Source organism: Aethalodelphis obliquidens, unplaced genomic scaffold (assembly GCF_003676395.1).
Source record: "Aethalodelphis obliquidens isolate GAN/ISIS:26980383/991018 unplaced genomic scaffold, ASM367639v1 scaffold6, whole genome shotgun sequence".
NCBI classification, from domain to species: domain Eukaryota; kingdom Metazoa; phylum Chordata; class Mammalia; order Artiodactyla; family Delphinidae; genus Aethalodelphis; species Aethalodelphis obliquidens.
In genome coordinates, this window is record NW_020837950.1 from 4,393,892 (window position 1) to 4,465,980 (window position 72,089).

The 72,089-nt window shown below is 40.5% G+C and overlaps 2 protein-coding genes across 14 annotated transcripts in view; one reads left to right on the top strand and one right to left on the bottom strand.

The window, feature by feature from the left end:
- Window positions 1–29,099: 29,099 nt before the first annotated feature.
- OCIAD2 (OCIA domain containing 2) lies at window positions 29,100–50,196 on the top strand. Of its 5 annotated transcripts, none has more exons than XM_027102990.1 (7): window positions 29,100–29,199; window positions 37,833–37,961; window positions 41,991–42,087; window positions 43,668–43,721; window positions 46,865–46,912; window positions 48,060–48,177; window positions 49,838–50,196. In XM_027102990.1, exons 2-7 carry the CDS (start codon window positions 37,896–37,898, stop codon window positions 49,917–49,919), a joined length of 465 nt encoding a protein of 154 aa, XP_026958791.1. In that variant the 5' UTR covers window positions 29,100–29,199; window positions 37,833–37,895; the 3' UTR covers window positions 49,920–50,196. The 5 variants fall into 5 exon arrangements, with proteins under 5 accessions (XP_026958791.1, XP_026958794.1, XP_026958793.1 ...); XM_027102991.1 differs by lacking the exon at window positions 29,100–29,199 and adding an exon at window positions 36,077–36,098; XM_027102993.1 differs by lacking the exon at window positions 48,060–48,177.
- An 8,204-nt stretch (window positions 50,197–58,400) lies between these two features.
- Window positions 58,401–72,089, bottom strand: part of OCIAD1 (OCIA domain containing 1) — a 23,297-nt gene continuing 9,608 nt past the window's right edge. For 7 of the 9 annotated variants that reach the window (XM_027103003.1, XM_027102997.1, XM_027103000.1 and 4 more), the window contains exons 5-9: window positions 68,472–68,519; window positions 66,870–67,005; window positions 65,797–65,972; window positions 61,623–61,775; window positions 58,401–58,921 (exon numbers count right to left, since the gene is read on the bottom strand). In XM_027103003.1, the coding sequence (XP_026958804.1) occupies window positions 58,884–58,921; window positions 61,623–61,775; window positions 65,797–65,972; window positions 66,870–67,005; window positions 68,472–68,519 (551 nt within the window). In that variant the 3' untranslated portion in view covers window positions 58,401–58,883. The remainder of the gene's footprint in view (window positions 58,922–61,622; window positions 61,776–65,796; window positions 65,973–66,869; window positions 67,006–68,471; window positions 68,520–72,089) is intronic. The other 2 variants (XM_027103002.1, XM_027103001.1) reach the window with 1 other exon arrangement.

Consider the following 72,089-nt stretch of genomic DNA (forward strand, 5'->3'; position numbering starts at 1 on the left):
CTCAAAAAAAGGAAAAATATGAAAACAGCGTTTCTCCCTGAGAGCCTTTTGGTATAACTTAGCCAAATTAAGTATGTATGTACCCTCTGGCTCAGAAATTAACTTCTGAGAATATATCCTGGGGACTTTCCCACCCAGGACCATGAGGGGAATGTACTTGGCGGTCACTGCAGTGTAGAGATGGAGTTGGAGGGTGGGCGTGCATTGCTGGGAGAGTGAACTGGTAGAACGTGCAGATGTACCATGGAGTATTTTGCAGCAGGTAGACGCCAATAATATAGAGTTGAACGTACTTATAGCAGCATTCGTTGATCATAAAAACATGGTGCCCAGTGAAAACTGCAGGAAACAGAACAATACAATATCATGGAAACGAAAAATACACTACACAAAGCAACAATATATATTTTCAAAAACATTCAAATAGAAATAAGTGTACACGTTAAAAGCATTGCTTGTTGGGGACAATAGGACTGGGATATAAGATAAGGAGAATACATAAATACAGGGTCACGTTCTGATTTCCAGAGGCCCTTGGTCCTTTTGCATTCATGGATCATTTCGAGACAAAATATATTAAAGGGAATTCCCTGGTGGTCACTGGTTAGGACGCAGGCTTTCACTGCCATAGGCCCAGGTTCAATCCCTGGTTGAGGAACTAAAATTCCACAAGCCCCGTGGCACAGCCAAATATATATATATTATAGTTGTGTATATATACACATATAATATATACTATATATAGTATATATTTAAAATCATATTTTACAACTGTTTTAGAATAAAGGTGAATATATTAATATTATGTACCCAAAAATCTTCTTTGACCTGAAAGCACATGTTTACTTCTGATTTAAAAGAAATTATTTTGTGACCCCTAAAAGTACTGTGAGCCCTAAAGCACCATGCTTACCCCAATGATCATGGGCTCTGGATAAATGTAAGAGTGAACGAGAGCAGGGCCTGGCATGAACCAGGAACAATCACGTGCTACAGACCGAGTTATGATTCACTCCGTCCTCTGCATCTGAGGTCCAGAAACCCTTCCCAAAAAAGCAGTTCCTTAGGTGTGCTGGAGAACTCTGCTGCCCTGGGATATTAAGGCTTAAAGAGAAAAGGAAGGTTCCCAAAAGAATGCCCCATGTGGGAAATGCTGAGTTAAACAAAGTTCAGCAGATTTTCTTCTCATATGATCCATCAGAATCTTTACTATATACTGTAATGTAAATTGTGACTCTCCAAGGAGGTGGGCAGGAGAGTTGGTTTGTGGAATTTTCCAAAGCAATTTGACAATAGAATCCTTCTGTTCTGTTGCTGGAAGTGCTGAGAGCTGAGAACTCCCCAGTCAGCTGGGCCCACATCTGTCCCTGTCCCTGGTCAGGCAGGTGGCTTTGCCCACAGCAGTCTGAGCCCAGACCCCAGTCTGCCCTGGCCTGTCTGTCGTGGCCGCACCAGCAGAGCTAGGCTGCCACTAGCAGGCAGGGGAGGGGTGTGGCTTCTTCAGCTTCCAGGTTGCAAGGACAATCCCTGGGGAGTGCTGTGGCCGGGTTTGGCACAAGGGCTAAGCTGTGACATAGCTTGATTTGTGACTTCTGAAGATTTGGACATATGGTACGCAGGCTTTTGTTTGTCTATTGCCTTGAGGCCCTCGAATATTAGAGGCAGCCCTGGCCTGATGGTTCTTTTAAAAGGGTGATGCTGGGCTCCCCTGGTGGCGCAGTGGTTGAGAGTCCGCCTGCCAATGCAGGGGACGTGGGTTCGTGCCCCGGTCTGGGAAGATCCCACATGCCGCGGAACGGCTAGGCCCGTGAGCCATGGCCGCTGAGCCTGGCGTCCGGGGCCTGTGCTCCGCAACGGGAGAGGCCACAGCAGTGAGAGGCCCACGTACTGCTACTATGCCATGTCAAAGCCCGCCTTGCCTAATCAAAATCACAGTCATTCAGATTCCCAAGACCGCTTTCCCGGGTGCCAGTTAGCCCCAAGATGCCTGGACAGGCCAGGGTTGGGTATCCACTGCCTCTCAGACTCAGAATCATCACAGTGTGAGTTCTGGGTCCTCCACCCCAGAAATTCCTTTCTTCTCTGTCCCAGCCCAAGACCCTGCTTTCAGGGAAACACACACACACACACACACGACATACACACACAGATACACAGAGACACATATAGACATACATACACAGACACAAACAAATACACACAAAGACATACATACAGAGAGACACATACCCACACACATACACACACAGATTCTGTACACACATACACACACAGGCACACACACAGACATGCACACACAGAGACACAGCCAGGTTAGAGTTTTGAACCCAATCTTCAGGAAAACCCTAGGTCTTGTTGAGTTATGACGTTCTAAAGTCTCCAGCAGGGAATCAGATTCTCCCTGAATACTCTAACCGCAGGCACTGTGCTGATTATTCTCCACGTGCCCCTCAGATCTGTCCTCTGCCCTTTTCTGCTGTGCCCTGCGTCCCAGGCTGACTCCTAGGGCCTCCCCCACTGGGCTTCCCTGTCCAGCCAGGCCTGCAGCTTTAGGAGGGTTGCACACGAGGGACGTGAGGGCGCGCAAATATCAGCCCCGCTGTGGAGGGGTCCCTGGGGTGTGGTTTTCACAGTAAGCACATTAATACCCACACTCAGAAAAGTACAGCATTAAGGAAAAAAAAAAGAAAAGTACTGCATTGAGGAATGTTTCTCTAACAACATGACTTCAGGGAAGACTGGACCCCTACGCATGCTCGTTTATGAAGTGTTGATAAAGAGACGGAATTATCTAAATGGAGCTTGGAACAGCTCAACCTGGTTGGGTTCTTGATATTTCATACACGGTTTGGGGACTGAATAACCCAGCTTCTGGGAAATGTACTAACATCAGGCCATGGTATGACTGTGCTGTTGGGGCATGAGAGCCATGCCGTTCTCTCCTGTATCATCGTTGCCCATGAGGGAAAGAGCATTTCTAATTCTCAATCTTTCGGCAATAGATTCATTGTCTAAGGCAAGTAGACCACAGACAGAAGTGAGGAAGAAACTCCCTTTTCTTTCTAGGAATGGGAGACAGTTGGCACAAACCCTGAAGCATTTAGAACTTTCCAGTAGGAAGTGAGCTGTCCCAGCCTGGTAAAGGGAGACCTGGGGTTAAGTGGGGCTTAGACTTTTTAGAGAAGCTGAGTGCTGATCTGGTCTTTCTCTGCAGGTATTGTACCTCCCTTTCATTACTATCAAACCTTCAGGAAACTATCCTTAAAACAGAGGTATAGGGAATGAAGAGACAGAAGTGTAGGCCGTGCCCCTCCAGCCATGCATAGTGGTGGGAAAAGCATCAGTTAGCAGTGGAAGACTGCCTCGGCCAACAGGGAAGCATCCCCTTAAGGTCAGCCACAGACGAGGCCACAGCGGCAGAAACAGATGGGAAGACATGAAGTACACCCTGGGAATGGCTCAGAAATCAGTAAGGCGTAGCCTGAGAGGTACTAATTTCCAATAACAATAATTTGAGTTACAGGTAGGATAGATCAATTCAGATAACTGAAAGAGATACTAATTACACCTAATTTTGAGTTTCTCATTCACTTTTAGGACCTGAACTTCAAAAACATCACCATAAATCATATATGGTGGTCTTTCATCCAATGTTCGTATCATGCAGTTCTAAAATAGATGGGTGGGCACTTAAAACTTCTGCCCCTAAACTTGAAAAATGGGACCTTATACTCCCCAAAGCCAACTTGACTTGAAGCTATAAAAAGGAAACAATCCTTTCCAAGGTTATCTACCTAAATCTCTCACGCTCCTGAGACACTAAAATAATCCAATGGGATTATACAGTATTTGATCGATGATGTTTGCTCGTAATGCTCCTCTCAAAGTGCATTCAGGCCTCCTGCTAATAACAGTCATGAATCACATCACCAGGCAGAAGACTGGGCAAGGGGTAATTATATCAGGTAATAAAAGTGAGAAACAGCCAGCCATTAGAACTGGGAAGATTTTTTTTTGTTTTTTTTTTTTCAGTACGTGGGCCTCTCATTGTTGTGGCCTCTCCCGTTGCGGAGCACAGGCTCCGGACGCGCAGGCTCAGCGGCCATGGCTCACGGGCCTAGCTGCTCCGCGGCATGTGGGATCTTCCCGGACCCGGGCACGAACCTGCGTCCCCTGCATCGGCAGGCAGACTCTCAACCACTGCGCCACCAGAGAAGCCCTGGGAAGCTATTTTTGTACGAAGTATGAAACATAGGATGTGTGTAACGTATTCAGGCTGGAGTCATCTATGTATTAGCAGCACAAGTAGGTAAATTTGATCCCAAAGTCCATGTCTCCACTACATGAAGCCAAGGAGAACTTAATGCTCAAAGTCAGCTCTGGTGTGGGACGGGGCCCAGGGGCAAAACACACCATGCACAGCAATTGACTGGGTGTCCCCATGGGGCAAGTTACTTAGCTTCTCTGGGATTCAGTTCCAACTGCAACAGAAAGAACTGGAATAAATACTCTCTAAGTTCCTTTCTAGCTCCAAACTTCTCTTTAAAATGGATACAGAATTCATTCAGTTCTTGGGAGCCAAAGAAACAAACCGAGAAGTTGTTGCAGGCTCTGACGTAAGCAAAGCTTATGATCGGCGGTTCTGATAGTTGATGTTCATCAGAGCTTGCTGGACATAGATCTGGAAATTCAGATCCTGTGGTTCCAAAGTGGGCACCAGGGGGTGGAATATTTCACAAGTTTCTGGGATGATCCAAATATGCTCTGCAATTTGAGAACTACTTGTTCTGCTAAATCATCAGGCCTGATGACTAGTTATTGGAAGGAGCTGAAAAGAGAAACATTTATTGAAAACTTGTTCTATGCCAATACTGAGTATATGTTATCTCATTTAATCATCATAAGTCTATGGTTCAGAAGAAAAAAGGGAAATTTTTCCTTAAGAGGAAAATCAATCCCAGTTGCAAGTAAGGCAATGAAGAATTCCAGATAATTCCTATAAATTAATATCCCTGTTGACTCTTGCCCAGTTAAATAACTAAGCTCATCGTATGCATTTCTTTGTATATTTGCTTTTTCCTTTTGAAGTAGGGCGATAAAAGGAGAAATAAATTTCATAAATTCAACATAATTACATAAATATAGTATATCAACTTTATTATGAAGTTAATTAAAACAGCAAAAAAAATCAACAATAATTAAGACCCCCCTTGGGTAAATAAACTTGTCAAGCCACAATTTAATTGTACATTTCATTTCCTGTAATTCAGCCAAGACTCCAAAGATTTACTCAGCTGCAAGAGAAAATTAAGAGCTCTTATATCTCACACTTCATACATAAACTCTCTCTTTAATGATGTTTGTGTTTTTCCCCTTTCATGTGCCAACTGCAGGGGAAGACTAATAAAAAGTTTAAAATTCCAGGTTGCTAGGACACAAAATCCATTTATTCTGAAACACAGATCTCTATTCCTGCTCATGCTGGGAGAAATGATCATTATTAAGAAATCTTTAGAAATACAGTCAGTTCTCAAAGTGCTTTTCCCAGAATTTTTATCCAAAGAGCACCGCTCTAGAAAAGCGCCACATTCTTTATTCTTATTAACCTGGGATGGTGGTCCGACAGACAGTCCTACGAGTCAGCATTTGGTAAGGCATGTACAACCTATTGGCAGTTCAACCACTAGAGGAGATACATTTATAGATAATTTGAAACTCCAGAGTGAAAAATAGAATTTGACCCTTGCAGACAGACCTGTGTTTGTTAGTAGCGGAAGTAATAGAATCACTGTCCTGGGACCACATTACTACGTTTCTTCTTCTAGTCCTGACACTTCTTGACTGTATTAGCTGGTACCCGACTGCTGGAAGGAGCTGGATCGTGAGGGCTTTCATCCCTGGCTGTGCAGGTTACCTTGGAGACACTACCCTGGACCAAACACCTCTACTCTGTGGAAGTGTAACTTCACTCCGATGACAGCGGTGGACCCAAAACACAGACTTGGCCAATCTTAGTATCCATTTCCCTGGACATAACGAGTGATCCAGGAGCGTGGGCAATGACCCAAGTAGGGCCAGAGACCTTTTCTGAGTCTGACATATAGATAGCGGGAAAGAGAAGTTTTAAGTTGGGAAGATGTGACATTTAGGTTGCCAGTAGCCATCTTCTCTACCAGGACCCCGTGGAGAAAGGGTGTTAGCAAAATGAGGTCAGAGATGGAGAAATGGATGGAGAGAATCAGATGATTCCAGTGGTGCCCAGTCCTGGGAACAGGCACTGGTGCATGCAGCTCCTCCTCTGGTCCTATGAGATACCCCAGGAACAGTCCAGTTATATGACAGTTTATCCTCTTTTGCTTTTTTTTTTTTTTTCTCTTTTGCTTTTTAAGCCAGCTGGATTGCTTTTACATCCCCTAGAACTGACAGAGCTTTAATAAACACTCTTGGTTACCTTTCCCAAGAACTGAGAACTCCACTGGTTTTCAGCTATGTCTTCTTGCCCTGGTTTAGCTCACAACGTCCGCCAGTGAACTCCTTGAACTTGAACCACATTGTCAGGCATACATCCATCTCCTGTATCGTGCAAAAATAAATCACCCTGAAGAAACAATAGCACTGTATTTAGGGAAACGGATTAAATATACACAGGATAGCAATGCCATGCACACACCACACATAGTGACGATTTATTGTCTCTGGGCAGAGGTGGCTAAATCCCAGATATGGGATGACAAATGAGGGGCCTGTGTGGTGTCAGCTGCTTCTATTTCAGTTTGGAATCTGTCCTCATGGAATTTCAGCGTGATTATCTGGTTTCACTCTTAGGATGGCACATTTTGTATATGCTTTTATGGAATGTGTGCTGACTACTGACTTTCCATATGTATTTATACCAGGGTTTCTCAACAGCGGCTCTATAGACCTTTTGGACTGGATGATTCTCTGGGGGGGATGTTGGGAGCTGTTTGGGAGTTTAAGAGCTTTCCTCTGCAGTGTAGGTGGTTAGCTGGCCTCCACACACTAGATACCAGAAGCACCTGTCTTCATCTGTGGCAATCGAAACTGTGTTCAGGCATTGTCAAGTATTCTCTGGGGGACAAAATTGCCTCCAGCTGAGAACCACTGGTTTCGACAGCTCACCAGCTTTGCATGTTTGGTCTTTGCAAGATACTGTTGTCTTCCATCACTATCCTCAAAAAACACATGTTAGTTTACCATCTATATATCTTTATAGACTCCCAAATAATTGAGAACATTGCACTAGCAACTGCTGAATTTGGGCCATTATTTCAGGTAAGTTTCTGTAATTCATTTACACACACACACACACACACACACACACACACACAGGCACTGGCATCTTTCTGAACCTTCACTCTCTTGGGTCCTCTGATTGGATTAATCCATATTTCATGATTGCCTCAGTCACAGTAACTGTTGCCTATAACAAAGACTTCAATCAAGGTCTGATTCCAGTGCCTGATTTTTTTCCAAAACTGATTCTGCCTGCTCCCGTATTTATTCCTGCAAAGCCCAGCACTGAAGCCAGCTCTCCATGTGAGCTCATTCTCTATTAAGGTTGCCAGATTGAGCAAATGAAAATGCAGGACACCTAGTTCAAATTGAATTAATAGAAGTATGTCCCAAATATTGCTACATATCCCACAATGCAGAAGACAGCCCTGACCACAAAGAATTAAACAGTCTATATATTGCATGCGATGTACCTACTCTGCCTTGAATCCTGTTATTTTCACTAGTTTTTCCTCACCTACTGCTTAGGACCACAAGGATATTCCCTTATCCAGAGTTGCCCGTGTGGGTAGGGTGCTTGTCAGATTCTGGGTTACTCAGTGTTTCAACCAGGGTCCAACCAGGAAACCAGAAACAAACTGGAATTTTAATGTAGGGAATTGGTTACACAGATGATGTAAGAGGCTTGGTTTAAAAAAATGATGTAACTCACAGATTAGCAAAAACATAAAGTTTATACCCATCCCTAGGCTGGAGGGACAAAAGGAGGAGGTAGAGTTACCAGAACCCATGGCTTAGGGTCATTGCAGAAGTTGGAACTTGAAAACGGGCTGATCCAGCAGAAGCAGATAAGGAGAGATACAGTCCCTGTGTTCACCCAAGGAGAAAAGCAGAGGGAGAAACACCCTGGCTCCTGCCACCAACCAATTTCCTACCAGTGCTTCCCACTGGCCAAACCCAGCCAAAAACCAGCTACCGAGGGACCTGGGAACTCCAACTGGTCTGAAGCAGTTCAAGTCCACTGACAGCAATCCTCAGAGACCCATCTTCTCTTGTCAAGGCTGGGCTGTCTCCCTCTCTCTTTTTTTTTTTAATAACATTGCTTCCTTCCTTCCTTCCTTTATTTATTTATTTATTTATATTTTTGTCTTCGTTGCTGTGTGCAGGCTTTCTCTAATTGCGGTGAGCGGGGGCTACTCTGCTCTGCGGTGCACAGGCTTCTCATTGCAGTCGCTTCTCTTGTTGCAGAGCACAGGCTCTAGGGCACCCAGTCTTCCGCAGTTGTGGCACGTGGGCTCAGTAGTTGTGGCTCACAGGCTCTAGAGCACAGGCTCAGTAATTGTGGCGCACGGGCTTAGTTGCTCGGCGGCATGTGGGATCTTCCTGGACCAGGGATTGAACCCATGTCCCCTGCATTGGCAGGCGGATTCTTAACAGCTGTACCACCAGGGAAATCCCTGGGCCGTCTCTTGTAGCTACGTGGAACCCAGGAGAGGTTGAATGTTGCCATTGTTCGGATTCAGGTGAAGTCTTGGTAGCCACTGCCTCACTCACCAGTGCCTACTCCAAATCTATTACTGAGAAATTTTGAACTGTTGGTTTTTTTTAAAATCCTGATTGTGGGCATCAGTTTTCCTGGGACAAGTCACACTTTCACTGTCTTAAGTCCTATTCTCTCCCGTTCTGCTCTTCCTGTTTGTGCACACCCCACCTCCTTGGAGACGGTGTGACCATGTGACTTGCATTAGCCAATGAAATGTAAGCAGAAGCAACACGCCTTGCTTCTAGTTGAAGCTTTAGGAGCAGGCACATAATGTACCACTTTTCTGTTTTCTGCTTTAGGGACCATGAAAACATTTGTCAAAATTGAATATTGGTCTGGGTATTAGGTTCTGTTGCTTCTATAACAAATTACCACATATTAAGTGCCTTAAAACAAATTTATCATCTTATAATTATGGAGGTCAGTGTCCAAAATCAGTCTCACTGGGCTAAAGTTAGGGTGTCGACAGGGCTGGTTCGTTCTGGAGGCTTCAGGGGAGAATCGATTTCCTTGCCTTTTAAAAAATGTCTAAGACTGCCTGCACTCTTTGGCTTGTGACCCTCCCTCACATCACTCCAAGCTCCTCCTTCCCTGGTCACATCTCCTACTACTGCCTGCCTCCCTCTTAAAAGGACCCTTGTGATTACATTAGACCCGCCTGGATAATCCAAGATCATCTCCCCATTCTCAAAATCCTTAACTTAATCACATCAGCAAAGCACCTTTTGCTATGTAAGGTAATATATTTACACAGTCTAGGTTTTAGGGCATGGACATCTTTGGGGGCCCTTGTTCTGTCTACCACAGTCCCTGAGACATTTCAGCGAGCAGAGCCCCACCTGCCAAGCTGCATTAGACACGCAATAGGAGTGAAAAATAAACTTTTATGGCATTGAGTCACTAAGATTCAGGGGGGTGTTACTGATGCACAATTTAGTCTGCATTTATACCCTGTTTCTTTTCTGTCGCCTGTCTATATTCTGAAAAAATTTTAAATAACTTAAAGTATTAAATATTACTATTTTCTGCATAAAGTACACTTTAAAAATAGTGTACCATAAACAATCTATGAGCAACCGGGGGGGGGTGGTTTGGTTGTTCTTCCTGAGCAAAAGTAACTTTAGATCCGTAAACTAGACCTAAAAATAAATATTGCACACATTCAACACCCTAACAAGATTCTTTCCTGAATCTGAAAAATCTTCACAGATTCCCTTTGTTCCCAAAAGCTAACAGGGTAGCGATGTTAATTTACTTAGATGTTGAACCAGGTGATAGTTAAGAGAGAAAATGAGCAACTCATTGACAGATTATTAAACCTAGTCCTGTTCTTCCTAGAAGTTAGGGGTGGGAAGGTGGGGTCCTGACAATTAAAATGAAAACATTCGTGTGAATACCTAAAGTATAATCCTCACCTTAACTCCTGTAATTATGTCATAGGTCATAAAAAGTAGAGTGGTAAGCATCTTACCATTCTGAAGTGCAGAATCAAGGCTGCCCCCCACCACGCCTCTTCTTTTTAAGTCAGATGGACAGGTGGACATGTCAGTTTCAGTCCAAATCAGTGGTCTGCAGCTTTCCACTGTCACATCCCTCTAATCAGTAAAACATTTTTAGTATATGCTTCCAATAGGTATACCTGCCCAGGTGTTACGAGCATTATAACAAATGTACAAAAAAGAAAATAAAAAGATGATATCAAGATGAAATAACTACTATTTTTAAATGCCTTGCTAATCATATGGCATTCTACTACATTAGTTAATATTTCAAGACACTACAAGCCCTTACGTAGAGGTTCCTCATTAATGATAGTAGACATGAATCAATAGATTGTAAATTCAAATTTTAAGCCATCTTCTTGATCATTCTGAATATTTTTGTTAGAGTTTTCTTCAGATCTGATTTGATCCTCATTTTTACCTTTTCATGTGAATAGGAAGGAGTTCGTTCTAGGAGTAAAAGTGTCTGCTTTGTCATTTTTGTTGTTTGTTTGCTCGTTGTTCATTTGTTCATGTTCTTGTTGACACTTCAGTCCATGGTTCCTTTGCAGGAAATCTTTTTAAGTCATGTGTCTGTTTTATGAGAGTTAATTGAACTAAAACTAGTGAATATTATCTAAAAACAGTTGTGATAATACACCTGGGCATACATAAATATGTCATACTGTGCCAAAAGCAAATAAAAGAGTGAGAAAACCTCCACCAACTCCTCTGTGTTCTGGAAAGGCCACTCTTTCCTCAGGGTGGCTCCATGTGTGTGATCCCACCATGACACAAGACCATCTGACCTTGGGATCAAGTGAGGGCACCGTGTCAATTCGTGTAGTTATTATTATACCACTTCTGGGAGGCATGCTCCATACTTTGTGAACTCTAATATAAATAACGAAAATGCAGGTTTCTAGAAAGACTTTTACAAGAGCCATGAATTTAGGTATGTAGCAGAAGGTCCATAATCCATTCAATTAGCTATTATAAAACACGGTACAAAGATACTGAAGCCCAGAGAGGCTGGATGCCTTTCCCCTAATTCCACAGAGGGTTCTTGGCAATTAGGACCAGAAACCAGATCCTCTGAGCCTCAGGCCGACTCGCTTCCCATTACACCATGAGATTATGAATGAGTAAATTTAGCAATTTCATGACTGAACTAAGTCGTTCTGGCCTCTCTTCAGCATCTTGCTGTGTGATGAAGGAGAAAGACTCAAGCCAAGAATGAGGAGAAGAAACCAGGAGGTAACAGCCCTGGAGATGGGAGAAGATTTTCAGTTTTCTGCAAGATACAAGGACAGATCATTTATTTTTCTGCTGTCTCTCTAGCCCCCAGTTTCTGTTTGTCTCACTGACAAAGATCTCTATATTGTTTAAGATTCTCCTGAAAAGAGTTCTTTCGTGCCTACCCTATCAGATATTTGAGGACATGATATACAGTGTCACATTGATTATACTGATATGCATTCATTATATTCAAGGACAGCCAGCCAGAAAGGTGTCTGGTGTGGCAATTTATAAGGAATGATACGATATCCCTGAAAATGTAATAAGATGAAGTTAATTATGTTTCCCTCCTGTACCAGTAAAGTTCAATCAGAGAAGTAAGACCACTATGAGTATTACGGGGTAGATTATTGATTATGGAGTTAGACCTTACACAATTTGGGGAGGATCTGAGGAAGAACGGGTCCAAAAAGTACCAGAGAAATGTACCTGGTGCAGGTGGACAAGTTGGATGCTAAGTGGAAATCAATGGCGGGAGAGACTGGTAGAGAGGTCTCTGGAAGGCTGTTGGCCCTTTGTGGCTTCTACCTCTGTTAGGTCACAGCAAAACATTTCCTGGCAGGTCTGGGATCACTGCTGGTCAGTAGGGCCAGCATTTGGGAAGAAGAGCTGGACTTGGAGTGGGAAAACCAAGAGCAAAGCGGAACCCACCAGCACCTCAGTGACTGCCCCTAACCACCTCTACCAACCTTCAGATGGTTGCTGCTTCATTCCTGATTCTTAAATAGCACACTTCTCTTGTGGCTACCTTATGCTGCCTCTGAGGATGTGGGGCTGGCTCCACAAGGCTGTTGCTTTGTATGTGGGACGTGCTGGTTTGGAGCCAGACCTGAATCACTGAGGATGTGGAGGTGAGGCAGCTAGGTGCCCCCTGCAGCTTTTCTTCTCAGCATTTGCCTAGAGCCTCCAGAAAGGAATGCAGCTCTGCTGACACCTTGATTTTAGCCTAGTGCTATGGTCTGAATATTTGTGTCCACCCCTCCCCCCAAACTTCATATGCTGAGATCCTAACCCACAAGGCAATGGTGGGTCCTTTGAGAAGTGATTAGGTCAAAAGGTTGGAGCCCACATGAATGCGATTAGTGCCCTTATAAAAGAAACCCCACAGAGCTCCCTAGCCCCTTTCACCCCATGACAATACAAGGAGAAATCTACAACCCAGAAGAGGGCCCTCACCCCATCATGCTGGTATTTTGTTTTGTTTTGTTTTGTTTTGCGTTATGCGGGCCTCTTACTGTTGTGGCCTCTTCCGTTGCGGAGCACAGGCTCCGGACGCGCAGGCTCAGTGGCCATGGCTCACGGGCCCAGCTGCTCCGCGGCACGTGGGATCTTCCCGGACCGGGGCACACACCCGTGTCCCCTGCATCGGCAGGCAGACTCTCAACCACTGTGCCACCAGGGAAGCCCCATGCTGGTATTTTGATCTCAGACTTCCAGCCTCCACAACTGTGACAAATAAATTTTTGTTGTTTATAAGCTACACAGTCTGTGGTTCTTGTAATAGCAGCACGAAGGGACTGAGAACTATCTCCCCTGGCAGCCCACTGTCAATGACTCACTGATTTCAGGGTACAAAAGGCCGGCCCGCTGGTCTCAAGTGGGGGACACACTCTGCAGTGCATTTCATGCTCCAGAGTGCCCCATGGGCCAGTCTGCACCACCTGAGACCTCATCCTTGCTTAACTCCTTAATCTGCTCTCTTCTGGTTTTCTCTCTCCCTTTTTCCTGCGAGCACATCCTCGATAAACCATAGGCACCTGAATTCCTGTCTTAGGCTCTTTTTCTAAGGAGTCCCAATCCACGACCCCTCTCTATTGCATTCTCCTCTTCAGTTACATGGCCCTCTTGCAGTTCTTAGAACCCTGGGCATTGGTTCATGATAAACCTTCCAAAGTTTTATTAACCCCATTTTACAGATGAGGAAACTGAGGTACATAGAGGTTAAGGTCATATAAGTGATAGAGCCCTGACCCCAGGCTGTTTGACTCCAGACACTGTACCACTATACTGCATCTATTTACATTATTTAATTATTTCCTTTATTTGCTTGTTTACTTTGGTTATTGTGTCTCCTCCCACTAAAATACAAGTTCCTTGAGGATATGAATTTTTGTGCATTCAGTCCACTGCTGTATCCCCTAGTACCTAAAGAAGTCCAGGCATTATATCAGGCCCTCAAATATTTATTAAACTACATAGTTTCTGTGACTTCAAGCTGTTCTTCTTTCTGGATTCAGGGGGGAAACAAATTGTAATAAGGGTAGATCAATTACTCAAATTTCAGCCAACAGCCACATCATGTAATAAATGCTTTGTCCTTCCCATCCTGGTTCAGCTCTGTAATAAGTTGCATGCAATATATTTAAGGCACATGGTGATTGTTTAAATATTTGGCTTCCATTTTAGAACCGTGGGTGCCATGCAGGTGTGTAATTGTTGGCTGAGATGATCTCTGGCATACCAAAGGCCAGAATTCGCAGTGATGATGTTGAGACCTTACCAGAGACATTCAAGGCTGGGAGAAGACCTGCATGCATCTAAGTGGAAAGTTCATGGCCAAAGTCATCTGTGATTACAATCTAGTGCTGCTCATTGAGACTTCAGGGAACCCCCAAAATAGCATGTCATCCAAGTTCCGAACTACTTTAGAAATAGACCCCAAAAATAAGACACAAGGAAATCAAAATATCGTGTTTGCTACTAAGAGAGCAGATATTGCAGAATGTGGCTTGGACTTAAGAACCAAATGTTTTCCTAACACTAGACCCCAGAACTAGACAAATTTACCCACGGTGACTACAGAGCTCCCCAGGTAGGGCCTTGGCCCTATTAACTGATAGCATGAAGGAACAGAGCAGGACACACATTCTCTGCAGGGACACCAGCTCCCAAGGGGATTCCAGGGGAAGGGCTAGCGACCCTGTCCTGATTCTCCTTCTAAACTCACCTGCTGTATCTAGACAAATCACTGTATCTCCCCAAGAAGAGTGAGTGATAGTGCAGAGAGATGCCAGGAGCGTTGCATGATGGATATCCCTTCAATGAAAGGAAACATTAAAAGTGGGGAATAATATAATACTTGCCACGGTACTGCCCCATGAGCAATTGGATGACTCTTGAAGGAATTTCAATTATATTTTTGCTTTATCAATTTGGTGTTACAGAATATGTAATCATTAGCCTCTTACAGCTATCATTTTGCTTCATAGTTACCATAGCTAAAACCAGATTTAAATCATAGAATTTTGCAGCCAAAAGTAAAACTTCAAAGATCATCTGGTCTACTGCACTCCTTTTTACAGATAATGAAACTGAGGTCCAGAATGTGGGATATTTTGTCCTATTACAAAAATGTATGCAGGTCATTCAGAGCCAGAACTCGGACCCCCTGTTCTCTTTCTTCTCAGTCCAAAGCCTTTATCCAATGGTCTGTGTTTCAGCTTGTCATCAAATTGTCCCTAGTGCCAAGAAGGAGAGGAAAGAGAAAACCTCCACCAATAATAAGACACAAAAACATAATATACAAGTCTATTTCACAGTCAAGATTATAAGGTGGCAGTAAGAAGATGAGCTGTTCAAGGAGAAGACAGCAATCAGTTTCACTAAATAATGTAAGGTGAGGGCCTCATCAACTCTCACTGTTCCTTTCATGACACCCCACACTGAAATTTCCCATCTATCCCTGTCCATGGTGCTGTGTTTACCTAAGACTGTTCAGGAAGACTTCGCGTTTTACTTCCATAAAATTCAAGAGAACTAGGTAGTTTTTTAATATGAATATAAACTCCAGTATTCTAATGATGTCTGTTTTAAATTATTTATGCACAGCTCAAACCTCCTGGGCATTGTTGTTTAAAAGTCCAACACTACTATGAATCATATAAGCTTTTTCTCAACAAATGGTAAAAGAAATGAGTGCTATCTCAGAGACCTGGAGGAGAGGGAAGTGTTATTTCAAGATTCTTCCTTTAATATAATATGTATTATAATATAATATATTATATATATTATATATATTAATATATATATAATATTAATATATATTAAGGCTGTAAAACAGGACTCAAATATAAAAATCATAAATCATAGTGTGTGAAAATAGAAATAAAGAATGTATTAATCATTATAAGTATATAGTATAGTAATAATGATGATTTTAAAATTTTATATATTCATGATTACTGCTGAAGGCATCCAATTATTCGTCTATCCCAATGCTTTTCCATATGAAAAGCTTGTGCTGTATTTTAAATTATAGAAAGTTTAGATGGGTACAGAAACTAGCTATGGGGAAATGTCACTGTTTTAAAATTTCTTATTGAGACTACTTGCCAGTATAACATAACAAGCAGCAACCTTGAACCATGAGCTATGGTTTAGATGTGCATATGGGCCGTGATGTTCGGAGATCCAGGTGCTTCTCTATGCACTTTGGGCTCCGCAAGTAGGTCAGGCTACTGCAGAGGTTGTTATATTTTGCAGCACAGAGGCAATCTGGTTGCTAAGGGGGTAAAAGCCTTACCTGATGGACTACAGTCTCTCCCAGCAAATTCAGGTCACTGTATTATGGAAGTGCACTGTGGTGTCTTTTTTTGTTGGATCACATGAAAATTGTTGCAACCAGATATCTGTAACAGAGAAAAATAGTCCACTGGCCAGGCAATCATGCATTGTAAAGGGTATTTCCCCAGGCTCATAAAGTTTGTCCAGCATGGAGGATGATTTGCAAAGATATAGAGGAACTTGTGTGTGCATGTGTGTGTTGGTTAGTTGGTTTATATTTTAAGGAAGTAGCTACTTCAAGGAGACTTTTTTTATTTTGGTTTTTGTTTGTTTGTTTTTCTGGAAGAGTTTAGCTTTATTCCAGACTTCCACTCTTTGTAGACTTAAGGTGAGTTTTGGGACCTTTTTCCATCAGCAAAAACAAATTATCTTATAGGGCTAAACTTATAAAAACCAGGCTAGAATGCTACCTAACCTTGGAAGAAGTAGTTATCAATTCTAACTGCTAGAGTCAACTGTGTTCCCAATTCTCACAGCAGGGATTTTGATGTTTTATTCGCCTCAGTATCCCCAGAAATGAGAACTGGGCGTGATGTAAGCACTCAATAAATATTGGTTGGATGAAGAATAAGTCATTGATTCTAAATTTCAATCCTGCCTTTATCACCGCTGCCAATGTGATCTTGGGCCAGTTTTTAACCTGTCAGCATATCAGTTACCTCAAGGGAGACAGAGGCATGAAAGAACCCTGAGTGTTGTGAGAAGTCTCTTTACGTGAGACTTCTCATGTAAAGTACCTTAACAAAGTATTTGTCATTCAATGTGAGGTCATTTAAAAATTATTTATATGTATATTTAAATAAAGTTTTGCTTTTATGAAATTATGATGTGGTAACATCATAACATTGTTCTCACTTCTGAGACTGTCAGTTTGATAGTGCAGACCTTACAAGATGAATGATTTCCCTAATTTTTCGTAACTGTAAACTTTAACCTAGCCATTTAGAATTTTCTCTGATACATGCTCATTTAATCTTGAGATTTCAGTTTACTCCAGAATCTAAGACAAATGTGCTGTTGTGACACATCGCAGTGTCTAAAGTTCAAAAGCTCTCTGTGTTTATATTAGAAGAAAGATACAGAAAAGAAGTTATTAAGCTATACTAAAGATCAAAATTGACATGAAACACTGAAAACTAAAGCCATTTAGAGTGTTTATTGAGGGACAGCATTTACCTAAACTGAAAACCTGAAACTATAGTTACCAAATTATAGTTACTGTCTTTCTATTCTGTTAATGACAAGGATCAACAGATCCTAGGATCCTAAATCATCATGTGTCAGATTTGCTTGAAGGGATATATTTATAAAGCCATCTTATATTGTGTGATAGGTATAGATACATATAGATAGATACACTGATAGATGATAGATAGATTAGATATGGTAGATAGATAGATAATCTCCTACTGGTTCTATTTCTCTGGAGAATTCTATGTATCTATCTTCCTAACTATCTATCTATCTATCTAAAGAGATTATGAGGAATTGGCTCAATGTGATTATCAAAGTAGAGAAGACCCAGGATCTGCCACATGCAGGCTGGAGACACAGGAAAGCTGGATCAAGGGCCTGAGAAGCAAAGGAGCTAATGGTGTAAATTTCAAGCCAAGGGCCAGAGAGAAAGATGAGTCCCAGCTCAGTCAGTGAGTCAGGGAAAAACAAAGCAAATTACTCCCTCCTCCCCCTTTTTGTTCTGTTCAGGCCCTCAACAGATTGGATGATGCCCACCCACACTGGGGAGGACAGTTTACTGAGTCCACTGATTCAAATGCTAATCTCATCCAGAAATGTCGTGGATCACACTCAGAAATGTTTAGTTTGGGCATCCAGGGCTAGTCAAGTTGACACATAAAATTAATCATCACATTTTGTTTTCACTAATTTTTTTTATGGAAAAGATGAATTCTAGTTCTAACATTCCTAATAAAGAAGTTAAATATTCCTATTAGAAGATTCCAGGTCTAGTACTAGCTTCACTTACCTATTATTTAATTACACTTAAAACTTTGGGTTTTTTTTAATTAAAGAATCAGAACAATTTTTTTTATTGGAGTATAGTTGCTTTACAATATTGTGTTAGCTTATACTGTACAGCAAAGTGAATCAGCTATATGTATACATATATCCCCTCTTTTTTGGATTTCCTTCTCTTTTAGGTCACCACGGAGCATGGAGTAGAGTTCCCTGTGCTATACAGTAGGTTCTCATTAGTTATCTATTTTACACATAGTAACAGTAGTGTATATATGTCAATCCTAATCTCCCAATTCATCCCACCCCACCCCCCTTTCCTCCTTGGTATCCATACGTTTGTTCTCTATGTCTTTGTCTCTATTTCTGCTTTGTAAATAAGATCATCTATACCAATTTTTTCAGATTCCACATATATGTGTTAGCAAACAGTATTTGTCTCTTTCTGACTTACTTCACTCTGTATGACAGTCTCCAGGTCTATCCATGTCTCTACAAATGACCCAATTTCATTCCTTTTTATGGCTGAGTAATATTCCATTGTATATATGTACCACATCTTCTTTATCCATTCCTCTGTTGATGGGCATTTAGGTTGCTTCCATGTCCTGGCTACTGTAAATAGGGCTGCAATGAACGTTGGGGTGAATGTGTCTTTTTGAATTATGGTTTTCTCTAGGTATATGCCCAGTAGTGGGATTGCGGGGTCATATGGTAATTCTATTTTTAGTTTTTTAAGGAATCTCCATATTGTTCTCCATAGTGGCTGTATCAATTTACATGCCCACCAACAGTGCAAGAGGGTTCCCTTTTCTCCACACCCTCTCCAGCCTTTATTGCTTGTAGATTTTTTGATGATGGCCATTCTGACTGGTGTGAGGTGATACCTCATTGTAGTTTTGATTTGCATTTCTCTAATGATTCGTGATGTTGAGTATTCTTTCATGTGTTTGCTGGCAATCTGTTTATCTTCTTTGGAGAAAAGTCTGTTTAGGTCTTCTGCCCATTTTTGGATTGGGTTGTTTGTTTTTTTTGATATTGAGCTGCATGAGCTGTTTGTGTATTTTGGAGATTAATCCTTTGTCAGTTAATTCACTTGCAAATATTTTCTCCCATTCTGAGGGTTGTCTTTTTGTCTTGTTTATGGTTTCCTTTGCTGTGCAAAAAACCTTTGGAGTTTTAATAGGATACTAACCCGGAAGCCCCGGTATAACCAACGAGAAAAAATGTTTTTAGGCCTCACCACTGTTCCCCAGCCCCTAAAACACTGGTTGGAACATTTCAATGTACTGTAAGGAAGAACTCAAAGATGGGTCCCTAGGAATATGGGACTCCCATGGCTACTAATAACATACCAGAAAATCCAAGAAGCTGTGCTGATTATATCAGTTTTTGCCAACCCAGCATCTTCTAGTATCATGCTCCTTAAAACTCCTTAAAACAAAAACAATAACAAGAATAATAAGGGCTAACACTTATTTAGCAATTACTTTGTGCCAGGAACTGTTTTAACGAGCTTATGTATATTAACTCATTTAACCTCATAATTACTCTATGCAGTAGGTTCACTAATACTATACCTATATTACAGCTGGGGAAACAGGCACAGAGAGAAGCACCCAAGATTACACAGTTACTAAATGGCAAAACATACCCCAGATTCCATGCACTTTCCCTACCTAGGTACACATGTACCGTATCTGTACTCATGTAGTAAAGCAGACTTTCAAGTTAATTGGGTGAAGTAAGGAGGATCTAATGTGAGATATAATTCAGTTCTTCCAGATTTTATTCTTTTATACTCACATTATTCCTTTTTATGCTGGACTTCATGACATTTCACCCCTAAATTCTTCAGTATACAACTCACAAATATAAGGACATCCTATGTAACTAAAATAAATATTTATTACGCCCAACAAGCTGCAATATTAATCATCTTAATGAGTTTTAATATCATTTATGACCCAAGCCATAGTCCAATTTCCATAATTGTTCCCCCAGTTGATTCCGTAGCTGTTCAAAACTGTTCAAACTAAAACAAACAAACAAAACTGTTCAAACTAAGACCTATTCTAGGACTACATGTTGCACTGGTGGTTGTGTCCTTTAAATTTCTTTTCCTCTATAACATCCTCTAGTTTTTTTTTTTTTTTTAGTTGTGGCATGCCGGATCCAGTTCCCTGACCAGGGATCAAACCCAGGTCCCCTGCACTGGGAACGCAGAGTCTTAACCACTGGACCACCAGGGAAATCCCCAGCCTCTGTTTTTATGGTGTTGATTTGCTGAGAGCCCAAGACAGTTGTCCACTGGAATGTCTCACCTTTCAAGATTTGCCTGAATGCTTTTTCGTAGTGTTTAGCCTGTTCCTACTTTTCCATTTATTTTCTGTCTTTTAGGTACTCTTCTGATACTTAGAAGGGCAAGAAAATAAATCAAGTCTGTAGGCTGTTAGAGGAACCTAGAAAGGAAGTCTCTGAAGACTGAAGAGGGGAATGAGAAGGCACTAAGGACTGAAGGAACATGTTTTGGATTATCTCTAGACTTAATCCATTTGAGTAATTCCTGGATGAATGACTACAAGTAATCGAGAGTACAAGAGCCTAAACAACTTTCATTCCGAACAAAGACTAGAAATTGTAGGTACAAGGCAGCTTTGTGAAATGGAGGCCAATATACAAAATAGGATTTTTGTTTTTTGCCTAACAAGCTTTATCATATTAGGTGGGGCTTTGTGATACAAATTCTGACTCCAATCTTTCCTGGGTCAAAATGTAAAGCAGCCAGGTTAGTTTCCTGGGCAACCAACAATGTAAGACTGGTGAGTTGTAAACTCAACTTGTTGCTAACTTGCAGTCACGAAAGTCTTTTGAATCTTTGTTCAAAGACAACTCATTTGAATGTGCTTTAAGTGCTCAGGAAATTGCCCTGGAAAACCCTTATTCAAGGTAGGTAAACAAAAAGGGCTGTTTCTATAGTATTATTAAAATAGACTGGATCCATTTCAAGATGCTTCCTGCATTGATCCACTCACCAAATATCCTCAGGCCTACTTTGGCCAGAACCATGGACACATTACAGGACACATTCATTCATTATAGCGAATTTTAGCTCATTTCACCAGGGTTCAAAAAGAGCCATGTTCTTGTGTCTCCAAATAGATGCATTTGTTCAGAGTCTATCCACTCAGGAAAATTCAATCTCGTGAATTTGATGGGGGCAGAGTGGGGAGGTAACCGTTCTCCTAGAGTCAAGAGAGAGGTTCTGGGGCTCCGGCACAGTCCAGAGCATTTTAGAAGGCCCTCTGATCCCCTCTGGCCACTGTCGAGATGTTCAATGTCAAAATCCACATGGTCCCTTGAAAGGGGTGGTCCCAACCCAACACCAGAACTTTTGAAGGCAGGTAAACTAAATGTTTAGTGAACCTCATTTCTCAGGGCACACTGGAGCTCTTTTGAGGTCCTTCCACAGACCAGAGCTACGGGAGGGAGAGAAGTGCTGGTCTCTGCCACTCCAGGTCCTGCACACCCCTGTTCCCTCTCCAGTCTCTCAAAAAGCTCAAGATCTTCCCTCTAGGATCAGTCTACTTCTTCCTCCCCCAGCTGGGGCTTTTTTCCTGCAACAAAATTCTATGGAGGAGTGATGTTCCGGATCCCTGTTTCATGCTTTATTTATTTTTTTATTTTTATTTTTATTGCGGTACGCAGACCTCTCACTGTTGTGGCCTCTCCCGTTGCGGAGCACAGGCTCCGGACGCGCAGGCTCAGCGGCCATGGCTTACGGGCCCAGCCGCTCCGCGGCATGTGGGATCTTCTCGGACCGACCGGGGCACGAGCCCGTGTCCCCTGCAACGGCAGGCGGACTCTCAACCACTGCACCACCAGGGAAGCCCTCGTGCTTTATTTATGATCTCCCCCTTTATACCTCTGATTCAAAAGACATCAACGATCCTGGAGGTAAGGCCACCCTCGAGGAGTTTCTCACAATGGGGCAGTCCTGCTATTTGTTCAGGCTGCTGAATGAGTATGAAACAGAAATTAATCTCTCGAGGTGGTTTTTTAGCCACAGACATGAAGGTGAGAAAGACAGTCCCTGCCTCCAGGTATCTCAAATAAAGAGGTCATTAAAATATAGCACACAGGAGAGATCCCTGTACCAGAGGCTAAGGAGGGTTTTTCTGGAGGATATCAACACTTAAACTGCATGCCCCACTTATGTACCAGGCACTGTTCCAAGCCATTATTTATATAACTATAGACTATAGACGTACAGTGGGGCTATCACTGGAACACAGACAATCTGGCTCCAGAGTCCATGCCCTAAATTCCTAGGCTCTACAACACCAAGAGTGAACTGTAATGAACTCTGGGATGATAATGATGTGTCAACATGGGTTCATCAGTTATAGCCAATGCACCATTCTGCTGGGAGAGGTTGAGAACAGGGAAGCTGTGCATGAGCAGGGGCGGGGCGATATGGGAAATCTCTGTACCTTCCTCTCCATTTTGCTGTGAACCTAAAACTGCTCTAAAAAGGAAAGTCTATTTTTTTTTAAACAGAATTATGCCCTGCAAGGAGCAAAATCTATTCTTGTATTTACACCCTGTTGTGAGTATTTTTTCACCATAAAATCAAATTGCTTTTCTCCTACCCCGACTCTAGCCAGGTGGGGAGGCTCTTCTAGGGAGAGGCTTGGATCAGACACCAGTTCACAAAGATGACAACGCACCCTTGGAGTGAGGTCAAAATACTTGCCCCGAGATATTACTGGCCACTGCCTGCTCACATATTCTCTCTGCTACACCAGGAGCCTTCTGGGTTTTGCCTTCAAAGGGCTTTGCATGTTACAGGCTATGGGAAGCAGCTCCGGAATATGAAAGTACTAAATTAACTTTCAGGATGTCTCTCATGGGCATTCATGAGAGAAATAAAGGAGAGGCCTGTCTCAGGAACACTGGAGACACAACCAAATTGATGTACACTCATCTTCATATTTCAGATTTTCCCTATTTGGGCCAAAATTATGATCCTTGGGGCTGACTTTGCCTCTTGCTGAGTCTGGCAGTCTCAGCATCAAATCTAGACGCAGCCAAAGCAGCCAGGGCTCTTGGTCGATGGCCCAAAAGCTCAAGCTGAGAGCCTGGCAACACGCTTCTCCTGACAGCGGCGCCAGTTCCCAGAGGAAAGCAGGACCCAGGCTCAGTCTTTGCGTGACGCCTCCTGTAAACCCGACTGCTCGGCTTTTGCGAGACTTGACATTATTTATTCCTCAGAGAAGGAATGAGTGACTCACGAGATCTTGTGATTCATAGAACTAGGCGGCTGGCAAGTGGAGAGCTGGAGGGTGAGGGCTGCTCTGGCCACCCCGAGGTCACCCAAGATGCCCACACACACACCAGGTCAGAGCCCCTTTCACCCAGCAGGGAACAGGTGGCTGCGAGGGAGCCCAGAGCCCCTGTGGTGCTGACTGAGATTCCCACAGCGTTTTGTTTTTAATGCATCCCCTGCCCTGCTCTCCCTACTACGGCCTGCTCTTCAGCCAGCCACACTGCCGGCTGCTCCAAACTGTTTGTCTGGGTCCCTCTCCCTCCCTTGCTGCCTAAGCTTCTCTACCTGTCTCTTCTTTTGCATCCGTTTATGTGTCTTTTCTGCCCACTGAAGCTACTGGAGACATACATATTATAGAAGTTAAGAGCATGAGTCTGGAGCCAGGCCACTAAGGTCTGAATCCTGACTGTGCCTGTTCCCAGCTACGACCTTGGCCATGATACTTAACTTCTCTGGGCCTCATTTTTCTTACTTGTAAAGTTGGAATAATAATACCTATTTCCCAGGTTGTTTAAGAGGCCCTGCAATCATTTGGGGAAGGAAGGAGGGAAAAAAGGAGAAAAAGAGACTGTGAGTCTTGGACTTCCCTGGTGGCACAGTGGCTAAGCATCCGCCTGCCAATGCAGGGGGCATGGGTTTGAGCCCTGATCCAGGAAGATCCCACATGCTGCAGAGCAACTAAGCCGGTGCACCACAACTACTGAGCCTGCGCTCTAGAGCCCACGAGCCACAACTACTGAGCCCGTGTGCTACATCTACTGAAGCCTACGCGCCTAAAGCCTGTGCTCCGCAACAAAGATAAGCCACTGCAATGAGAAGCCCGCACATTACAACGAAGAGTAGTCCCCGCTCGCCGCGACTAGAGAAAGCCCACGTGCAGCAATGAAGACCCAACACAGCCAAAAATAAATAAACTTATAAAAAAAAAAGAGAGAGACTGTGAGTCCCTTGAAATAAAGCACCAGGTATAATTCATTTTTTATTCTGTGCCTCGTTACATTCAATTATTCACTCTTGAGGTCATACAATGTTCTAGTTACTGGGCAAGATCAGTCCCTGTCCTCAAGGAGCTCACAGTCAAGACGGGTGACCATGAATGACATCAGTGCTTGTAACACAGCATGATGGCAGCTCAGGGACAGTTCTGAAACGCATGGCTCTAGAGCCTGGGTTCAAATTCTGGTCCTGTCACTTCCTGACTAAGTTACTAGCATCTCCCTCATGGGACTGCTGTGGGGATGAAGTTAAAAGGTGAAGAGAGACCAGAAGAGTAACTGGCACATAGTGTTTAATACATGTTCGTTATAAATGTTAAGCTTTTATACATATATATGCATAACAGATACATACATACGCACACATACATATGCATAATAGGTATCCACTGCAAAGTGCCATGGGAGCCCAGGAGGTGGGAAAGCAAACTTGAGTCTGGCCAAGCTGCCGAGAGGAAGTGATCCCTAGGCCCAGTCTTTAAGAATGAGTAACACCCTCAACAAAGCAAAAAGACAACCTACTGAATGGGAGAAAATATTTGCAAATGATATGACTGATAAGGGGTTAATATGCAACATATATAAACAGGTCATACAACTCAACATCAGAAAAACAAATAACCTGATTTAAAAATGGGCAGAAGGGCTTCCCTGGTGGTGCAGTGGTTGAGAGTCCGCCTGCCGATGCAGGGTACACGGGTTCATGCCCCGGTCCGGGAAGATCCCACATGCCGCGGAGCGGCTGGGCCCGTGAGCCATGGCCGCTGAGCCTGCGCGTCCGGAGCCTGTGCTCCGCAACGGGAGAGGCCACAACAGTGAAAGGCCCGCGTACCGCAAAAAAAAAAAAAAAAATGGGCAGAAGACCCGAATAGACATTTTTCCAAACAGGACATGCAGATGGGCAACAGGCACTTGAAAAGGTGCTCAGCATCGTTAATCATCAGAGAAATGCAAATTAAAAACCACAATGAGATATCACCTCACACCTGTCAGAATGGCTGTCATCAAAAAGAACACAAATAGCAAATGCTGGCGAGGATGTGGAGAAAAGGAAACCCTCATACACTGTTGGTGGGAATGTAAAGTGGTGCAGCCACTGTAAGAAACAGTATGAAGGTTTCTCAAAAAACTAAAAATAGAACTACCATAGGACCCAGCAATTCCACTCCTGGGTTTATATCCAAAAAAACCCAAAGCACTAATTTGAAAAGATACACGTACCCCAATGTTCATAGCAGCACTATTTACAATTGCCAAGATACGGAAGCAACTTAAGCAACCATCAATATGAATGGATAAAGAAGATGTAGTACATATACAATGGAATACTACTCAGCCATAAAAAAGAATAAAATTCTGCCATTTGCAACAACATGGATGGACTTGGAGGACATTATGCTAAGTGAAATAAGTCAGACAGAGAGAGACAAATACTGTATGATATCACTTATTTGTAATCTAAAAAATACGACACACTAGTGAATGTAACGAAAAAAGAAACAGATTCACAGATATAGAGAACAAACTAGTTGTTACCAGTGGGGAGAGGGAAGGGGGGAGGGGATTAAGAGGTACAAACTATTATGTATAAAATAAGCTACAAGTATACATTGTACAACACAGGGAATATAGCCAATATTTTATAATAACTATCAATGGAGTATAAACTTTAAAAATTGTGAATCACTATTTTGTACACCTGTAAGATATAATATTGTACCTCAACTATACTTCCATCAAAAAAAAAAAAAAGAATGAGTGAGAGAGGGGTAGAGAAGCTGAAGCTCTAGCACATGCAAAAGCATGAGAAGGGAAAACTTCAGTCACTCTGTAGGGCTAGAGGGCCAAAGATCGATGCGCTGAAGAGACAGGCAGGAGCTGAACCCTGCAGGGCCCTGCTGATGAATTGGGATCTTTCCTGAGGATAGTGTGGGGCTATGGAAATTTTTCAAGCTGCAGCCAGCCACGAACGTTTTGGCACTATCTAAATCAGCCACATTTTTCATAGCATTAGCCAGCGACCATCAACTTTGTGATCATGATCCTGAGGCTGCTGAAGCACTGCCTAAGAAAGGCTCTGCTTACAGCATTGTAAATGAACTGTATTTCAATAAAAAATTTTTTAGGGCTTCCCTGGTGGCGCAGTGTTTGAGAATCTGCCTGCCGATGCAGGGGACACGGGTTTGAGCCCTGGTCTGGGAAGATCCCACATGCCGTGGAGCAACTAGGCCCGTGAGCCACAACTACTGAGCCTGCGCGTCTGGAGCCTGTGCTCCACAACAAGAGAGGCTGCAACAGTGAGAGGCCCGCGCACCGCGATGAAGAGTGGCCCCCGCTTGCTGCAACTAGAGAAAGCCCTTGCACAGAAATGAAGACCCAACACAGACAAAAAATAAATAAATTAATTAAAAAAAAAAAGCTTTAAAAAAAATTTTTTTTTTAAAAATAAAATTAAATAATAAGAAAGGCTCTGTTCAGTGTTATCTACTTCTAGGGCCAAGGATATTTTATTTTATCCTCATTCTTTGGGAAGTGATCAATCCTTTGTTGGAGGGACCCCTGTCTTTTCTCTTTTATCTCTGAAAGTGCCTAGAACAATACATGGGCACCTCAGATTTGTCCAACCAGTAGCAAGTGATGAACTCACATAATACACATTGCATATTGGTAACTTCTAGTTATTTAAGACCATCAACAAAAACATTCTGGTGGAAATGAGGGTGGGGACATAGACTTTATTGTATCAAGAGGTTAAAAGGACAATTGCCCGTAGCATGTTTGTCAGAAGATAAACTTCGGTGTAACGGAGAGCTGTTCATTTTTATAACAAAACCAATCATAAATCTCTTCTTTTTAGACCATGAAGTGGCAGAGGGTTATTTCTGACTTCCGGTAATACAAAGTAAAATTAGCAATGGAACTGTATCCCCTTTCATTTGGAGGGGCAAGTGGGAGTGAAAAGAAAGCGGTGAATCACATGGAGGAACGTGGTCTGGGGGATGTACTGGGGGGAACACAGATTCTGCCCAAAACAACAGTATCTTGACAGGCAGCCTTTGAACACAGGCTCACTGATTCATTCGTTCTTTCAGCAGCTCTTTACTGGGCCCCTCCAAACATGAGATGCTAAGTACACAATGGTGGGCAAAACAGACACTGTCTTTTTCTGTACTTCATGAAAATGACATTGAGGCAGGAGGAACAGGTTTTAAAGGAATAAGCACACTAAGAGGTATATAACAACAACTCATGATAAGAGCTATGAATGAGGAGAAGGAAGACCCACTTTAGGCTGGGTTGGGGCTGGGGAAGGTCCTCCTGAGGAAGAGTCAGAGAAGGATAAGTAGGAAAAAGCCAGGACAAGACTGATGGGGAAAGGAGTCCAGACAGGGGGAGGCTCCATGCCAGGCCTCAGGTGGGAAGAGCTGGGTGAACTCAAGGAACAGAAGGAAGGCAAGGTGGATGGCAGAGGGGCCAGCAAGGGGGCTGAGGCCAGAGAAGTAGAGACCAAAATTAGGCCAGGAAGAAAAGATGAGAAATGATGAGGGCCTTCCAGTGATCCACACTTCTCTCTTCCAACTCAGCACACTCCAGGAGTCCCAGTGGCATGTCAGGGAGCAATCGCAGCTGAGGTTGGGGTGAGTGATACAGGTAGTAAAAGCACCCAGCAGCTCCCCCTATGTGTAGAGGTTGGGAGTGGCAGGAACGGGGAGGACATGGACAAGGAACAACGGAAAGAGAACGCTTGGGAGCCATGTTGACCACGCTTTGACTCCAAGCTCCCAGTGTGGTCTTGCACAACCCAGTTGCCTAGTCCATAAAATGCAGGTAACAGTACTCACCCTGAAGAGCTGTAGGAAGGATTGCATAAGGATGGGCAAAATGGGTGAAGGGGGTCAAAGGGGCAAAATTCCAATTATAAAATAAGTTAAGTCACAGGGATGTAATGCACAGCACGGCAACTATAGTTACTAATACTATATTTCATATTTGAAAGTTGCTAAGAAAGTAGATTTTAAAAGTGCTCACCCTGGGCTTCCCTGGTGGCGCAGTGGTTGAGAGTCTGCCTGCCGATGCAGGGGACACGGGTTCGTGCCCCGGTCCGGGAAGATTCCACATGCCGCGGAGCGGCTAGGCCCGTGAGCCATGGCCGCTGAGCCTGCGCGTCCGGAGCCTGTGCTCCGCAACGGGAGAAGCCGCCAACAGTGAGAGGCCTGCGTACCGAAAATAAAAACGAGAAAGTCCTCATCCCAAGGCTGGGGGGCTGACTTTTTTTGATAACTACATATAGTGAAAAATGTGAACTAGACATATTGTGTGATCATTTTGCAATGTATACAAATATCGAATTGTTATGTATACAAATATCGAATATAATGTTATATGTCAATTACACCTCAAAAAAAGAAAAAACAGGCTGCAGGATGTAGCCTCCTGGCCCAGGGAGGGTGTTCAATAAATAGCTGTCGCTGTTTTTGTTGGGAAGAAAGGAGTTATTTGAAAGGCAAAAGAATCTACCAGGTGTCAGGACAAGACCTGGAGGTGGGGTGGGAGATTCTAGCAACAGCCGGGTTTCAGCTTGGGCACTTGGGCATAGGTGTGAGGCCACCATCAGAGACAGCAGGATGGGGGATGGGGTGCACTTGCTGAGTGACTCACGTGAGGAAGCGAGGGGCGGTGCGCCGCTGGGGCCGGAGCAAAAGGAAGAAAGAGGCAGAGGGAAGCTCACCGAGCACAGGCGAGGTCCCGGGAGCGAGCGCGGTAAGGGGACCACGGGCCCCGGGGTGGTCGCCAGGGACGGGCGCGGGCGCCGGGGAGGCGGGAGCATCCGGGCTACAGCGGCGGCCGCGCGGGGAGGCGAGCTCTGCTGGGCGGGCGTCTGAGACGCGGCCTCTGAGGCGATTCTCAGCCCCGCGTATGAGCCCGCCTGGGGGGGGGCGGGGCGGTGACAGCGGAAGGGATGGCGAGAGGGGATGGCCTCCTCTGCCCGCATTACTTCTGGGGTCCTCAGGACGGAGGTACTTGGCCTAGCATCGCCTCTTCCAACCGCTCCTCGCTGGCCCGGGCTCCAGCCGCGACCCTGGGATGGCGGCGGATTCCTGCAGGCTGATCCCGGCCCCCCCGCCTCAAAAAAATATCCCCGCCGGCGCTCCCCTACCAGAAAGTGCAGTGACCCCCCTGTGCCTGTGGGGCCGATCACACGCCCCCACCCCCATCCTGCTGAGCGCCTCCCTCCCACTGCCCACCTGTCAGCACTCCTGCCGCCGCCAACAACGGAGGAAGCAGAGGGACCCCAAACCAGACCTGGGCATGGGGTGAGGGCTGCACCCGGAAGGCGAGACCCTGAGAAGGCCTGCTTAGATGTGGACCAGTGACTAATTGGGTGTGAGGGGACTTGACCACCAAAGCTGTGTTGTGGTATCTTTGCTTCCAGATTTGAGGCAATGGCCTAACTAGGCAAAGATACTCTAATTTGGCCTTAGGTCAGCAAACACTTCCTGGAGGTCCTCAAGAAATAGAGCGCCCGGAGCTTTGACAGCTGCCCTTTACTGCTCACACACTCACTGTGTGCTTGTGCTGAGCTAATGCTTATGGACCTCATCCCTCTTCTTTGCAACAGCCCATCAAGGTCCATCACCTGCACTTAGCAGGTGAGAAAGCTGAGGCACAGGCACTTTAAGTCACTTGCCCCAAAGCAAGGGCTAGCAAAGAGTAGAGTCAGGATCTGAAAGCAGGTCTTTCTACCCTAGGGCATCACGCTGCCTCTACAGTAACATTAGGTGCTGAAAGTGAAACTTAGTACAAGTACGGGTCCCCTTGGCTTGTATTTCTGGCAGCTTAGTAGGAAACAGAATTGTGTATGATGAGAGGTTCATTTTGCATGGAAATCAGTGGTTGTCATGGAGTGCGGATCTGCAGAGTGCATTGGCCATTGGCGGGGCAGGTGGTGCGGTAGCGCGTGGTCCCCCTGGACTATGCCCATTGTTGCGAAATCACTTTTCTCAGCCATGTGACACCAATGATTCACAATCCTCCTTCAGAAACTCCCTCTCCTTTGTATCAGCTATTCTTTCTCAGTCATCTCCTTGGCTTTTTTTTTTTTTTCCCTCTTGTTGGTATTCCCTTGGCCTCAGTGTTCACATTTTCCAGTACTCGTTTTAGACAATTTTATTGATGTTTCCTACTTTACCTATCATCTCAATGATGGCAACTCCCAAACTGATCTTTCTAGACTACCCCTAATCTGTTAACTCCAGACCCAAATCCTCAAATATTCTAATCCCTACTGGCTAATTGCAATGTATGCCCACAAGGCACCCAAATCCAATATTTCCAGATACAAATTTATCATCTCTAGCCTTCCCACAAGGGTCTTGGTTCAGGTCTCTTCACATCCTTGCCTGGGATACTATAGCACCTTCCAAATTGGTCTTCCTGCCCTCTTTTTTTTTTTTTTTTTTTAGCATCATTATTGGAGTATAATTGCTTTACAATGGTGTGTTAGTTTCCACGTTATAGCAAAGTGAATCAGCTATACGTATACATATATCCCCATATCTCTTCCCTCCTGCATCTCCCTCCCTCCCACCCTCCCTATCCCACCCTTCTACCTGGTCACAAAGCACTGAGCTGACCTCCCTGTGCTATGTGGCTGCTTCCCACTAGCTATCTATTTTACATTTGGTAGTGTAGATATGTCCATGCCACTCTCACACTTCGTCCCAGCTTACCCTTCCCCCTCCCCGTGTCCTCAAGTCCATTCTCTGTGTCTACGTCTTTATTCCTGTCCTGCCCCTAGGTTCTTCAGAACCTTTTTTTTTTTTAGAGTCCATATACATGTGTTAGCATACGGTATTTGTTTTTCTCTTTCTGACTTACTTCACTCTGTATGACAAACTATATCCATCCACCTCACTACAAATAACTCAATTTCGTTTCTTTTTATGGCTGAGTAATATTCCATTGTATATATGTGCCACATCTTCTTTATCCATTCATCTGTCGATGGACACTTAGGTTGCTTCCATGTCCTGGCTATCGTGAAGAGAGCTGCAATGAATATTGTGGTACATGACTCTTTTTGAATTATGGTTTTCTCAGGGTATATGCCCAGTAGTGGGATTGCTGGGTCGTATGGTAGTTCTATTTTTAGTTTTTTAAGGAACCTTCTTACTGTTCTCCATAGTGGCTGTATCAATTTACATTCCCACCAACAGTGCTAGAGGGTTCACTTTTCTCCACATCCTCTCCACCATTTATTGTTTGTAGATGTTTTGATGATGGCCATTCTGACTGGTGTGAGGTGATACCTCATTGTACTTTTGATTTGCATTTCTCTAGTGATTAGTGATGTTGAGCATTCTTTCATGTGTTTGTTGGCAATCTGTATATCTTCTTTGGAGAAATGTCTATTTAGGTCTTCTGCCCATTTTTGGATTGGGTTGTTTTTTTTGATACCCAGCTGCATGAGCTGTTTGTATATTTTGAAGTTTAATCCTTTGTCAGTTGCTTCGCTTGCAAATATTTTCTCCCATTCTGTGGGTTGTCTTTTCGTCTTGTTTATGGTTTCCTTTGCTGTGAAAAAGCTTTTAAGTTCCATTAGGTCCCATTTGTTTATTTTTGTTTTTATTTCCATTTCTCTAGGAGGCGGGTCAAAAAGGATCCTGCTGTGACTTATGTCATGGAGTGTTCTGCCTATGTTTTCCTCTAAGTTTTATAGTGTCTGGCCTTACATTTAGGTCTTTAATCCATTCTGAGTTCACTTTTGTGTATGGTGTTAGGGAGTGTTCTAATTTCATTCTTTTGCATGTAGCTGTCCAGTTATCCCAGCACCACTTATTGAAGAAGCTGTCTTTTCTCCATTGTATACTCTTGCCTCCTTTATCAAAGATAAGGTGACCGTATGTGCGTGGGTTTATCTCTGGGCTTTCTATCCTGTTCCATTGATCTATATTTCTGTTTTTGTGCCAGTACCATACTGTCTTGATTACTCTAGCTTTGTAGTATAGTCTGAAGTCCAGGAGGCTGATTCCTCCAGCTCTGTTTTTCTTTCTCAAGATTGCTTTGGCTATTCGGGGGTCTTTTGTGTTTCTGTACAAATTGTGAAATTTTTTGTTCTAGTTCTGTGGAAAATGCCATTGGTAGTTTGATAGGGATTGCATTGAATCTGTAGATTGCTTTAGGTAGTATAGTCATTTTCACAATGTTGATTCTTCCAATCCAAGAACATGGTATATCTCTTCATCTGTTAGTATCATATTTAATTTCTTTCATCAGTGTCTTATAGTTTTCTGCATACAGGTCTTTTGTCTCCTTAGGTAGGTTTATTCCTAGGTATTTTATTCTTTTTGTTGCAGTGGTAAATGGGAGTGTTTCCTTAATTTCTCTTTCAGATTTTTCATCATTAGTGTATAGGAATGCAAGCGATTTCTGTGCATTAATTTTGTATCCTGTACTTTACCAGATTCATTGATTAGCTCTAGAAGTTTTCTGGTAGCATCTTTAGGATTCTCTATGTATACTATCATGTCATTGGCAAACAGTGACAGCTTTACTTCTTCTTTTCCGATTTGGATTCCTTTTATTTCTTTTTCTTCTCTGATTGCTGTGGCTAAAACTTCCAAAACTGTGTTAAATAATAGTGGTGAGAGTGGGCAAACTTGTCTTGTTCCTGATCTTAGTGGAAATGATTTCAGTTTTTCACCATTGAGAACGATGTTGGCTGTGGGTTTGTCATATATGGCCTTTATTATGTTGAGGTAATTTCCCTCCATGCCTATTTTCTGGTTTGTTTTTTTTTTAATCATAAATGGGTGTTGAATTTTGTCAAAAGCTTTTTCTGCATCTATTGAGATGATCATACGGTTTTTCTCCTTCAATTTGTTATATGGTGTATCACATTGATTGATTTGCGTATATTGAAGAATCGTTGCATTCCTGGAATAAACCCCACTTGATCATGGTGTATGATCCTTTTAATGTGCTGTTGGATTCTGTTTGCTAGTATTTTTTTGAGGACTTTCGCATCTATGTTCATCAGTGATATTGGCCTGTAGTTTCTTTCTTTGTGACCTCTTTGTCTGGTTTTGGTATCAGGGTGATGGTGACCTCATAGAATGAGTTTGGGAGTGTTCCTCCCTCTGCTATATTTTGGAAGAGTTTGAGAAGGATAGGTGTTAGCTCTTCTCTAAATGTTTGATAGAATTCACCTGTGAAGCCATCTGGTCCTGGGCTTTTGTTTGTTGGAAGATTTTTAATCAAAATCTCAATTTCAGTGCTTGTGATTGGTCTGTTTATATTTTCTATTTCTTCCTGGTTCAGTCTCGAAAGGTTGTGCCTTTCTAAGACTGTGTCCATTTCTTCCAGGTTGTCTATTTTATTTGCATAGAGTTGCTTGGAGTAATCTCTCATGATCCTTTGTATTTCTGAAGTGTCAGTTGTTACTTCCTCTTTTTCATTTCTAATTCTATTGATTTGAGTCTTCTCCCTTTTTTTCTTGATGAGTCTGGCTAATGGTTTATCAATTTTGTTTATCTTCTCAAAGAACCATCTTGTAGTTTTATTGATCTTTGCTCTTGTTTCCTTCATTTCTTTTTCATTTATTTCTGATCTGATCTTTATGATTTCTTTCCTTCTGTTAACTTTGGGGTTTTTTTGTTCTTCTTTCTCTAATTGCTTTAGGTGTAAGGTTAGGTTGTTTATTTGAGATTTTTCTTGTTTCTTGAGGTAGGCTTGTATTGCTATAAACTTCCCTCTTAGAACTGCTCTTGCTGCATCCCGTAGGTTTTGGATCATCATGTTCTCATTGTCATTTGTTTCTAGGTATTTTTTTATTTCCTTTTTGATTTCTTCAGTGATCTCTTGTTTATTAAGTAGTGTATTGTTCAGCCTCCATGTGTTTGTATTTTTTACAGATTTTTTTCCTGTAATTGATATCTAGTCTCATAGCCTTGTGGTCGGAAAAGGTACTTCATATGATTTCAGTTTTCTTATATTTACCAAGGCTTGATTTGTGACCCAAGATATAATCTGTCCTGGAGAATGTTGCATGAGCACTTGAGAAGAAAGGGTATTCTGTTGTTTTTGGATGGAATGTCCTATAAATATCAATTAAGTCCATCTTGTTTAATGTATCATTTAAAGCTTGTGTTTCCTTATTTATTTTCATTTTGGATGATCTGTCCATTGGTGAGAGTGGGGTGTTAAAGTCCCCAACTATGATTGTGTTACTCTCAATTTCCCCTTTTATGGCTGTTAGCATTTGCCTTATATATTGAGGTGCTCCTATGTGGGATGCATAAATATTTACAGTTGTTGTATCTTCTTCTTGGATTAATCCCTTGATCATTATGTAGTGTCCTTCTTTGTCTCTTGTAATAGTCTTTATTTTAAAGTCTATTTTATCTGATATGAGGATTGCTACTCAGCTTTCTTTTGATTTCCATTTGCATGGAATATCTTTTTCCATTCCCTCACTTTCAGTCTGTATGTGTCCCTAGGTCTGAAGTGGGTCTCTCGTAGGCACCATAAATATGGCTCTTGTTTTTGTATCCATTCAACCAGTCTATGTCTTTTGGTTGGAGCATTTAATCCATTTACATTTAAGGTAGTTATCAATATGTATGTTCCTATTAGCATTTTCTTAATTGTTTTGGGTTTGTTACTGTAGGTCTTTTACTGTAAGTCTTGTGTTTCCTGCCTAGAGAAGTTCCTTTAGCATTTGTTGTAGAGCTGGTTTGGTGGTGCTGAATTCTCTTAGCTTTTGCTTGTCTGTAAAGGTTTTAATTTCTCCATTGAATCTGAATGAGATCTTTGCTGGGTAGAGTAATCTTGGCTGTAGGTTTTTCCCTTTCATCACTTTAAATATGTCCTGCCACTCCCTTCTGGCTTGTAGAGTTTCTGCTGAAACACCAGCTGTTAACTTTATGGGGATTCCCTTGTATGTTATTTGTTGTTTTTCCCTTGCTGCTTTTAATATTTTTTCTTTGTATTTAATTTTTGATAGTTTGATTAATCTGTGTCTTGGCGTGTTTCTCCTTGGATGTATCCTGTATGGGACTCTCTGTGCTTCCTGGACTTGATTGACTATTTTGGGAAGTTTTCAACTATAACCTCTTCAAGAATTTCTCAGTCCCTTTCTTTTTCTCTTCTTCTTCTGAGACCCCTATAATTCGAATGTTGTTGCATTTAATGGTGTCCCGGAGGTCTCTGAGACTGTCCTCAATTCATTTCATTCTTTTTTCGTTATTCTGCTCTGCAGTAGTTATTTCCACTATTTCATCTTCCAGCTCACTATCCATTTTCTGCCTCAGTTATTCTGCTATTGATTCCTTCTAGAGAATTTTTAATTTCATTTATTGTGCTGTTCATCATTGTTTGGTTGCTCTTTAGTTCTTCTGGGTCCTTGTTAAATGTTTCTTATATTTTCTCCATTCTATTTCCAACATTTTGGATCATCTTTACTATCACTACATTGAATTCTTTTTCAGGTGGAATGCCTATTTCCTCTTCATTTGTTTGTCCTCTTGGGTTTTTACCTTGCTCCTTCATCTGCTGTGTGTTTCTCTGTCTTCTCATTTTGCTTAACTTACTGTGTTTGAGGTCTCTGTTTTGCAGGCTGCAGGTTCGTAGTTCCTGTTTTTTGTGTCTGCCCGCAGTGGGTAAGTTTGGTTCAGTGGGTTGTGTAGGCTTCCTGGTGGAGGGGACTGGTGCCTGTGTTCTGGTGGATGAGGCAGGATCTTGTCTTTCTGGTGGGCCGGACCATGTCTGGTGGTGTGTTTTGGGGTGTCTGTGGCCTTATTATGATTTTAGGCAGTGACTCTTCTAATGGGTGGGGTTATGTTCCTGTCTTGCTAGTTGTTTGGCATAGGGCGTCCAGCACTGTAGTTTGCTGGTTGTTGAGTGGAGCTGGGTCAGCGTTGAGATGGAGATCTCGCGGAGAGCTTTCACCGTTTGATATTATGTGCAGCCTGGAGGTCTCTGGTGGACCAATGTCCCGAACTCAGCTCTCCCACTTCAGAGGCACAGGCCTGACACGCGGCCAGAGCACCGGTCAGCCACATGGCTCAGAACAAAAGGGAGAAAGAAAGAAAGATTGAAAGAGAGTAAGAAAGAAAGAAAGAATAAAATAATGTTATTAAAATAAAAAATAAAGAAAATTATTAAAAATTAAAAAGTAATTAAAAAGAAGAAAGAAGAGAGCAACCAAACCAAAGTGCAAATCCACCAACAATAACAAGCGTATACTATAAAAACAACAACAAACAAAAAAACGGACAGACAGAACCCTAGGACAAATGGTAAAAGCAAATCTATACAGACAAAATCACACAAAGAAGCATACACATACACACAAAAAGAGAAAAAGGAAAAAATATATATATTAAAAAAAAAGAGAGCAGCGAAATCAATAAACAAATCTTCCAGTGATAATGAACTCTAAATACTAAACTAAGATAAACATAAAATCAGAGACAAATTAGATGCAAAAAGCAAACCCCAAGTCTACAGTTGCCCCCAAAGTCCACCTTCTCAATTTAGGATGATTCATTATCTATTCAGGTATTCCAGAGATGCAGGGTACATCAAGTTGATTGTGGAGATTTAATCCACTGCTTCTGAGGCTGCTGGGAGAGATTTCCCTTTCTCTTCTTTGTTTGCACAGCTCCTGGGGTTCAGCTTTGGATTTGGCCCCGCCTCTGCATGCAGGTCGCCTGAGGGCATCTGTTCTTGGCTCAGACAAGATGGGGTTAAAGTAGCAGCTGATTCGCGGGCTCTGGCTCACTCAGGCTGGCGGGGAGGGAGGGGTACGGAATGCAGGGTGAGCCTCTTGTAGCAGAGGCCGGCGTGACGTTCCAGTAGCCCCACAGACCCTCTTGAAAGCTCAGGAATCTTGGTCTTTGGTGTCTTCAGACCTGACCAGAGAGAACAAGCCTTTCTTCCTTAGCACCGTGTGCATGCCTCTAGGGAAGCCCTTTGCATGTTGTGTAACTGCTGACTTGTCTGTCTTCCCCTGTAAGTTCCTTTAGCACTGATTTTGTCTTATCCTTTGTATCCCTTGGCCTGGCACATAATAGACAGTAAATATTTGTGTAGCTAATGACCTTGTTATGAATTGAAATTTTTTGATGACAGTTTATAGTTCATAAAACATTTCACGGTGCCTCAGGTGACATCTCACTCCACTCTTCCTCTGATCTGTCACCATTAGTCAGTTAATGTGTGTGTGTTGGTAGAGGAGGAGCATTAGAAAGTGAGTTTGCAGGTGGCTGGAGATGAAGGTGAATGACAAAATGAAAATAAGTTCGCCAAATAGGGGAGTTGATCCTAAGGGTGTTTTTACGGTTGACATAAATGTCAGTCACGGCATGGTGACTCTCTTCTACTTTCCTTAGACATCGGGTCAAATGAGGAAGCTGAGTCCACTCAACTAGAAGAGAAGCAAAGACAAAGTCATCATGGCTTCAGTGTCTACGCATGAACACCAAGATAAAGGTCCCCATTTGCCACCACCAAGCAAGCAGGTATATTTCTAATTTGAAAGTCTGCCATCGAAAGAGGAACATCATACAGGACTTCCCTTAAACCTCATCCTTGATCAGTCATCTTAGTTTTTTCTGTCTGGCGCTTTGTAGGATGGGTTCAGGGAAAATAGAATGGGGAAGGAAAGTGTGTTTTTGGCTGCCTTGAAAAGGAGCCTTTTCAATTATTTACAAAATCCTTTCTTTACTCTTCCCTGTGTAGAATTCAGCTTAACTAACTCTTCCATAGGTTGTCAGTGACTGAAGAGGTTTCCTTTACCAGAACAAAACTCTTAATGGAATCTCACAGAATGCTACAGGATGCATGTTTTTTCATTTCTGTTATCAAGGCTAATCATACTAAGGCTATGCTGCTGACAGGTGTTCCTGTTTGGGATGGCAGAGTCCTTAACTACTAAATTAGGCATCAGATTGAGAACCCCAGTGTTAACAGGGACACAGTTTTTCAACTTCTTGAGAATGAATACTGTTTGTTTCGGGGACACATAAGTGAAGAAAAGAGAAAGTATTGTGATGGGATAGTAGAGTTCATGTTCTCTGGAGTCAACCTTTTCAAGCTAAAAATGGGTTATGGAGGAGATGATATTTAAGGAGCAAAGTTTAGGAGAGGCAAATAGACAAATGATATCACATCATAAGGAATTTAGACACCCAAGTTGCCTTTGTGAAATGGAGATCCGTAAAACATTTATGGTTCTACCGAAAAGGATCACCAGAGCTCCCTGGTGACACTGCAGCAGCTTCAGTCTTGACTGCAGGACTCACAGCAGTTGTGATAGTTGGGGTCCCTGCCCATGGATGTGTGTATGTGTGTGTGTTTCGTGGGAGGAGAGGGAGGGAGGTGTTGCTTATTTCTGCCGCAGCCACAGGCAGAACCAAGAAGAAGTATTTGCACTGGGATGAGGAAGAGTGCTTGCTGAGCTAACGTAAGTGGTGACCAGATTCTTCCCTGGTCACTGTGACTCACCCTGACCACCACTAACGTGTGCTGTGCTATGGGGAGTTGTAGAGGAAGAAGAGGTAGGTTGCCTGCTTGGGCTGTTTGTAGAGCTCTGAAGGCACAGGTGCCACAGGATCCTTGCATGTCACCATCATGCACGTAAAGTGCTTGGCACAGTGCCTGGCCTGTGTGCGAGTGCTCAGGGAATAGTGATCACCATTCACATTGACATCTACTACAAACAAAGAGTCAAAAAAGAACATTTGCAAAATCAGCAAGGTGAACTTCAAAAGCCATGGAACTGCACCTCAACAAGAAAAACACTAAAACTCCAAGAGATGAATGGCAGAGGACCTACATAAGTAATTCACAAACAAAGAAATAGCAGTGTGACTTAAGGAAAAAATTAAATAAAATTTGTTTCTAAGAAACAAATGAACCACCCACAGAACGGGAAAAATTATTTACAAATCATATATCTGAAAAGGGTCTAGTATCCAGAGTATATAAAAAGCTCTTACAACTCAATAACAAAAAGACAGCCCAATTGAAAAATGAGCAAAGGGCTTGAATAGGTGTTTCTCCGAAGAAGATATATAAATAGCCAATATTCAGATGAAAAGATGCTCAATGTCATTAGTCATGAAGGAAATACAAATCAAAACCACCATTTCACAATCACTAGCATGACCACAGTCAAAAACAGAAAGAATTTAGTTTATTTAGTTTAAATAAATTGAATAATTTATATTAAAAGCATTTAAAGTGCTAATTTAAAAAAAAGAAACAAAACACGTGGGTTCAGTCCTTGGTCAGGGAACTAAGATCCTGTAAGCCGGATGGCGGAGCCAAAAAAAAGAAACAAAACAGAAAATAACAAATGTTGACAAGGATGTGGAAAAATTGGAAATCTCCTACATTGTTGGTGGGATTAGAAAATGGTGCAGCTCCTGTGCAAAACTCAAAAAGTTAAACGTAGAGTTGCAGTATGGCCCAGCAGAGCTGAAAACAAAAACTTGTGCAGGAATGTTCATAGCAGCATTATTCACAATAGCCAATGGTGGAAACAATCCAAATGTCCATCAGTGGATGAATGGAGACACAAAATGTGTTATATTCATACAATGGAATATTATTGAGCCATAAAAAGAAATGAAATACAGATACATGTTACCACGTGGGTGAATCTTGAAAACATTATGCAAAGGAAAAGAAGCCAGCCACGAAAGGTCACATGCTGTATGATATTGTTTGTACCAAATACCCAGAATAGGCAAATCCAAAAGGCAGATTAGTGGTTGCTAGGCAGTTGGAGCGAGGAGGGAATGAGGACAGACTCCTTACTGGGTATGGAATTTCCTTTTGGGGTGATGAAAAAGCTCTGGAACTAGATAGCGGTGATGGCTGCACACATCGTAGATATACTGAATGCCATGAATTGTATACTTTAAAATGGTTAAACACAACATTGTAAAACAACTATGTTCCAATATAAAATGAAAAAAAAATAAAGTGTATGAGAGGATGAAAAAATGTATAAAATGGTAACTATTATGTTATGTGTATTTTACCACAATAAAAAATTAATGAGTCACTGAACAAGAAAAGATTACAACAGAGGTCTAGTTGCAGGGATTGCCTCAACAGAGAAGGACAGTCTGGCTGAAGACTACATAGAGATGCTCAAACACATTAGTTATCAGACAATAAAATATTGCTTTATACCTATTAGACTGTTAAAGTTTAGAAAACTGGATAATGCCAAGTGTTACAAAATCCTTTCTTTACTCTAACCTGCTTGGAATCCAGCTTAACTAGCTCTTATGCGGTTCTTAGGCATATAGAGGAACGTTCACACGCTGCTGATGGGAGTGGATGCTGGTGTAGCCATTGGGGAGAGCACTCTCGCAAGACTTTGTTCAACTGGAATATGCATGCCCTGTATTTTACTTCTAGATACATATCTGAAAAGCGTTCTCATGTGGGTCTGTAAGGGGACATTTGGAGACGGGGACTCAGAAGCGTCCTGGAGAATCATGCCGCAGTTAGAAACAGTGGACTAGATAAATATAGCAACATGGATAGATCTTAAAAGTGTAGAACTGAGTTGAAAACATTATTAATAATAAAACTAAATGTATAAAACAATGCCATTTGCATTAAAAACTGCAGGCACCCAAAACAATGAACATTTTGCAAGCATATATACAAACAAAAGATCCACATTAAACACCCAGGATGGCGGTGATGGGCAGAGAACGAGGATGGAGAATGTGGGTGAGAGTAAGTGAATAACCACATACATACCTACAAGAGGGGAGGATAATAAAAGATGGGAGTTAGTCCAGATCGTAGCACATCAACATGATAAAAAAAAGTACTGTAGAACTCATAAAAATAATGTCAACCATATCAATAGTTCCCCCAGATATTATGTGCAGACCATTTATAAATGTGTTTAAAAAAAACTGTTAAGATAAAAAGTAAAGTATGTAGAAAAATAAAAAGCAGTCTGCTGATGCTTTTTAGACTATAGTTTCTCACGGTCTAAAAATGCTTATAGAAGTATAAATAGGTAAATTGGAATACAGATCTATAAATAGATAACTTGTAATACTGCTCTGAGTGAGATCCCAGATGTGTAAATATTATGCTGTAGGGGAAGTCTCTCTCTTCACCCAGGAGGAGATCTTGAACTGGGTCTTAAGAAGACCAGGTAGGCAAAGGGAGTGAGTGTCATTGCAGGGACAGGGACTGCATAGACAGAGACTGGACGTAAGAAAGAAAATGTGACCTCAGCAGTAGTGCATTCTGACCAGGTATCTGCTTCATGCTCACTAGTCACTGAATCACTCTGCTTCTCCACCTGTGATTCTTTTCTTGGTTAAGTCCATCCATCGTTCACAGCTGGAAAGCACTGGCTGAAACTGGCCATTGCACAGTGCTGGCAGCGGGAAAGAACGCACGCTGTGTGACCAGAGTGAAAAGACCTCCTTGCCCTCCTCTAGGGAAGACAGAGCAGATGCTCTTCTGATGATTTCAGTCACGTCATCACGTAACTTTCCTTGCAGAGTCTGTTGTTTTGTCCAAAATCAAAACTGCACATCCACAAATCAGAGATTTCAAAGATTATCCGGGAATGTCAAGAAGAAAGTTTCTGGAAGAGAGGTAATTGCATCCCTCTTAATCTTTGTTAATACTGTTTTTGCTGCAATAAACTGCCTAATATCGTATTAGAATTATGGTATTGATTTATTTTTGAGCAGGGACTTTGCATAATTCCCTGAAGACACTGATACCTGAGGCTGCTTGGAATTTAAGTCCATATTGAGACCCTTTTAAGGTCAGGGATAATATCTGATTTAGGAGCTGTTTACCCCCCTTAGCAAAAAGTGATGCACACCTAACACTTTCTTTCATGTGACCGAGAATGTGTACCAAGAGTGTTATTTAGAATTTCTTGAAAGAGTAGACTTTCCACAATTCCACTGAACTCTAACCTTCATCAAGTTCAGGTTCATTGCTCCCTCCCAGAGCCAAGCACACTGCTTCACATATAAAAAGTACCTATTAAATATTCGTGGAATGAATGAAGAGTGGCAGCATTCTGTTAATACTTCCCTTACAATGTCTTGAAGTAACCTTTTCTGCCAAGTCTCTTCCTCTTTCTGGGCCCGCTTTATATGAGACAAGGGTGTGAACTGAGGCTGTGCATTAAAGTCCCGTTTAATTTTAAAAATTCGTGACTTGTCACTTGAAAATGTCATAATAGAGCCTATAGATATAGTCCCAATATTGCTGGCATAGGGATAATTTTACTTTGAAATACTCATTTTGATTTCTTAAATCATTCAAATCCAGTATCAGTTGTTTTTGGAAGTAACACTCCTTAGAAGTTGATGTTCACTGTTCATTACTTCTTATTGATTGTGCTGCTAGAAATTTTCTGACAACTTATGAGTGAGTAATTTATTTAAGCCCTAGTAGTTTAACATTTCAGTATGGCCCATTTGCCTACCATCAGGTAGATAGCTCTGAGTGGAAAAATTCGTTGCTACTTGATTTGTCTTGGTTACTAGGAAGAGCTAGCAACCAGGACAAATCAAATAGCAACCGATTTTTTTTTATCACTTCTCTGTGCTTTGGGAAGAAGTCATTTGACACATTTTGACAGAACTAGAAACTTCCTTTTCTGGACTCACTTGCCTGTTTAGAGATAAAAATCATCTCTAAACATGGCCCATGTTTACCTCGAATGTAGTAATCTTCAGAAAATAAACGTATCCAAATTGTGTGACAAAATGTCATAAAAGAGAAAAGCAGGGAACTATAGTAGATAGGGTGTGCAGTTTATCGTCCTCTTTTTTTAACTTTCATGCAGGATTGAAAATTTCAAAATATATAGCGAATGGAAACTCCCAAATTCCCCAGCTCAGCGCACACACATGAAGATGCCTGTGTTGTATGTAGTGATCCGAATCCGGTGCATGGTGGGTCTCAGAGACGGAGTGGCAGGGGATCTAGGTTTTGTCACATTAATGCTGTGCATTAGGTTGAGTGCCTGGGGCAGACCCCAAGAAAATTCTCCATGCGGTGCTTAATATTTGTCAAATTAGTAAAATAAAAAATGACTAAAATCTCACTGCCAAAGCAGGAAGAGAAAACACTCAGAGTAATTCTCCCTCATTCTTCTAGGTGAGGGGCCAAGTTTTAAAATACCAATATTGAAGGGCGTTTCTGTTTTACAGCTCTGCCTTTTTCTCTTGTAAGCATGCTTGTCACCCAAGGACTGGTCCACCATGGTAAGATTCAGTATTTGGTACATAGTTTAACTTAAGAGAATCCAGTTTTCTGGGGTCCTCCTGGCGGGTTTTGGTACTTGGCATTTATTTTTTGGTGAAGAATTTATTTATGCGGGCTTTTGCCTGTTTCTAGCCTACGTCCCCAGCTCTCCCTCCCATAGATGTCCTATTTCCCGGAATGAGTGACCATGACAAAGAGAAATTAAATTTGCAGTTGGAATTAAGGTCATTAATCCAGATGGGCCCAATATAATCAGAAGGGTCCTTGAAAGTGAGAGTGGATCAGAAGACAGAACCAGAGAGATGGCAGCATGAGAAAGACTCAGCTCAACATTCCTGAGTTTGAAGATGGAGGAAGGGGCCATGAGTCAAGCAATGAGTGGCCTCCAGAAGCTGGAAAGGAAGAAACCTTAGAGCCTTCAGAAGGGCTTGCAGCTCTGTTGATGCCTTGACGTAGCCCTGTACTATGGTCTGAATATTTGTATTCCCCCGCCCACCCCAAATTCACAGATTGGAATTCTAAAGCCCAAGGTGATGCTATTAGGAGGTGGGGCCTTTGCAGGTGATTAGGGCGTGAGGGTGGAGAGCTCATGAAGGCGGTTAGTGCTTTTACAAAAGAGACCCCACAGAGGGCCCTGCCCCTTCCACCACGTGAGGATACAATGAGAAGTCGACCATGCCAGCATTCTGATCTTGGACTTCCAGCATCCGGAACAGTGAGAAATAAATGTCTGCTGTTTTATAAGCCACCCAATCTGTGGTATTTTGTTATAGCAGCTCGAATGGACTAAAACACCCAGTGAGACCCATTTTGAGCTGCTGACCTCCAGAACTGTAACGTATTAAATTTGTGTGGGTTTTTTGGGGGGTTTTTTTGGCCGCGCTACATGAGGTCTTAGTTCCCTGACCAGGGATCAAACCCGTGCCCCCTGTAGTGGAAGCGTAGAGTCTTAACTACTGGTCTGCCAGGCAAGTCCCAAATCTGTGTTGTTTTAAACCACTGAGTTTGTAGTAATTTGTTACGGCAGCCCCAGGAAACTATTGCAGTGCCTGTCTCTGTACCAGAGTTCCTGTGTCTCCTAGGGCCTTGGTATATGGTTAGACAGATACTTCCCTGCACAAGGGTGCTCCAGGGAAGAAGTAAATGGGGCTGAAATTCACCCAAGCTCTGAACACCAAGCCATTTGTCCTGGAGAGAGGCTGCATCTGCCTCAGGAGGGGCACCCGTGTACAGCAGATCATGAGGACTGACGGCCGCCCTGCGTCACCCACATAACCTCTCCGTGCCTCTTAGCACTGTCCATTGTTCCCCTCTATTCCTTGTTCCTTGCCCTCTTTTTTCTCCCCGACTCTATCCAGCCAGAGAACCTATAAGCATTGCTTAGTCCCCAGACAGCAAGAAGGCACCTGACCCTGTGGAAGCCCATTATACTGAACACTGCTGATTACTAGGATTTTAGAGAGTACTTGTACCCAGGAAACATGAGGGAAGATGTTTAGCTCTTTTGGGGTCTGAAAGACCACATGTCATATATCTAGAAGAATCTCATTTCGGTCAGTATTATTGTTGTCTTTAAAGTTGATTTATTAAATATGATTTCATTTTTATAACTTGAAGATGGTCTTTTTGTGGAAATATATTAGTCAGTGATAAGCCTTTTTCAGAACATTTTTGACACAGAAAAACAAATATGGCCATGACATCTATGTATAGGGATTATGTTTTATGAATATTAAACTACTTGCTCAAAATCTACCATCTCTTACATCTGTACAAAAATATATTTTTAAAATTATTTTATTTTCTCTTTTTAAAAAATATTTATTTATTTTTGGCTGCATTGGGTCTTCGTTGCTGCATGCAGGCTTTCTCTAGTTGCAGAGAGCAGGGGCTACTCTTCGCTGCTGTGCACGGGCTTCTCATTGTGGTGGCTTCTCTTGTTGCAGAGCACGGCCTCTAGGCACGCAGGCTCAGTAGTTGTGGCACACGGGCTCAGTAGTTGTGGTTCACGGGCTCTAGAGCGCAGGCTCAGTAACTGTGGTGCACAGTCCTAGTTGCTCCGCAGCATGTGGGATCTTCCTGGACCAGGGCTCGAACCTGTGTCCTCTGCATTGGCAGGCGGATTCTTAACCACTGCACCACCAGGGAAGCCCTGTACAAATATATTTTTCCAGGTTGTGTATTACTTTTCTACAAATTTCCACAAACATAGTGGCTGAAAACAATACAAATTTATTAGCTTGCAGTCTTGAAGGTCGGAAGTCCAAAATGGGTCTTTCTGAGCTGAAATCAAAGTGTCAGCAGGGCTGCATTCCTTTCTGGGGGCTCTAGGGCTTCCTTTCCCTTTCTAGCTTCTGGAACCCACCCACATTCCTTGGCACATGGTCCCTTCCTCTGTCTGCAGAGCCAGCAGCGTGGAGCCAAGTTCCCATACTGCCGTCTGTCTGGTTCTGTCTCTGAATCCTTTTTCCACATTCAGGGGTCATCGTGATTACATTGGGCCCACCCAAATAATGCAGGATAATCTCTCTATTTTAAAGTCATCCGATTAGCCACCTTAATTCCATTTTCCACCCTAATTCCGTTTTGTTGTGTAAGGTAACATATTCACAGTTTCTAGGGATTGGGATGGGAACATCTGTAGGAACATCCATTATTCTGCCCACCATAGGTGGAAATGCTTTCATTTTAAAATTGTGATTATAAGCAACCATACTCCAATAAAAATTAATTTAAAAAAATCTTAAAAACAACAAACAAAAATAAATAAATAAAATTGTGATTATATATACTCTGAATCTCTAAATTGAAACTCTGTGTTGAGTTACTTTAAAAGGGAAGGGGCAACGACTAATTGCTTAGAACTAAGTTGTTATCTCCACCTTGCCTTGATATCTTTAAATACATCATGAATTGTCTGTTTCACGTTCTTTTTCTATACATTAAAGCCATTACTTGTTACTTGCCAAAAATGACTACTATTTGAGAGTTAAATTCAATCAAGATTTGAATTATCTCTTTTAAGATCATCTCTTTAGATTAAGAATCTGTGTATATCTTAAACCCTGAAGACTTCTTATACTTTATAAATTTAAATAAGTTATAAAATGAAATAATAATGCATTTATACATTACTTCTTAGGTTATTTAGCAGCTAATCCAAGATTTGGATCATTGCCTAAAGTTGCACGTAAGTCATAAAAGGAAAAAAAAAAGTTTCATTTTTTGAGCTTCCCTGGTGGCGCAGTGGTTGAGAGTCCGCCTGCCGATGCAGGGGACACGGGTTCGTGCCCCGGTCCGGGAGGATCCCACATGGCGCGGAGTGGCTGGGCCTGTGAGCCATGGCCACTGAGCCTGTGCGTCCGGAGCCTGTGCTCCGCAACGGGAGAGGACAAAAAAATGTTTCATTTTTTAAAAAGAAGATGTTTGTAGCAACTGGAGATAGGAATGTCCAGGTTAACCAAATTGCCTGTATTGACTCTCTGAAAAACCAGTCTCCATTTTTTTGCCACCTTGCAGTTTTTAGTTCGTTTGATACTTTCTGATGGGAAGCAGAGCAGTAGGGACTTCACCTTAGTCCTCTAAAGCATGAACTAGGAGGGCCTGGCAGGATAACAAGAGGACATCAACAGCAGAGTCTGAATGATAGCTCCATGAGAGATTTTAATTTTCTTCTTTTGGCCAGTCTTTTCCAAATATTTTCTATAACGGACGTAACAAATGAATAGTTTTTTTAAATCAGGGCTTTCTAATAGTACATTTACCATAAACGTAGGGTTTCACCTTCTTATACTGGTTATCCATAGACCTTTTACGTACACAGAGGACGTATTCCGGTTTACGACCTGAAACCTTATTCCCAGCAAGAATAGCAGGTTGAAAATGTCTTCCATGGTTCTGCCTCGTGACCTTCCTCCCTGACATGCAAGATGGACTGCAGCTCCCCATACTCCGATCCATAAAGAAAATTAAGGGGCTCTCCTACCCCGTGATTTGGAGGCTACCTAGAGCCACAACCCAAGTCCCATCTCTCCCTCCCATGGCTTCAGAGATCTGTTTGCCAGTTGGGCCTCCCTCTGGCTGCCCCTGTCTGGGCATCACCCTTGCTTGCTCTATCCCAGCCCTTCTACCTCCAGTTCAAAACTGAGGAGATCAAAAGTCTCCAGTTCCCAATACTGCTCTTTAATAGGGAACTTCATTCCCAGAGATTTTGTTCATTGATTCATCAGGGTACTTTTGATATAAGAATTATTGCTGTTAATAAAGTTCGAGAAGACCATTAATGGAGGAGATTCCAAACCTTTAAATTATTTATCTTTCCTAACCTGCTCTTACAGTTGCTGGTATCTTGGGATTTGGCCTTGGAAAGGCATCATACATAAGAGTATGCCAGAGTAAATTCCATTCCTTTGAAGGTCAGCTGCGTGGGGCTGGTTTTGGTCCAGGGCATAACAGGTTTGTACTCTGCTTTTTTGGGGTTTTTAAAATAAATATATTTATTTATTTTTGGCCGCGTTGGGTCTTCGTTGCTGCGCACAGGCTTTCTCTAGTTGCGGCGAGTGGGGGCTACTCTTTGTTGCAGTGTGCGGGCTTCTCATTGCAGTAGCTTCTCTTGTTGCGGAGCACGGGCTGTAGGCACACGAGCTCAGTAGTTGTGGCTCGTGGGCTCTAGAGCACAGGCTCAGTAGTTGTGGCACATGGGCTCAGTAGTCGTGGCGCACGGGCTTAGTTGCTCTGCGGCATGTGGGATCTTCCCGGACTAGGGCTTGAACCTGTGTCCCCTGCATTGGCAGGTGGATTCTTAACCACTGCACCGCCAGGGAAGCCCTGTACTCTGTTTGATTAAGGGATTATAATAAAGATAATTATTAAAAAGTAAATGAAAGATCATTCACCATTTACAATATTAAAATAGTTTTTAACATTCATATGTTGAAAAAAACTCAAAGTTTGAGTTGTTGCTATTCAACTTCAATAATAATTATGATTTATCTGGGTTACCTATTTCATTTGCTCACCAAACATTTAGTAAGTACCTACTATGTTCAAAGCATTGTACAAGTCTCTAAAGAATGCCTTGATCAGCAGACAGCTTCTACCGTCACGGGGTTACGCAAATTTAACCAGGGCTCTTGACTGCAGGACTTCTCAGAGCCTTTACTATATTAATATAAATCATGATTCTCATTAGGGGATACAAGCAGTAGGACTGTGGAGTAAGTGGCATTACCTCTGCTGTTAAGAGTCGCTGGGATCAAAGGGGGTTCTAACTGCTAACTTACTAAGCTGCGTAACCTTGGACAAGTTTCTTAAACTCTCAAATCTTCAGTTTTCTCATTTGTATAATATGGTGATCAGAATTTTTTTCATGGGATGGTGTAAGGAATAGAAATGATTGTTCATGACACTCAGTGAGAGCTCAGTAAATAATAGCTATTTCTACCATGGTATTATAAGACTAGCGTTGGGGACACGTTTCTCTAAAGAGCCCTTACTTGTCACAGTGGATTCTGTTTGAGATGCAGCACAACATGGTGAAAACAACATTGGACAGGAAAATCATTAATGGCCTTTTTGTGGAAGAAATTCGGGGAGTCTGAAACCAAGAAACAGCTCTGATAATTCCTGAAAAATATTAGGCTTGAGAACTTTAGCATAGAAAATACCTCTAAATAATCTAAAATATGATACAAATGAATTTATTTACAAAACAGAAACAGACTTACAGACATAGAAAACAAATTTATGGTAACCAAAGGGGAAAGGGGGCGGGGATAAATTGGGAGTTTGGGATTCACAGATACACACTACTATATATAAAATAGATAAACAACAAGGTCTTACTGTATAGCACAGGGAACTATATTCAATATCCTGTAATAAATCATAATGGAAAAGAATATGAAAAAGAATATATATAAACGTATGTATACATATAACTGAATCACTTTGCTGTACTCCAGAAACTAACACAACATTGTAAATTAGCTATACATCAATTAAAACTTTTAAAAAAATCTCTAAATAATGTTGTGTTCAGACTAGAGCTTCCAGGGTCAAACCAACATTTTTGCTTCTATTTTAGTACAAACCAACATTTTTGCTTCTATTTTAGGCACTGCCTGCTTACCTGTGAGGAATGCAAAACAAAGCATGGATTAAATAAGGAGGGAAGTTCACAGCCTTCGACTTCCTAAACTCTGTCTGTGGGTTTTCAAGTTTCCAAAAACATCTGAATTTGTACACCTTTAAAATGTCAAATGTACTTTAAAATAATTTACTTATAGTAGAACAGAAACATTGTGATTCTCTCACTCTATTGAAATGCTTTCGCCGGTTGATTCTCCATTGAATTGAGCATTCCATGTTTTTCTGTTGTTTAAGAACATGTTGGGAGCATTCATACACCAAAAGAAATTCTGTTGCAGTCTTACTTGCTTACAGTTAAATAAAAGAATTTAGAGTCTTCTCTGATTCACCCCATCCATTCTTTCACTCTGCTTTTGTTCAGGGTTTTAAGATCCCTGATGGAGGATAGGAATGAATGTTGAGGAGCTTGAGAATCATGGCCCAGTGTGTATGTGTGGAGGTAGAAATACAGGGCAAGAAAGACTGTGACTATGGGAAGTGCTTTCTAAAATGTAGGGGCCAAGATTTTTTAATGAAAAATGGTTCATTTTAAAGAGTCACAATATGAATCAACTGTCCTTTTTTTTTTTTTTTTTGGCTGTGTTGGGTCTTCATTTCTGTGCGAGGGCTTTCTCTAGTTGTGGCAAGCGGCGGCGGGGGGGCACTTTTCATCGCGGTGCGCGGGCCTCTCACTATCGCGGCCTCTCTTTTTGTGGAGCACAGGCTCCAGACGCGCAGGCTCAGTAGTTGTGGCTCACGGGCCCAGCCGCTCTGCGGCATGTGGGATCTTCCCAGACCAGGGCTCGAACCCGTGTCCCCTGCATTAGCAGGCAGATTCTCAACCACTGCGCCGCCAGGGAAGCCCCCTCAACTGTCCTTTTGATGACCTCGGTGACTTTATGTCTCCTCGGTATGGTGAAGTTTTAGAAGAGCCCATTGTTTTAGGTTCCTTGCTTAGCTAATGGATATATGCTCATGGTCAGCTCTCAAGAACTGCGTTCTTTTATATTCTGCTGGTGGCCTAAAAGAATAAACACAACTTCCCAAAATGTCCCTCAGGAACAGTTTACGTAATTCTGGGAGGACTCACTGGAAGAATTAATTCAGAGAATGATAAACTTCAGGGCTTTAAGGGAGCTCAGAGGCTGCCAATCCAACCCCAAGAGTTGCATTCCTCTTCTCCTGCCAGGTTTTTTGCATGAAAACAAACTCTTCCACTGGGGACCTTTTGTCTTTATGACAGATTGTCTGAGCCCTACATGAAAACTTCTCTTGCATCTTTGCATTTTCTCAGGAAAACACTTTATATATGTGTCACCATTTATATACTGGGGGTGTGTGTGTACTCGTTTGCATTTTACTTACATCTTGAAACCTGTACCAAGGAGGTAAAAAGGGAAACCTCATTGAAAGTTAATGCTTGATATATATTTTATTTTCTGTATCAAAAATATTTGGAAGTTTTTATTTTTACATGAACATTATGTGTATGAAATGGAATAATTTTGACCAAGTCTCTTTTTATGTTACCTATCCTGGTGTTTTTCCGTCGATAAAGTTCTATTTCTGTAAATCAGAACGCAGAGCCAATATCCTAGCATCTTGGATGCAGTTTAACTTCTGGCTCCAACGACTAGCAATTGGTGACTCTGTGTTATCTCAGCTATTGCAGACATTCAGAATTGGGCACTTTTATTTCCTGCGTTCCGGAAGATGATTTCCCAGGGATCAGAACATTTTCACATTGATAAGCACAGCAAGTCAGTGTTAAAACCCTTCTTGGGGTAGTGGGGAAAGATGAATCTATTATTGTTAAAAGGGAACATTGTTTTTAAGTGCTGACATCTTCATAGTCATTCTGACTCCAATTGGGTTTATGGTTTGGGCTCTCTGATTTTCCTAAGTGGATAAGTTTTTATTAAAGCAGTTTATCGCAGTGATCGTAGTGCGAAAGAAAATCAGTCAAGGAAAAAAACCTGGAAGGTCACCCAAGAAGTCTTGAATATTCTGCTGCATTATCTGTTGTATATATTAGGAAGCAGGTATCTGAGGGAGAATGTCTGTTTTTCCAGGAAGACATGCTAAAGGAGCAGCATCTATTTGTCTGTTAGCATTTAGCAGTTACCAGCACCCATCCCCAAGGTGGTCATAAGTTTATAAAAGCAGTACTTCCATGATAAAAAAAAAAAAAAACCTTGGCAAAGAACAAGAAAAAATTGTAAAAAAAATAAAAAAAAATAAAAAAACTAAAAAAAAAAAAAAAAGAAAGAAAGAAAGAACTGATGAGACTACATGGTAAACGTTGGATGTCTAACCAACTTCCCTGGCAAAACTCCTTATTCCTTGTTGGACTGATGTTCAAGAATGAAGAAAATGGAAAATATTCTATTATTTTACATTTGGTTAATGGAATTTAAAGTGTAACATTTGGCTACTTTATCCCTGGATGTACCTATAAGAAGAGACAAACTCGATATCTAAAATAAGTCTTGTCCTGCATTTGTACTTTACCTAGACAACATTGTAAAATGTTCTTAACAGTGAAGAATGGCACTAATAAGAGTAAGGATGAGCCTTATCCAACCAGAAAACAACATCGAAGTGGTTTATTTTAATTCCATGTGACACTCCAGTGATGCCAGAAGTGTGTTTCTGTCTTGGGTTCCTTATGAACAGATGACTAGAAAGGATTCTGTCAAGATATTTTAAATTCTGAGACATTGCTCAAACGTTCCCCCCACTGTTAGCTAAGGTGACCATTTGTTTCTAAATTTTGCGTCTCTGTGATCCTGGAGTTCAAAAGTTATTGCTGGAGTTACACTATATTCTGCATGAAATACACAGTTCACAATTTAAAAAAATAGTAGCAAAATCCTTTTATGTCTGATTCATTTACCAAAATAGATCAGAATTTCCAATATATGTTATATATTATCTATGTGTAACTATATATAATGATGTAATGTATATGATGCTAATATATATATATATATTTTTACATCTTTATTGGAGTATAATTGCTTTACGATGGTGTGTTAGTTTCTGCTTTATAACAAAGTGAATCAGTTATACATATATTCCCATATCTCTTCCCTCTTACTATGCTAATATATTTTTAAAATCCTCATTTAAGCAAAGACATTCTCTTCCCATACTGTCAGAATAATTTTTCTATTTTCTGTTAACATTATGACAGTAATAATATTTATATTGAATGACTTGATTAAGTAATGAAAGTGTCATTGTAGGTAATTTTCTTGATATTCAAATAATGCAATTTGTTAATCAACAGAAAAATTTTCCACTGTGGAACTCTGCACCCAAATTTCAACTACAGAATTTGATTTCATAGACATTTAAAGTTGGTAGAGATTTCAGTGATTAACCCAGAGGCTACAAAGTCCAGGACCAGACAGTGTAACTGAGTGAAGCTGCACCAGTGGCATATTAAACACCAGTGTAGTCCTCACTTCCACACACACCAATACGTGGGCCCACTGTTGTCAAATCTTCCAATTTTTCAAAACAAACAAGTGCAGGTTTTTGTGTGAAATGTCCTGGTTTAAATGTTCAACAATTGAGTGCCCACTCTGTGCCAGGCCCTGTCCTAGGTCCTGGGAATGTAACAGTGAACACAACCAACAAAATTCCATCTCCCTGGAGCTTATATTCTCATCACCAGTTTGTGGCATGAGAGCCAACCCAACCTCTGTGGAAATCGCCTAACTGTGGAAATCGCCTTTGTTGTCTGGGCAGGTGAGTTTCGGGACCTACATGTGTACTTCCAGGGGAAGGCCCCCTGCTGCTTCACGTGCAACCTAGTACACTGCCCAGAAGCTAACCTCTTCAGAAAGGTCTGGGGGAGCCCAGGGTTCCCTCCCTCACCATCTGGACTGGGAGCTCCTCCGGGACAGGAAGTATATCTTTTTTTTTTTTTAAACTTATCTCTCAGTCTTCAGCCCCAGGAGCGTTCATGGCCAGATATAGGCACTCTGTAAATGTCTGTCAACCTAAACCTGTAATTTCCCTGTAACAACAAAACAGAATTCTTAGTCTTCTTTCACATAATAGCTTTTAAATATTGCAAGGCATGTTTCTTTCAGAATTCTGGCTAAAGAGCCCCAGTTTTTTCAACCACTGGAGTGAGTTTCCAGCCCTATCACATCCTGGTCTTGGGACACCCTTTGGTTTGTGGTGTCCTCACACACAGCAACACCCCAGAAATGGATTGACCAGTTCAGAGAGCAGGATTAAACAGGCTTATTGTTTCAGGCAGCTGAACTGAAAACAAGAGTGGTTCTGTGTCCAGCCCTGTGCTCAAATTCAGGCTCCACTACTTACTGGCCACCTGACATTCCGTCAGTTATTTATCTGCCCTGGGCCTCAATTTCCTCATCCATAAAATGGAAATAGACTTACCTGACAGGTTGCGCATGAGAAGTAAACGAGCTAATACCTATAAAGTGCTTAGAACAGTGCGTGGCTCAGAGTAACCGTTCAATGTGTAACCGAGCAGGACTCTATGGGGCCTTTCCAGGAAAGACTTCTTCATGTCCTGCCTCTTGTTTGTAGAAAAACTTTAGCCTCCTAGGCCTTCCCTGAGTTACAAAGAATAAATTTAATCAGAGAAGTGAGAAAATGCAGAAACAAAGGAAAACGGTCAAGCAAGACAAAATAATAGTTGTACCATTAAAGTCAAGGACCTTTAGTTCCTCCTCAAGGGCTGTAGACAGTATTCTGAGCCACGTCCTTTGAGCTGTTTTGCAGATACTAAGACCCCACCAGGTGGAAGGAGTTAACTGCATGCTGACCACAAGCACATAGACCCCAGATGGGTTGGAAGCAGAAGGTTGATGATGTGGACTTCCGATTACCTCACCACCAATCAGGCTGAGTAAGATCTCCGCCTGTCCACGCCATGATGGTTCCAACTGCTTCTGACACAGATGCCAAAGGACCACACAGGGGTAGAAAAGAGGTGGCGCCCCAGTTCCAGGAAGACCCTGCCTATTTCCAGAAAAGCACTGCATATGCCTCCCCTCATTAACCTTGTCCTTAAAATCTTACCTCAGTCGTCCCCTGGGTAAGAAGTTGATTTATGACATAAGTTCCCAAGTCTCTATTCTCTGGCCATTGAATAAAGCTTTGATCTCAGCTTCGACCTCATTTTTGGCTGCATGAACCCCAACAGAAAAAGAACCTTCCCCACTGAGGCAGGGGCCTGGGCTGGGCTAGGGCCCAAGTGCAGTCCATACAACCTAATTTGGTAACAAATGGATATTAGCTATGATGACTACTACTGCTGTAGTCCAAATGTCTGCAATTGTGTCACACTTTTGGCCCCTGCTAGGCTTTTTCACATGACCTACCTTAAGTCAGTTCCCCCTCTTTCATGCTTATGCATCTGGTTGTTCTGAACTTTAGTATAACTCATTATACACTTACCACCTTTCGATTTCTTGATGCTATTTTCAGGCCCAACTATCTGTACTTTTCAGTCCAAGATTTGTGATTCAACAGTTGAGTATTGTGTCACCTGCACTGAAAACTATTGTTTAGCCCTTTGGCTTCTTAATGTATAGTGTTCATGGTTAAGTGTGCAAACAATCTTTGTTGCCTGAAGGACTGTCTTGAAGAATTTATGACAAAATATAAACCTTAGTCGTTTGGTTTATTAGAGAGATTCTCTCATCTCTAGATGTGGGTGGAGCAAGAATGAGGGTGGAAATGGGAAGGTGACAAAAGAGGAGGGACCTGGGAGGTAGAAGTTAACGATGGTGGGGAAACATATCAAAAAGGAAGCTCCCTGAACAAGGTTTTGAGAATCAGGGCTGTCACCAAAGACCTTATGATTTGGAAGCCCAGAAATGGCTTCATTCAATAATTCCACAAATATTTTTCAGGACCTACAATATGCAAGGCAACGTGTTAGAAGAAATAGGAATACATACATACATACATACATAAGGTAGTCCCTGCTTTCAAAGAGGTAAGTGCTGGAGGTAAGATATGTAAATAAATAGATACAATACAATGTAATGTAATACAATGTCTGTGTGAGATAGATACAAGCTAAATGCCTTTAGAATTTAGGGGCAGCATTTGTTACTTGTTGCCCTTGTAGATTGTATTACTGGCCCAATTCTTTACCTCTCCTTATATGCATGGTTTTTGTTGTGTAATTTTGCATTTCTTTCCTACTGTGAGTGGGGCACACTTACCTATCTCTTGGCCTTGGGCTTGTCCCAATGACTTGCTTTAGGCAAAATGAGGCAGAAAAGGTGTGCCAGTTCCAAATTTAGGCCTAAAGAGACCTCTGTTTCCACTTAGGTCTTTATCATGACCATTACATGCCTGATACTAGTTGCAGAGGCAATAGCCTGCGGACTGATCCATCAGTTCCACAGTTGACTAAAATCTTCTCTCTATAATAAATCCCTTGCTCTTTATCATTCAGAGCAACTCTACTTTTCTATCAAACTCTAATACAGAAACTGGGTGGCTGGAAGTGGGGAGTTGCCCTAACAAAAACCTAAAACATGTGGCATTGGTTTGGGGAACAAGTGGCAGATGGATACTGGCAGGACCCTGAGAAGGTTGTTAGTGAAAACCTGAAAGGCCTGGATGAGGGTGTTAAAGAAGCCTGAAGAGCTTCCAAGGAGGCTGTCAAGGAGGGATTAGAGGAAAGAAAGGAAAACATCATTGGAAGCTAAGAGACCTTGATTGTGCAGTAGAGTTCAGCAAAACTGTCACCTGTGGTAAAATGGAAAATAAAAAATGTACCTTATAAACTTGATCCAGCTATGATTTCTGGGCAGTGCTGAGGGTACCACCTGGCTTTTTCTAGCTGTCTAAAGTAAAATGAGAGAGGAGAAACACACCATAAGGAACAAATTACTCCATTCTCAAATGTGATTTGGAGAAAATATAAAGCCTCAGAAGTCTTTTAAGCCAGGAAAGGGTTCTCATATTCAGAAATGGCTTTCAGGCAAATATCAAATCCAGAGCCGGGCCCTAAGATTTGTTTCAGGCCTGAGAAAGATGACAGTGCTTCAGACATTTCAGACGCAAATGGCCTTTACAAGTCTTGAAGGCCTGACTTTGTAGACCCTGCCCAAGGCTTTCAGGAATCTTAGGGATGTTGTTCATTAGCCTCACAGGGAGTCCAACATAGAAGACTGTTTCCAATAGATTTATGGAGGGCTTTTGTGTAATTGAATGGACGTAACAACTCCATAGGTTTAAAAACTTCTGTCAGCTTGGATAGGGATAGTAGAAAGAGACCTTGGGATCTCTAATTCCTATGGGCAGGAGGCAGGCTGAAAACACTACTCAGTGGCAAACATGTGATTTGTGGCAAAGAATGACTCAGGACAGGACAAAGAGCCATGGAGAATAAACCCTGGGGGTTATGCCTAAATCCTAGTCAAAGCAACAAGTTAATAAACTTAACTGTTAATAGACAACTGACTGGTGTATGCCTCTCATTCTCCCCACCCTCCTTTTAAAATGGGAAAGTCTAGAGAAGCGATGTTATTCCTAATAGGAATTTGGGGCAAAGAGGGAAGATTATTTCTAAGTTCATAAGTCTTCAGACTGACAGGAATGGTACGAAAGGATCTTTACCCAAGTACCTCATCTACACCTGGACCTGATTAGATGATGAGCTCCTAGACTTTCAGCTGTCATAATGGAGGACCTGGGAAAAGTATGAGTTTATTTTTCATGTGGGAATGGTATGAATTACTGTGGTCAAATGGGCGACTGAAATGATAGCTCAGCATCTTCCATCCCATGTGTTCTTTTAAAAATGTGACTAGGTGGGGAGTTTACGCTCCCACCCTCTGGCAGGCTTATGAAAAAATGATACCACGTGACTTCTGAGGGAAGGTCATAAACAACAGGCAACAGCTTTTGACATGCTTGCTGGACTCACACTAGAGCCCTAAGTGGTCATGTAAACAGTCTAATGGCCCTGAGCATGGAGCCCATACTCACCCAAGGAGAGACACAACGAGGTCCTGAAACTAAAAGCCCTGGCCAGCCCCAGCCTAGCTCCCTGCTGTTTCCACTCCATCCAACATCTGACTGCAAACCTAAGAGACCCAGCGTGAAATCACTCAGCTGAATCCTTCCTTAATTCCTGATGCATAGAAAAACGGAGAAAATAAATGATTGTTGTTTTAGGCCACAAAGTTTGGGGATGATTTGCAGCAGTAACTAACTGAAACACTATGTTTCTGGTAGAAATGTAATACGAGTAAGTATAATTTAGATGAGACCACAATTTCATTTTCCATTCACCTGAACCAGAAATATTAGGTTAATAATGAAGAAAGTACACCAAATTTTTATTCCCCTGGAATTTGCAAATTTTTCAAACATTGCTTTTTTAAGGCATTGAGCTATTCACTGTATTCTGCTTTACCTGAGTCACATTCATCATATCATCATTAAATATTCAGATGACGATTTCCTATCCCTACAAAACACCATTTACTTATAATTGTACTTAAATAAGACTGCCAACAATAAAACCATAAAATCAATGAAGATGCATGTTCCTTTATATTTTATTTACCATAAAGAGAATACAGCAAACACTGGAGTAAGGCTTTTTAATAATTTCTGATGTAAAGTTTAACATTTAAAATTATGTTTGCTCGCCCCCCCCATTCAACATGCAGATTTCATTTATTTCCAGATACAGTGATTCTAGAGCATTACACTCTCTGGATAGTTTTATAACAGAGCATCCTTGCCCTGTTAATACAATTTCACAAACTGTGTACAATCATGGTATACTACCATCATTCAAAGAGTTCCCCCAAATGAATACATTCACACAATATGAACACTAAAATGTAAGTTTTTAAGACATCATCTTCATAAGCCAAACCACAAAAACCCAGGTTCTAGTTTTAAATGTGTTTATGAAGACTGCTGCTAAGCTCAAAGCATGCAGATGTTCATGACCACCTAGATGAAGCTGGATATTGAAACTCCTTCAGTAGGTCCAATGATGCAATTTTTCACTCATCCCAAGTATCTCCATATTTGTTTACTTTGACTAGGAAAAAAGCACAAATAATTGATGATTCCAAATAGTAATAAGTAAAAGGCACTATTTTATGTTTGCTATTATTATGATTTAAAGTTATGTTTCTCTCTGATTTGAAAAAATGCACATGAGAGTCAAACTGTAATTATAAAAGGGGGCTGGCTAGACTTTTGTGAACTGGAGGTTAGCCATAAATTCTAATGCACTGTATCAAGACCTTTACATAAGTATTAGATCTGCATAACAACCTTATAAAGAAAACACAATCCCCATTCTAAGGAAAACAGATTAGTAACTTGCCCAAGGTACAAGCTTAATCAAACAGGTAGAACCGAAGTTTGGACACAGTTATGTTTAGGTCCAAAGCCTGGGTGCCTTTACAACTTTACCGCCTAAGTGAGTGTGGTATACATTATAGCACATACAAAAAAGTTACCAGCAAATGAAAAGTAACAACAATGATAAACATTTGAATGTTGTTCTTCACAAAAATATAGTAATAGAAATGGTCAGATTTGATTAATTTAATCTCTCCTAGGAGCTGAAATACCAGTACAAGAAGGAAATGCTCTCCAATATTCTTGTATTTTATAAGAAATTATATTTTCAAACATGTTTTTCTGTCTTTTCTACTCTTACTTTTAGCTTCTCTTCTACATAGCCTTCACCTGTGAATTATACCTCTTCAGAAGTATTCATAACAATGTGAAGAAGCAGTTATCAAAATATAACTAGGGACCCCTTCCCCAAGACTCTTTCAGTAAGTCTATGAAGTCAAAAGTATTTCGTTATTATACCAAGACGTTATATAAACTTTCCCCTCATATTCTGCCTTTTCCCCTTGCTTTCCTTCCCTCATGTGTATAAGGCAGAGCTTCTGGCAGAATTCTCATGAAGCTACATGATGTGTAGTGACATCACTGCTCTGACAGCTAATTGAAAATGTGCTTAGGTATTTAAAATTTCTGCCATAATTTCTAATTAGGTAAATACCAATAAATATAATCCACATAAACTGAAAACTTTTAAGTGACACTTTCTGACATAGTGAATCTACATTGTACTGTCAAATTTGTCTAGATTCTAAAACAGAACATCCTAGAAAAATCACAAAGTGTTTCATAACTGTTTTTTCTTTAAATTATATAAAGTGCCAAAAAAAAAATCAACTTTCTTTTTACAAAGAAAAAAATTCTTTCACTTTACTGTGTCACGTAACAGAACTTTAAGACTGTTCACAGCCAAAACCACAAATGTCCAAATTCAACGAATGCCACACATCTACAATATTCCCTTTTCTTAGTCTTGACATACAATAGAAATGGTTACAAAAATGAGAAAACTAACTGCCTGCCCTCATGGAGCTTACAGTCTAAATCCTCAAATTAATTAGCAGAACAGAGTACTGGTAAGTCTTTACATATTACAGAGTAATGACCACTGAATGCATAAGGTTTACATTAATTTTTTTTTTTTTTTTGCGGTACGCGGGCCTCTCACTGTTGTGGCCTCTCCCGCTGCGGAGCACAGGCTCTGGACGCGCAGGCCCAGCGGCCATGGCCCACGGGCCCAGCCGCTCCGCGGCATGTGGGATCTTCCCGGACTGGGGCACGAACCCGTGTCCCCTGCATCGGCAGGCGGACTCTCAACCACTGCGCCACCAGGGAAGCCCTACATTAAATTTTTTATGACAAACATTAACAAATATCATTGATTACAAATCTATTTTAAAGGTGTAAAAAACAACAATAACATGACAGAGGTGGATCACTGTTATAAAACAGATTTCTAAATGAAACAACTACTAACAATCAGAAATAAAACTGGCTCTAAAGGAACGATCATAATAAAAAATACTAAGGATTTTTATTTATTTTTGCATCCTCTGTGGCATACTGTCTCAAGAAGGTACCAGGGACCTATTCCCTCCTTTGATTTTTAAAGTAGTAAATAGAAAACCTTTAAACAATGACACATCTTCTAAAATTCCTCAAGAAAGACATCATAAAATTCTATATTGAAACAGCTTCAAACCCCTATTCAAAAATGACCTCTTCTGTTAGCGGTACATTTTTGGTATCAGAAAATTTACTTTGGGTAATGCACAGCTGTTCAAAAAGGACTTAAAAGAAACTGTCATTTAAAAAATCTGTATATATTAATTAATTATAGAGTAAAAGTACTGTTAAAAAAAGTCAAACTCATTTTTTGGAAATGCCCTAAAAGCTGGTTTGTAAGGCATATAACTCTATCTTGACTTCACAGATATGATATAAGAAAATCATTTCATTACTCAATCAGGACTCTGTGGTTCTGCCACAAGTGGCATTACAGCCACTAGGTCACCAGGTCTGGTTTTATGCAATAGATGCATCATTTGAAAAATGATATCAGTTCCCAGGGTGGCTTCTCATAAGGGAAAATAGTCAAATGTTTGTATAATTTCTACACTGTATTACAAAACTAGTCTTACCATCTTAAGTTATACTACTATTTGGACTTCATTATTTTCTAACACAAAATGGCCTTTGGAACACTTGAAAAAAGGAAGACCTAATAACTGGTAAGTAGCTATTCTCTAAAAAAAAAAAATGTTATTTTGGTTAATTGCTTGAGGCATTAAATCACACATTAGTATAATTAAAGTTTTTAACTAATGCTGCAGTTTCCAATCCTAAAGCGTAAAGTGATTCAGACTAGACTATCATACCTTCTTTTTTTGGCATTCTTTCCTGCATAGGCCTGACTGAGGGGTCAGTCTTATGTGTTAAAGTAACTTCATATGACTCTCTGTTCTTATTCCTTAATTCCTCATATGTTATATTTTTTCTTTTAGGACTTTCTTCAATGTTGGGATCAGGTCCTAAAACAACAAACAGTTAATAAATGGTGATAAAAGGATGGAATAAATCCAAAAGCAGCTAAATTTTACAAATATGCTCCTTACTTACAAAAAAAATAAAGTAAAACAAAGGATCAAATTATTACCAGCATTCCAAAGGTACTGCATTTTCCCCAAGGTAATTATAAAACTGAAATCTATTTCCTCTTATACTTTGAAGCTGTTATTTCTAAAATTTAAAATATAAAAAAAATTTAAAACTAACCATGGCCAGAAGAAGAATGGATATAATATAAACCAGCACAATTCACTCATTAAAATGCCAGTGTTCTAAACTGGGAAGTTATTCATACAGCTTATATAAGTAAAGAGAAATACTTTCTACTAGTGACAACTGAACAAAACTTGACATAGTATAGATTTTATTTAGTAATATTTCCATAGTTAAATGTTCCTGTATCCAGAGTCCATATATGCAAACAACTCCAGTTATTAAAAAGATATTTACCTTACCCTCTTTATATTTAAATAAAAACACTTGAAAATAGCTATTGAAAATATTACATAGCCTTTAATCAGAGTATACATCATTTTCATATTCAGGTCTAATGGATGCAATACTGAGGCAGAAAAAAGTGGCAACTTTTACCTGGAGAACCAGCATTTATTCTTTCTCTCTCCCAAAGAAAATCAAAGTATGATTATGTATTATCAAAGAGCCAAACACTGATATAAAAATAAGGAAATGGTTATTCTTAATACTGGTTGACAGGACCAAATATTGAACATAGTTTATAAAACAGACAGTCAGCAAGGAAGGCCATATAAACATTTTTAAAGAAATTAACTAATGCTAACATAACATTCAGTGAACTACTTAACTTACAAAATCTAACAGACCACTCCAAAAGTAATATTTTTCAGAGGTTTTTAATGAGACAGAAATTGTGCCTATAATTTTAATAATATAACCATATGAATTTTTTGTAAGTGGTACTATTGTGCAACTCAATGGTAAGATCCCAGTGAATAATCACAATTTTCAAAGCAACATAACTATACACTGAATGCATTCAACTACAATCTTTTACTACAAAATATACTTGCACTGATACAAAGCAGAGAGGATTTAAATTTCTAATTAGTTCTAATATTATATAGCATGGTTGAAAACCATATTTTTCTTGCTAAAAAAGAAAAGTATTAAAACTGTATACCGGGTTTAAAAGCACTTTGCATTTCATTAGTAATAAGTAATTATTTAACTCATTTCCCTTCACCATAAATGATATTTTTTAAATTCTGAAGGGAACAGTATATACTAGATTAGTAGTGAGGAATTCTAGGTTCTCATTCCCACTCTGCCGACATTTAATGAATGTCCTTGGGCAAATCACTAAACTTCTTTGAGTCTTCATTTTCTCAATTGTGAAATATGGAAGTTTGAACTAGATGATCTATCACTAAAGTTCCTTCCAGGTCTAATACTTTTCCTTACCAAAAAGAAAAATATTTCATTGTTCTGAAATTCTGTGACAAATAATGAAAACATAAATTAGATAGAAGATTAGGGAGAATTTTTTCCACTTATAAAAGCCAAATGAAAATATCTTGCATTGTGTAGAGAGCATGATTTACTGTAAAGAGCTGGAAGGAACAGGAAAATGTAAAAAAGTGTTGATTTAAATCTAACTGTAACACACTACCTACAGTCTCATAGCAACTATGAAAGAATGCTTTCTGCTTTGAAAGATTAATAACTCTTTCAATTCCTGGTAAGAGAAAGCAGAGGACAAACAGGACAAACAAAAAACGAGGATGTCCTGGTTAAGGGAGGACTGCAGCTGGGGCAAAGCAAAGGAGGCCACTGTGGGCCCATGTGGGGAACTAAGAGCGGCAATCTTGAGTTAAACAAGGGGGGGTCAGAGTAGCAGAGCATGGATGGATGGATGGCTGCAGTGAAGGACTTAAAATATATTAGAATTTGGGCCTTGCTGTAGTCTGTGGGCAGATACCAAAGGCCTTTTTGTCTGTTTTCATTTGGCAAAGAAATTATGTAATGTGGAATGAAATTTTCTAATGGAAATGCAAGGAAGGATGCAAGACATAGCAAGGAAAGAGTTGGTGCCTGGCTAGAATAGAAGTAGAATGGATTTGAACTTGGGAGACTGGGGAAACGGGAGATGCAGTGAGGGACAAGGACAGCTGACTCTGGAGATAAAATAATGTCTTTAACCATTCTTCCTAAGCTGCCTACCTCCTTCCCTTTCTGACTAATCAGATGTCTTTGTTTCCAACCATTCAGGAAAAAAAAAAAGTTAGTTGAGGATTAAGAGACTATCAACAACTTTCATCCACTTAAGAATCTCTAATTTTCTTAACTTCCATTCTCTCCTGTCTCTTCAGTTAATACCCCCCTCACCAACCTGGACTCTTGCCCTAAAAGCAGCACTGTCCAATACAATTTTCTATAATGATGAGAATATTCTATATCTATTTCTGCACAGTCCAACACAGTAGCCATTAGCACATACGGCTACTGAGCAATTGAAATGCTGCCAAAGCAACTGAGGAACTGATGAATTTTCAATTTGATTTGATTTTAATTAAACAGCCTCTTATAGCTAATGGCTACTTTATACCCTGACCTACCTAGAACACTTTCCACATCATTTGGAACCTTATTTGACCTATAACCAATGCCTCTCTTTCCACTATATCCCCTCCCTCCTTTTAACCTACATATAGAATCAAATCTCTCCTGTCTTCAACAAAAGAAACGAAGACCCAAATGTTCCTTTAACCTTGTTTATTCCCCATAGTTACTGGCTGATTGTACTTATTTCAAAGCACACGTTTTCAAATACTCTATGAGGTCGACAATCCCTTCTCCAAACCCTCAGGGTCAGAAATACTTCAAAATTCAGAGTTTCTCAGATTTTAGAAAAACATTACCATATATATCCCTTATTACTTAATGTCCATTGAAGTAGCAATGAATAAGCAAACACAGTATTTCTACAACAAAATCTAGAAAAAATTGTACTAAGATAAATAAACATTATCAATAGAGTTATATCAGTTTAGGTCAGGGCTTAAAATGAGTTCAGGTCAGATTTTTATCACTAATTTAATTATTTAAAAACCTGGTTTTTTAAAAAGCATTTTGGATTTTAGGTAAGGAACTGTAAACTTGTGTTTTCTGTTTTTAATTCATCTTTCACTGCAAATTAGACTGAAGAAAGCAAGCAAGGAAGGAAGCAAGAAAGCAAGCAAGCTAGCAAACATTTGTTGAGAGCCTACTACTTTCCAGGCATTACTTCTGATTTCTGTATTTCATCTCACTCCCAAAGTTCTTTAAGGGTATTATCATCTCCATTCAAGAGATTAAGAAACGGCAGGGATCACAAATTACAAGTTACTTGCCTAGAGTTACAATAGCTAGCAAATGTCAGTAATTCATATCCAGGCCTTAATCCAAAGGTTTCACTTAACATTATGTGATCTTCAAAACTAGTATTTACACAAACTTCACAAAGCACTTTCACATGGATTTTCTCACTTGACAACAGTTCTGTAAAGCAGGTAATTATTATTTTTCTCATATTACAAAGAAGCTAAAGTGGCCTTTAAGACCACACTACCAAGTGTAACATTTTTAAAGCCTCTCTGTGGCACAGTTTATCATTTCTTCTTTGCTATTTCACTAAACACGGTTAGTATTTTCAATTAATGGAACATATTAATAATTTATTCTTATATTTCTATATGTTCTAGCAGACAAAGAGTTTCTCAGGGCCAAGAACTAGGTCTTATTCATCTTTATTTCCATACCTAGCAGAGTGCCTGATACCTATTAGACCTCAAAAAATGTTGAGTGAAGGGAGAATGAATTCAAATGAACAACAGAGCAAACAAACATGCTGAGTTTAGGCTGATGGTGGAACATATAGGTGATATCCAGCAGAAAAGGTCATCAAATAAAGTTTATACATACGTTGGACCATAAAATGCTGAAATTCATTTCAAGAGAAGTTTCTACCTTGGGCAATATGATCAGTAATACCAGTGGGAGTAGATTCATTCATAGAAGCACTGAATGGAATTGGCTCATAACGAGGAAGCACCTCTCTTTCTATGTTGTCTGCTTCTGGGGATGTCACAAAAGATGAATGACCACTCACGTTTGAGTCATATTTTGGCTTCTGAGAATAGTACCTGTAAAAGAAAATCATACTGTATAAAAAACACGGGTTATTGTCTATACCTTATTTAAAGAAGTGTGTTAAGGTATGAGAACTAGTCATTTTCTAAAGGAATCATATAATTTTAACATAGTTATTTAAAACAGTAAAATAAAGTCTGTTTCTGCCACAAAAACATTAAAAATATCTTCTGATCCACTTAAACAACTTAAAAATTGTCACTCTTACTATAGAGAAGAGAAGATATATATCCAATTTTCTAATTATTAGGCTTTAGACATCATTGTAATGTGTTTAAAGTTCTTGGAAAGAAAAAGTACTTCAGATCAGAAAATATGTCCATTTCCCACATTAATTGGGAAGTTACTTCCACAGGTAGCAGTCCATATAAACACTATTTTGCTGAAGTAGATGTAAGTAATACTAGCTTTCATGGGACTTATGCTGCTTGCCATTTATGATAGGACAATCTACCAAATCTACTTAACCACCTTATTATTTATTTACCTACCTATCAAGACAGACAGATTCATTTATCTATACTTACACAATTTCCCTACAATTGTAAACAACAGAAGGATTACAAAGCTGAAATCTGTTAAGAGATGGGATTGATAATATTTGGGAATTCAAAAAAAAAGTCAAATATAGTAACCAAACGTGTTTGACAAATTAAAATCTCTCATTCTGGGACATGAACTCGCAGTAGAATGCAACTCTATACTTAAAACAAAAGTAAACAAATCTTGTTCTACTTTTGAAAACAAAATTAGCTTTAGCTTGCAGCAAAATGACAAGTTTCAAATGTTCCTTCAGTTAGGCCATGTTTCATGCCCTCAATTAACGGCAATATCTAGTTATAATTTTTTATCTAAAATGAAAAACCTTTAATAAGATCTGAATGGCCTACCCAGTTGGTGAAGATCGTCGTGTCTGTCCTGATCGTAAAGCCTCTCCAAGAGGGGAATTCTCAAGATTCTTGAACTTCTCTTGGCAAGTTTTCACATAGGAAAGTTTTCCAGCAAAGTATCCCATGATGCAAGCAACTTTTAGTAAAAATAAACAAAAAGTGTAACTCAATATGCCTCTTTAGACAAAAACCTTTTCTAAAAGAACATTTTAAAAAATGTGGTTCTTGGGCTTCCCTAGTGGTGCAGTGGTTGACAATCTGCCTGCCAATGCAGGGGCCACGGGTTCGAGCCCTGGTCTGGGAGGATCCCACATGCCATAGAGCAACTAGGCCCGTGCACCACGCTACTGAGCCTGCGTGTCTGGAGCCCATGCGCCACAACTACTGAGCCTGCGCTCTGCAACAAGAGAGGCCATGATAGTAAGAGGCCCGTGCACCACGATGAAGAGTGGCCCCCGCTTGCCGCAACTAGAGAAAGCCCTTGCACAGAAACGAAGACCCAACACAGCCAAAAATAAATGAATAAATAAATAAATAAATTTTAAAAATATATGGTTCTAAATATGTCTTTGGTGTGGAAAAACTGGGATTTCCTGAAATAATGGAAAAAGTACCATATTAAATCACATTCAGAGTTCACAAAAAGATTCGGTAGATATAATTCACTTTCACAAAATAAGTTAAAATAAAGCTGCTGTAAGATAAATTCTACTTTACTAATTACTTTATTAATACAGATAGGAAAAATGTGGTAACAGTATAATGGAATGAAGAATCAAAACAATACAGTTCTAGCCTGGTCACAAGGATTTAGGCCATTTCATTCCTTATAAAATGGGAATCACACCATTTGCCCAGCTAATTTCATAAGATTATTTTTTAAATCAGGTGCAACAAATGCCTTAAAATAATATATTATGAAGTGTACCTAAATATGGCTATTGTTGCATCTTTATTTAATAGAGACTACCCTGGAAAGATTCATAGAAAGTCTCAGGTACTCTTTTTCAGGGCAATTTAGTATCTCTTCTATCAACCATATTATAAAATGTAAAGAAGCTATGCTTATAAATGTAAGTTATGTTTATTTACTGATTGTAAATTAAAGAGGTTTTTAAAAATTATGCTTTATTTTAAAATACACTTTATTTTGATTAATCAGAATAGCTGGACAACTTTCCTTCCTCACAGACCAAGAGAACTTACTTTCAAATTTTATATCTTTAATTATATAATTTAAATTATTATATCTTTAATATAATAAAGATATAATTATTTAACAAAATAATTTAAAATAGTTCTATTGCATTATAAAAAGAGAAAAAAAGCCTCTTTCAAGTAGCTCATGATTTTTAATTCTAACAATAAAATGCCCAAGTAGTCCATTTGATGAAAAGCTTAAACAAAATGATTTGTTATACTCCAATAAAGATGTAAAAAAAAAAAATACATTACAAATAAAAGAATACTTGATATCAAAAAAAAATGATTTGTCAAAACAAATAACCAAATAACTGTTATTAGTAACACAAAACATTTGATAAAAGCTAGTTATTTTACTTAGGTAGAAAAGCTAAGAGAACTAGTATTGTTCATACTTACATATAAGTTTAGGGATGGAACCATATTTGGGATGACTTGAAAGGATTCCTAAAGATAAAACAGTAAATATTTCTGAGTAACACTGTTCCATTTACATAATTAAAATGTTTTATCTTTTACTGAGGTAAAAGAAAAGCTTTATGCCAAGTTTATGCTAAGAGTATATAAGAGAATGGCACAGAAATTATGGTTAAAAAATACAAAGAAACTACTTCTGCTAGTCATTATCTGGTCTTTCATAATGTGAGACAAAAGTAGCAATAAGTTTAGCAGTGCAGTATAAAGTAAGATGTATCTATTTCTCAGCAGCTTTGAGCGACCCACAAAGATACAAGGAAAGATCAGTGCAGATGATCTTTAAACATCTGATAACATTAGCTCTTTCCATAACACCAAAGAAGTCTGAAGTTATTTAAAAGAGAATTCAACATCAAGAGAAATATGAAGAAATCAAAAGACTAATCTATTAGAATAGGTGAATTTAGCAAGATCACTTGATACAAGGTTAATATACAAAATAAAACAAAAATGAAAAAATCCACTATATACCGGGAACAAACAAAACCCCCAATATTTTAAAAACTACAATTTATTATAGCACCAAAAAACATCAAAGCCCCAGGAACAAATCTAATGAAAAACATGAAAGATCTTGAAAACTACAAAATTTACTGAGAGAAATGAAAGCTAAGTAAATGGAGAAACACACCATGTTCATGAACTGAAAGATTAAATATTGTAAAGATGGTAATTCTCCACAAACTCACCTATAAATTCAATACAATCCCAATTAAAATCAAAGAAAGTGTTTCCCCAAATTGAAAAGCTTATTATAAAATTCATGTGGAAACACAAAGGGTCAAGAAAAACCAAGGCAATATTGAAGAACATAACAGAGAACTGACTACCACCAGATACCAATATCTATGATAAAACTATAGTAATTAAGGCAGTGTGTTATAAGTACAAGAACAGATAAACTAATCAAAATCAGAAGAGTCTAGAAACAGACCCACACACACAGTCACTTGATTTATGACAGAGGTAACACTGCACTGCAATGAACAAAAATTAGTCTTCAAAATATAGTGCTGGGTCAACCACATATCTGTATGAGGGAAATATGTATCAAAACTAGAAACTACACTATCAATCAACATACAAAAGGATGGATAAACTGCTATGACATATTCACACAGCAGAAAACTGTATGCAATGAGAATATATAATTTACAACTACATGCAACAATGTGGATGAATCCAGTGATGTGCTGGTAAACCAGCTCTCCAAATAAAAGGCCCTGATTTGTAATGTTAGTCGATTTCTGTGATGAAATACCTGCCCCATGACCAATTTCAAGCTAGCAATGGTTTAAAAATTGGCTTGCCAAGTTCCTGAAATTTTAATAATCAGCTCTCTGGAGCTGGTACAAGCCAGTTTTAGCATACTACTGGATGAATCTCACCATGCTGAAAGAAGGTACACAAAAGATTGTCATCATGTATATATAATTTTATGATTTAATTTTATATAAAAATAGACAACAGATTTATGCTGTTAGCCTCAGTTCCTTCATTGTATAAATGAACGGAGATGATGAGAAGAAAAGGGAGGATGGTAACAATATCTACATTTATACAAAAAAGTCGTTCCTTTATTCTGTCACCAAATAGCTACAGACCACTTACAACACACAGGCACTACACCCTAGGAAGCAGGAATATAACAGTAAACAAGACACTCTCTTTACCCTCAGTTTACAGTCTAGAGAGTGAATGAAGACAAAAAGAATATGGTGTGATGGTTGCTATTCATCCACTCAAATACAGACATAAGTCGAAGATACTGCAGGTTGAGTCCCAGAACCACTGCAATAAAGCAAATATTACAATACAGCAATCACATAAATTTTTGGGTTTCCCAGTGCATATAAAATTTATGTTTACACTGTACTATTTAATGTGCAATAGCACTGTCTCTAAAACAATGTACATACCTTAATTAAAAAATACTTTGTGTTTATAAACGCTAACCATCATCTAAGCCTTCAACAAGCTGTAATCTTTTTGCAATAGTAACATCAAAGGTCACTGATTACAGATCACCATGACAAATATAATGAAAAAGTTTGAAATGTTGCAAGATTTACCAAAATGTGACACAGAGACACAGAAGTGAACAGATGCTCTTGGAAAAATGGTGTCGATAAGACTTGCTCAATGAAAGTTGTCACAAACCTTCAATTTGTAAAAAAATACAGTATCTGTGAAGCTCAATAAAATGAGGTATTCCTGTATGTGAGTGTCTACTAGGTGCACTATGCCCTGTCAGGTGCCAGAGACAGCCCATATTCTAAAGGGAAGTAGCAAGGATGGAGGCAAATACATTTATTGAAACTAATGTAATACTCTTGGCAACAAATGGTTGCATTAACTACAACGGGAGTGCAGATGGAGACAGTTTACAGAAATATTTAAGAGCTATACTAGAGAATGGACATTCGTTGGACAAAGCAGGTAAAGGATAGAAATGAAAAATAATGTCTCAGTTTCCTGGATGGAGAGTATTGCCATTCAGACATAGGGAAAATGGAGGAATTAATTTATGGAGAAGTGAATTCAGTTTGGGATTGAACTTGAGTTCAATCTGAGGAGCCTGTAGGAGGGCCATCCATGTGGAGATATGCAGAATATGATTCTGGAGCAGATTATCTAGGTTAGAGATAATGATGGGGATTTAGAGCAATAAATGGTCACCGAAGCCCATATTATTGCTGGATACTAAATAGACTAAAAACTCAAAGGCAAAGTAAAACTCTGAAGAACAACACAAGTGAAGGAAGAAAACCCAGACTACAATGTAAGTACCAAGAGGTCGTGGGTTTTTGTCTTTTAGTGCTATATACCAAAAACAGTGTATAGTGCTTATCAGACACTCAAAAAACATATGAAAAAAATGGAGAAGTTGCCTGAGACAGAAGAAAAACCAGAAGAATGTGCTGTAATGGAAGCCATGGGAAGAGAACATTTTAAGGATTGGTTAAAATTGTATAATGGTCAAGAACAAAAACTATCCATTGAATTTAAGCAACAAAGAGGTTGTACTGGTAAGAGTTTTAGTACATGTCAGACTATATGCACAATCTATGACAAAGACTGCAGTGGGCTGAAAGAAATAAAAAGTGAAGTGCTCAGGACTTCCCTGGTGGCACAGTGGTTAAGAATCTGCCTGCCAATGCAGGGGACGTGGGTTCAATCCCTAGTCCGGGAAGATCCCACATGCCTCGGAGCAACTAAGGCCATGTGTCACACTGAGCCTGCGCTCTAGAGCCCGCAAGCCCTAGAGCCCGTGCTCCGCAACGAGAAGCCACTGCAATGAGAAGCCCGTGCACCGCAATGAAGAGTAGCCCCCGCTCGCCGCAACTAGAGAAAGCCCGCACGCAGCAACGAAGACCCAACACAGCCAAAAATAAATAAATAAAATAAATAAAATTTTTTTAAAAAGTGAAGTGCTCATTCATGAAGTCTGGCTTCAAATGCAGGAGCAACTGTAAAGGGATATAAAAGAAAATTTTTCTTTTTTATGTTGTCAAGTTAGAAATGACCTGAGCATGTTTA

Coding starts and splice junctions, on each gene's coding strand:
- OCIAD2 (XM_027102990.1), top strand. CDS start 37,896: ATGGCTTCAGTGTCTACGCATGAACACCAAGATAAAGGTCCCCATTTG. Junction 42,088..43,667: donor AGAAAGTTTCTGGAAGAGAG/GTAATTGCATCC, acceptor TCTGTTTTACAG/CTCTGCCTTTTTCTCTTGTA. Junction 43,722..46,864: donor CCAAGGACTGGTCCACCATG/GTAAGATTCAGT, acceptor ATTACTTCTTAG/GTTATTTAGCAGCTAATCCA.